General features: G+C 32.0%; 1 protein-coding gene across 1 annotated transcript; it reads right to left on the bottom strand.

The window, feature by feature from the left end:
* Positions 1 to 13,734: 13,734 nt before the first annotated feature.
* Positions 13,735 to 49,020, bottom strand: ldd (lipid droplet defective). The gene is made up of 48 exons (XM_018536951.1): positions 48,839 to 49,020; positions 48,609 to 48,751; positions 48,405 to 48,535; positions 47,743 to 48,128; positions 47,306 to 47,626; positions 46,963 to 47,218; positions 46,631 to 46,828; positions 46,337 to 46,551; positions 46,006 to 46,216; positions 45,515 to 45,888; positions 44,892 to 45,180; positions 44,601 to 44,795; positions 44,174 to 44,391; positions 43,640 to 43,824; positions 42,997 to 43,511; positions 42,440 to 42,832; positions 41,162 to 41,806; positions 40,667 to 40,864; positions 40,458 to 40,540; positions 40,215 to 40,377; positions 39,959 to 40,140; positions 39,149 to 39,772; positions 38,291 to 38,421; positions 37,893 to 38,215; positions 37,591 to 37,780; positions 37,364 to 37,504; positions 36,959 to 37,276; positions 35,735 to 36,236; positions 35,431 to 35,551; positions 35,021 to 35,211; positions 34,770 to 34,908; positions 33,900 to 34,107; positions 32,863 to 33,003; positions 31,705 to 31,894; positions 31,390 to 31,590; positions 29,801 to 30,340; positions 29,004 to 29,179; positions 28,338 to 28,602; positions 28,005 to 28,101; positions 27,349 to 27,491; positions 26,523 to 26,723; positions 25,413 to 25,593; positions 24,964 to 25,076; positions 24,063 to 24,888; positions 23,489 to 23,637; positions 23,210 to 23,392; positions 21,397 to 21,640; positions 13,735 to 14,137 (listed from the first exon to the last, which is right to left on the bottom strand). The coding sequence occupies exons 1-48, from the start codon at positions 49,018 to 49,020 to the stop codon at positions 14,009 to 14,011; spliced, it is 12,150 nt and encodes a 4,049-aa protein (XP_018392453.1). The 3' UTR covers positions 13,735 to 14,008.
* Between the last annotated feature and the right edge of the window lie 23,069 nt (positions 49,021 to 72,089).

The raw sequence follows: 72,089 nt of genomic DNA, 5'->3' as shown, positions 1-72,089 counted from the left end.
TGGAAAATCGCTTAATTAAGAATTTAACAGTTCTTTATATATAAAAGTGCTTATATAAAATATTTACTCTGTGTGAGCAAAGATTTTAGAATATAAAAATGTAATTTTTTAATATTGTATTTCATTGTTAAAAATTAACATAGGAAAAGAGAATTAAGAAAGTTATCTTTTCATCAATTTACGGATAGTGAAATAAAATTTAATAATTTTTAATCATGCAGTTTAATATGAGAATCGTCTAACACTTTCGCAAATAATGTATCACGTGAGATGGAAAATTTAATAGGCTGAGAATTTTCAATTTAATTAACCTAATTATTTAAGTAAACGAACATTTTACTGATTAATATTTCCACACTACGTTCTCTCTCTCTCTCTCTGTCTCACACACACACTTTCTCACACATACAACCAATACTATCTTCGCTCGATAAATTTAATAGTACCGAAGTATTTTCATCAAGTGTCTACTTGTAAACCTACCGACGAATGAGTCGTTTTGCACATTTGTCCGATGACACGTTTACTTGTTTGATTGAATTTTTTCACCGCAAAATTGCCCACTAACCCTGATTTATTCGCATGTAACGTACGCTTCACAGCCTCGGGGTCCAACCGGCAAATTTATGGCATACGATTTTCCAGGGTCATGTACGTATACAATCACGGTTTGACCGATCCTGTGCCGTCCACTTCCCGATATCGTGCCAGATAATGCTTGCTGATAAGTCTCAGCAACCTGTCGACGTTTACATTGTCCTACATGCATAAACTCGCATATTTTCTCTAATATATTGCGCGCTCACTGTCGTGAGCAGTAATTACGCGAGTAAAAACGGAATATAGAAATAGAGAAACGCAAAGACTAAATAACTTTCGTCAATATAATTAGTATCGATTTTATTCCATTAGCAACCTAAAGCTTTTTAGTTAGCTTATACGAGGACAAATTAGCGAAATACAATGAAATATATTAATGTTAAACGACAATTAGCAATTTTATATTTCCTAATCTAACATCGCATTTGTGCTGTATTTATCCTAAATATTATTTTTAATTTTTTAATGACATCTTTGATATAATATAATATTTTACAATATTTTTGACGATTTCGGAAGCGAGATCATTCGACTTATCAAATCAATCGTTCATTAAACATCTCAAAGCGGAGTGTCATGTCTAAGTACGTGCTATCTCAGAATTTAGTTGCGAGAATCAATTTCATTAGATGCGCCTTCATCAATTGCTGCAGAACACGGAAGGAACATTTGCGTTAATTGAATGCATGCGGTCGCATCAGATACGTCACGTGCGTGCAACGTTAAACCTATAGATCCCAGTGACGAGAAATCCGTTACCAACGAAAAATGAAAAACAAAAAAATCTGCCGCATAATTCTACATGATTCTACATAAATTCTGCATTACATAATACTCATAGTTAACCTTTACATTACTTGCAAAATTTATTTAACTCACTTGAGGTGTTTCTGACATTACAACAATATTATATATTAAGCTTTATTGTTTTTTTTTTATTAAATTGTAAATTAAATAAATATTGACAATATTTTACACACACTTTTTCGATAAAGATAAATGCCAAAAAATTTTTTTAATTGTGAAACAATTTTGCTTAACATAATAATAGTATAAATAGTATTTTGTGGTAATTTTTTAGGGTACTTTTTAAAAGTATTTTTAGGGAATTTATCGGACAGGTTTGTCTTGGATCTCTTGCACGCGATAATGAAGGGTTAACGATGAAATTTATCTCTAATGGTTTATTAAAGTTAGTCTATTAAATTGTCAATCGATCGACGCCGAGGCTTTTGCACCCAGCGATCGCACTTACTTTCTTGTACAGAAACAGAATGGAGGAATTCAAGGGTTTCTCTGATATTTGGCGTAATTCCTCGCGATAAGGAAGTTTTCAAACAGGAGCTATCGCGCGTTTTTCTTTCTGTAGAGCTCTTCTGGATTGAAGGATTCTGATCAAACTGTACGACGGTTCACCCGACCGACTATGGTTCGACACGTTACGGACAAAAGGCAGTTTTACACTGACTCCGCTGCTACTAGAACTTCTATATATACCACCATCTACTACCTATATACCGCACTCGTCACATTGCGTGACTAATGTATGTGTTAGTGCATATCCGTAGTGACGGTTGCTTACTTATGTCCGCCCGAGTCTGCTTGGCACAGACATTAATGCCGGGTTTACGTCCACCACACCGACAATGATCTGGTGGACTTAGACCGTATCCGAAGGGTACAGTGAGCGTGCTACAAATACTTTAAAGCGTTTTTTGATTTATCGATTTATAAAATTCTTCTAATTAATCAAACTCTTCAAAACATTTATAAAGACTTTGAACGCAGCTTTTATCCAATAAAAAAATGTCCAGTTCCTTTTTGTCTCAAATATTTCTTCTACGATGGTTTAAAAAAAAAAGTGTGTACTCTAAATAATTTAATTCGAACCAAGGATATCTATGACCTGTCAGGAAGATAGTAACTACAATAAAAAAAAATCTGTACTTTTTATTAGAAAAAATTAAAAAGATAATTCAATTTTTTAACTTATAAACAGAATTTTTATTTAATTACATATGTGTTTTGATAAATATACATATTTCAGAAAATTTAAAAAAAAAAGATAAGATTTATAATTTTTTGTAGAATATTTTAAAAGAAACTTAGTATTCAAACATTTTAGAATTGTAAGAAAAAATGTTGTAAAAAGATTGAATACAAATTTGTGGAATAAGAATATTCAAATCATCATCAACGATTGTGTTAATTTAGATGTGTTAATTAAGTAAAATTCCATTTATTATAGTTACCAAATTGTACGCATCAGCGATTTGGACCGAAACTAAAATCCGTTCTATAATCTTTTGTTTAGATAAACTAAAACGATGCCAAATATTCTATAAAGTTCATAATATCGAAATTATAACCAAACCATAGTAAAATTATTTTTGGTTTACAATTTTTTTTTAATGTTAATCTATACATAATATAATAATCTGTTCGTCACAGTTGAACTAATTGCATTAATTCAGAATTTATCCTTTATTTATAGTAGAAGAAGAAAGATAACCTTTGAATTAATGCACCTAGTAATATATAAGTATATGAGAAACTGATTGAACAGATGAATTCTCTCTCTTTCCCCTTTCACTTTCTCCTTTTCTCTCTTTTTGAGAATACTCGAGTACTCGAGTAATACTCAAGTAATACTCGATACTAACGGTTTAACTGCGTGTACTTGAGACTAAACCCTTTTAAGAGAAACCAAAGACCCTTAACCCTAGAAACTCTTGAAACTAAAGTGAAGGACGATACAACGTTATTTCATTACAATTAGTAAACTAAATTGTTTTGGTTCATAACTCATCTTATTATTATTACTAATTACTTTATTTGTTTAGGAAAGAATAGTAAATCCTAATCTTCTCGAATGCAGCACGAATGCAATCAGATGTTTAAGACGAAAATGTTCAAAAATGTCTTCATTCATTATTTTTTTTTATTATTGTCTGAATTCATTTGCGAATAAATGATATTCTTAATTTTGCGAGAAATAATTATATGTAATAACTACAGTGAATGGAACTTTGACGTGAACCAAAGATGCGGATATGGAATAGTTGCATTTGAATTAAAGATTTTCCAACTGCAGTGAAGTTTCTTCGTTGAATAAAAGTTTATTTATGGTGAAAGGTCAATTACATTATGAGAATGGACACATTCTACCGAGAAACATTTACTACACAATTCTCTTTTTCTCTCATCGTTAAGCTTATTACGTAGAAGACCGAACATAAATGAAAAGAAGTTGCTGTTTGCAACTGACCTCTTACATAACATCATACATTCTCATAGATTAAATTTTTAGTGGAAGCGAAAAGAGTACGTTCTTTCCTATGAAAGATCTTTTGAGATGGAGAACAATGAAAAATTGATCAATCCCATTTGGTCAAAGAAGACTACATCGAACATCCCTCCGGATATAATTCCCTGAGTATCACGTTGTTCGAAAAATCGATATCAAGATCACCGTTCTTTATTGACGAGAGCAGGATTTCTCGCACCTAATAGAATTTCCCGTGTCTTTTCAATTACCGTTAGCGATCTCGAAGAGACGCTCGATCTTTCCTACCATCGCGTCGGTGACTGCCTCCCTCTCGTCTTGGAAGTTCTCCAAAACTGGCGGAATCCTCCAGCAGACGAGCTCGTAATTTGCATACGATTAATCTTGATCAGCGGCGGCGACACCCTCGTCTGAGGAATGCTCATCTTCGTCCTTGATCCAGCGAGAATCAGGTTAAATGGCGAACGCGCCTACCGAGACCATGATGGATCGTTACGTCTTGGCGAACCGAGGCTGCGCCAAGACGAATTCGGCATGGCGGAATCGATCTAATTAAGCGCACGCACGACCGCGTGACGGAACAAGACGTCAGGCGGATGCGAGCTGATTGAATTTCGGTATGCAGATTTGCGTCAACAGAATATTCCGATTGCGTTCGCGATTTGACAACGCCACCGCATTATGTCGCGGACTGAACAAATGCGATCGTCTAAAATTACACGAGCTCTGTTTACATTTCTTCCATATTCACGGAAAAACATAATTATTACAAGTGTAAAGGCAACAACTGTACAAATTTTATATTGTTCTCTTATTTCAAAAGTAATGATATAACCAAAAAAATTAAGTTTTTCAGAAAGAGAGAGAGAGAGGGAGAAAAACTATTTTTTAACATAACAGAAAATTATCAAAATAATATTGAAATAATTATTAAAATTATTAAAATTATTAAATTATTAAAATATAATAATATTTAGACAAAAAGAATATAGTCTTAGGAACATAATGTTATTTTTATTATTTTCATTTCACAATCTTTAAAAAATCTTTTCGAATTGTAACAATTTTGACGTTCTATAAAATTATAACAAGTCCGAAATAATTTATCAAAAATGACATAACTCGAAAAAAATAGCATCAAGTTTATGTTTATTTTGATTAGTTAAAGTAAAACAATTTTAAAATAAAATAATTGTTTCTTGAAATTTTGATCATTAAAACTGTGTTAACTTTAAATATTTTTTTAGAAAAGACTCCTTTTTATTTATAAAAGTAACAGATTTTAAAAGTATTTGTTATATTTGTAGAAAGCATCACATGATCTTTCTGAAAATCTTCAAGACAACAGAAGTTCTATTTGGTGAACGGATTATGAAGTTAAGTACAATAGTTTACTCTCAATGATTGATAGGATAATTTTATCTAACTTATGGTGATAATTCAAAAATCACATTTCTTAAATTGTGTTACTTTTTAAATAAGAGAATGAATATAAAATTAACGTACACAATTGAATAAATTAATTTATAGCAATGACTATAAAATAATTCATTCCTAAGTACGAGTGTATTAACTTGTACAATTAACATGTATACAGTTGCCATTATGTCCTTTTTTTTAAGCGCTGTAAGACCTCTCTGTTACGTAAATTTTAAATCGACAAAAAGATTATGTCGTTGGCGCGTGTTCACTTTTAATGGAAAAAGATAAATTGATCAAACACATAGAAGACTATTTTACATTATATTCACTGACACGGAACGATTGAACTTTTTTTAAAGCGTAGCATATAATTGCATATAGCAGAAGTTTCAAGTTACATCACGCGTTCCTCTCGCCAGATGAGTGAGTTACGTAACTTAGACTCGGGAAGATGGATTGCCGTGTCTGAACTGTTATATTACAACGAATTCAGTTGCGAGAATCGATTTAATTACATACGCCTTCATCAATTGCTGCAGGATGAGAAGAGAGCGTGTTAATTGAACCGATGACAGATTCGCATCACGTGTGTGCAACATTGAACCTAATCCCGCAAAAAGCCACTTACTCTTAAACTTCGTAAAAGAGATTTCCATACGTTACATTTAGATGTACGACTTTGCTTAACAGTTTCTCGGAAAGCCGACTGTAATTACAATATTATATGCGCGCAGAAAGTACTTCTCTATGTCCGTTATTCCTTTTTTCGCCCGCAATTTCACGTGTGTTCAGTATTAAAGTCGTAAATCAATATTCGCGGAAATAACAGCTCGCATGATCCGCAAACGGAAATTTGTAGCATACACAGCATATAACCATTGTTTATTTGACGCACGCACGCGCGCAGCTTTCCATCGTTGCTAACTTCGATACTTGCATCTCCTTTTTTTTCTTCTGCTCGTTATTAATATACCTGATATCAGTTCGGAAAACCAAAAAGCAGTAAACTAGAAATTTCAATATTTGTTAATGACGCGAGAGCAGCTCGACATATTATCGCTATCTTCACCGGATTGTAAGCTCGCTAATTAGATAAGCGAACGAATTTGGTCGCGTATCTCCACATTTTCCATACGATAAAGCTCGCACGAACGCCATTCCTTCCTTTCTCCTTTATCGCAATGAATATTTAATTGCCGAAAATAAATTGTTTTAGAATCCATCTTGTTATAAAAAGTACAGCTACATGTTAGCTTTCGCACTAAAATACTATATCTATAAATTAATCATAGAAATACACTAATTGAGTTTATATGTTTACTTGGTTTACATCTACTATTAAAATTATTTTTTTCCGTCTAAAATTATTAGAACTTTAAATAAAAGCTTTATTTTTTAAAAGGAAGTTGTATTAAGAAACTTTACGTTTATTGTTATTATTATAGATTCATGATCTTATATGGTATAGAAAGAAGGCTTCTAAAATCGATCAGATTAAAAAAAAAACCCAAACACAAATAGTAGCAGATTTAACGTCGTGCCTCAATTATAACAAAGGAATAAAACGACAGTATTTTGTATTCCAATAAAACGACAGTATTTTGTATTCCAATACCCTTTTATCAGCAAAGCTCATTGAGATACAAAAACTATTTTATTCATCCAGCTCAGATACGGAGAAGCTTAATTTCGTCGGCGATTGATCCCGAATTTCCATGTCACGTGAAATTCCGTTAGGATAGGACCGTGATCGTAGCGGCGCCGTACTGAGTTCTCAAGGATTAACCCTCTCAATTTATTTCGACTGATCTAGCTAACTCACTCTCTAGCCACCGAGAGGAATCTTCGCGGAGACACTTGAAGGACATGATACTGATAAAGGATCTCCATTCGCCAAGAGAAACTGGCTTCTAGCCAGTAACTGTAGTCGCACGCTTTCCCGAGTTACGGGGGCTATCTCGACCGCGTTCCCGTGAATGCGCATTGTCCACATTGTGTTACTCGATGACTGCCGAGCTAAGGATACCGCAGGTAGGGATGCTGAAGGAGATCGCAGTTGTGTGACGCACGTCGCTACGCAGCGTCGTCATTTATCTTGCGCGGAATTTCAGTTATTTCCTGGGACGCGGCACGATTACTGCAAGACAAGCGGCGTGTAATTAACACGAAACATCCTGGAATGTACGATAAATGAACGGAAGGGTTCGTTCACGCGTGTACTTACGACTGATCGCCGAGTTCAGCTTCCGAATAATCCTGCTGATCACATCGGCGATCGATTTCCGCTACGGTAATATTGGTGAACTCTTCGTAGTCTTTAGACGTGAGTTGCAAAATTTTACATGTTGCACGCGGTACGTTATGTACGCGATATCTCTTTTATAGAGAAAAGACGGTTTTACTTAGGGTGATCAGCTTTGGTCAATTTCGAAACATCAACCTTAAGATACTTATATCGAAACTTTTTTGTATTGATATACATTGGAATATATTTTATAATATTATAATATTATTCAAAAATGAAATTAATTATGTGTATATAAATATATAAAACTATGCAAGTATTTATTTAATAATAAAATTAATTAATAAAACCGTGCTTTACTATTGCGAGTCAACTGTCGATCGGTTAATTTAATCGGAGATTGATCAAAGAGACTCTAAAGATGACCCTACACGATCCAATAATACTGTCAGTGTTAACAAACATTGACAATATTATTGATCGTGTGTAGTTAATATTGATGAATTGACGTAGAATACTGACGGTAATCTGGATTTTGATTCTCGAACATCGATATCGCTTTATTAGGATCACATGTTAGAGTATGTCGCAGTGCAATAGATATTGTATCTAAAACTAAAGTGAAATATATTGTCAATAATACTGTAATGTTGTAAAAATATTAAAATATTGATACGTGCTAAATATATAAATTTTTAGGTAGATTCAACAAAATCATTCTTTCCGTGCGCGAAAATCACATGTACGAACGTCTGCCACGGATATAATTACGCTAACAAGGCGGAACACGTTGGTAGCAGACGCGGTTGCCTCGTTTAATCCTCGCGGAATCATAGTCAGCGCCTCACAAAAGATATCCAGGTACCTACGTCTGCACATCCCCCGATGTTGCTTACTGCCTTTCGTCGCGCTCGTCGCCCAAAGTAAGCGGCGCATATTCCGCCGACGTCGTCGCTGCGCGCATCTGCGAATGACAGCAGTTGTTTCCAAGTTTATCCGAAGCCACGGAACGTATCCAGCCTCTTAATTCGCTCGTTTACTGCAAAGGAAACGAGAGAAGGCACACGTACATGATAATCGCCACGTATACGGTAAAGTTAGCGACGAAACGGTCTCATATACGAATCATTTTTTCTTTCTTCCCTTTGTAGCGTAAATTTATTCCATTATCATGCCGGTACCAAAATAAAACAACAAATCACGATAACGTCAAAATGGCATTAAAATGAATCGAAAATGATTGAAAAATGACTTTTAATGATCATTTTGGAGTCATTTTGATACTATAACGACTTGTGGTTCCACTTGGACACGATTTGTGGCTTAAGGTAAGCAAAGCAGAAATGTACGGAGAAATCTAATCATATCGATACAAAGTTTCCAAAAGAAAATATCCCTGAAATGCTATTGTGGGTACATTTTTATTCATACATTTTATAAGTATAATTTTTAATATTAAAATTTTGATAACTTAAAGTAACATTTATCAATTGTTTAACATTAAACTTTTGTTTTCACATTAAAATAGTGTTTTAGTTATTCTAACACCTTGTAGCCTATAAACTAGATATAAAAAAATTTTTAATTATGCGAGCGAATTTTTAGAGTAATGTTAACGTAAAAAATATGATTAATATTCCAGGATTAAATTTACAGCTCATTACGTAAGTAAAATGATTAGGAGAACTTTATAGTACTCACTGAAATAGTGAAAGCATTACAAAATATAGATAAAAAGCACGTAATGATAATAAAAAGAAGAAAACAAGATATTACTGTCGTCACGTCGACATTTGTTCCATTAAAATTTTGTTCTCTTTGTTGTAATAAAGCAGAGGATCTCGTTAATGTAAGAATGGTATTGCGGATTGCGAAAATCCCTCACGAAGCGAAGTCCATGCGAAACGCAGAGTAGGAATCGCTACTGCTGTGCCGGAAAGCTCCAAATTTATCGCCAATAGCTTCCTAGGTGCGCGAAAAGCTATCTTTGATCTCTCTCGCACTGATTTATAGATCCCACTTTAATATAGCGAAAAGGGTGAAAATCGACTTCACGAGAAATAGGAAGAGAGAGATAGAATTCTTCTGTACTTTGCTCATACTTCTATGGTGTTAACGACAAAACACGCTGTTCTTTTTTTTTTACAAAATGCCAGAATCGTTAACCGGAAACAATCCCTCCGTCGTGGAATAATCGACCGCGATTCGTTTCCCTTTCTGTCCATGCCATGAGCAGCGTTTCTGCCTTAGGGGACAGAGCTAAATGCCGTCGTATCGGACAAAATTACAGCAACTTAATCTCCGTCTTCATTTCTTTCTTCCGCGCCCTTTTGCGCCCAGTACAAAAACTTTCGGATATTCCGAACACGTAGGTCGTAGACGATTGGATTAAACTTCTCTTTAATACATTTCCGCGGATATATGCCACTCTACGTAAATGTTAAAAATATTCTCTCACAGACTGTTTCTCATATTCCTTGTAACGGCTGTAATTACACTCTTAATTCGAATAAAATATACATTCAGAGCAATATAGTTTATTACGCACAGAGATTCGGTGAACATTTCCAATTAAAATTATTAAATCAAACTGTATGTTTATCTTGCCCTAATGTTAAAGGAGTTTGCTCGACCCTCGAGCGAAGAATTATTACACTTCTTCGGTACGTTCGCGATCAAAGAAATACGTTTACTTTTTCCACGAATAGCTACTTTCAACCGTGATTGATAAACGGTTGATAAATGATACATTATGATTTACGTAATTTGATATGCAATTTCGTATATCATTTCATTCTCTCGATCTGAAAATGACAAAAGTCTAATTAAATTTAAATCAGAAAGAAATGTTAACGATCCCATGGAATTTTATATAATAATATACATGTGAATGCTGGATATTTTATTACATATATTTTAAATGAAATAACATAGAATGAGAGGCAGAAAGTTAAAATCTGCCTTCACCAAATTCCAATAAATACAATATATTTGAAAAAGGATATTACGATTTTGTTTTTTAGCTCAAGCTTGTGAATGTTACGTTGCATCTCGTTCAAAGTGAAGAGTTTTACGATGATAAACATTTATATGGCATATGTAGACAATTACAAATTTTATTTGGATTTTATTTAATTTTAGTTTTTATGTATAAATTTATTTTTATCATCAAAGTGTACTCTTGTCGTTTTATCAAAAATTTCTAAAGTCTCAAAATTACATTTTTCACAGTAAGAGAGTGGGAGGCTTGACATATAAACCAGATCAGGGCTAAATATATATTCTAATTCATCGTAGCCTATTCAAAATAATGATTTTATCAAATCTTACATTTACTTGAGGTCTATCAATTCATATTAAAATGATAAATAATTTAACATTTACCTGTACGATGCGTAGTGGCAGAATTGTTCGATATTTCCCAAATCTTCTATTTGCTCTCATCTTCTTTCGTTGCTTAAACTCAATCACGAACACTAAACTCGAATGGGGTAATTACAAGGCTTACATTTATTTCTATTGATATATGTATAATAAATTGGCTTTAATATCGTTTGAACCTAATCTCTTTTTTTTATCTTTTTCTAGTTTTAAGAATTATAGTATAATTAAAATAGAAAAACTTCCATTTGAATGAGAACTAATATTTAATTCTGATAAGTCGTGATCTATAATCTTCTGTGACATCACAAAAAAAAACTTAGAACATATTACGTATCATTAAAGAAATAACTTTTGCAAATACTTAGTGAAAATTTATATTTTTTATTCTTTGCCGTTTCGATCCTATGTTGAATACGAACAAAATGCAACAATGTGAACGTGTGTCAATTTATTTCACGCGAAATATTTAATGCATTGTCGCATTTTATGCATTAAATTTGTAATTTATATATAATTAATTATAATGATATAAATATTATACGCGAGACTTTTGACACTGGTTTTCATTCGCGACTCTCTTTTCATGAATAAAAATCAATAAAGAACACAGAGCAATTTCGATGCGTTTAGCAATTTGTTATGCGAAGTATTGTTTTTATTCATATGAAACAAATAGCATAAATATTCGATATAACCACAAACCAAAAAAATGTGCGTGCGTGTGTGCGTGTGTGATGTGTGCGCGCGCGTGTACGTATAGATTATTATTGCTCACATTTAAATATGAAACGTTCGATAAATATAGTCAACCGGGGTTTGAATTTAAAATGCATAATTAAATATGCTACACAATAAAATTGTATTTATATATTATAGCAAAAAAATAACGTTAATCAGAAGGCTATGATTACTTTTAAAAATTTTTAGCTTTCAATTTGCTAAATTTTTTATTTCTTTTCTCTTCAATAAAAAATGTTTTGACATCATTTAAATTTTGCTGCTATCGTTACCCCGATGTTTCTGTTAATAAAAAATTTTATTCTAAGTTAATTTTTGTATTTGAAATACATCTTGAGACATATATTCTATACGTACACAGAAAGAAACGGTTTCGTTGAAGTATCTAAAAATTTAGTTAGATATATGAATCTGAAAATAATTTTGTTGGACCATCAAAACAAATATATAGAGAATGCACGCTTAACAAAAAGTTTCATCAATTCTAACAATTTGCTTAATCGTTCTATTGAATCAACATCAACTAAAAGTATATAGATACTAAATATGTAAATTTTTAGATACTTCAACATAATTATTCGTTTTTTGTACCTTCCCCTTTTGGAAATCTGTTCTCTTTGATCGCTTTTTCCAGCTGGTTCACGGCAGACGGCAATAAATTTCATGGTCTCTCAGTCTATTCTTGCGTCTTCTTTCAATTGTTATGCCATTCGATGCATAAGCATTGATCTTCGTGTTTCTATGAGTCGCTATCACATCGTCAAGCGCGACAAATAAAAGCCTCGGGCTTATACATATGGGTATACGATTCTCGCCGGCAATATTTAACCAGTCGGTTTGGGTGTGTCAAACGTACTCGTCGATAATCGCCTTCGGCGAAAATTGATAGGGAGGGCATCATCGCTCGTGGAATTCTGTTTTCGAAATTGCAATGTCGAAGCGACAGCAAAATATGAACGAAATTGAAGCGAAACGCGGATGCACGAGTGGCTCTTCTCTCCCATTCGCGCGTAATAAAATTGATTTATCTTGCGTCAATACGTTTTTAATTAAATGTATAATTATATTTCGTGTGCATTTGCAATTAATAAAAATTTTAATAAATTTGTGTATAATTGTATGTTGATCGTATAAAATATTTTTAATACAAGTAGCGACATTAGATAAATAGAAAAATGAACAAGTGTTAATGTCTAATATTGTAATTTGTTATAATTGCTCAAACAATATTTATTAATATCTTTTATTTATTAAAAAACATATTAATGAAATAATAATTATAGCAGTAAAATACTGTTTACAATTGCTCGAGATACTATAAAATTAATCTGTAATAGTTGATATTGTTTACTGATATCTATGAATATCGCTAAAAGGATAGGTACGAAATGCTTTTGGTTAGTTCGATTCCCTAGTCCTAGTTCAATCACCCTCACCAATCACCCTCACCAACCACTCGATACTTTTCTCGCTTCTTACAGTAAATATAATACATTAATTTAAATAAATCATGCATTGATTTCCTTTAGGGTCGTTCGCTCTGTCAAGAGCGAAGAATATCCGTTTCACATCGTTAAAATTTTACTAGGTATACATTTTTCTTAATTTTCTAACTTTAAAAACGTACATATTTCTATTTTAAAGAAAGATTAATAATTGCTAAATTAAAATTGCCGAGAAAATATAAAAATATTTACAAATTTAATTCGAGACTGAGTCAAATTTTTAAGATATGTTTCCAGAATCTCTCCTGGATATAATTATATAAAAAAGTTTTTTATGTAATTATACATATAAATATACATTATAATTATAAATATATATTTATATATAAAGATGTCTATAATTATGTTTCTTTCATATTATATGCTATTTATGTTTATATACTTATACCTAAGAAAAATAATAAAGTGTTTACTGCATATACAAGCAGAAATTATACAAGAAAAGAAAAATGTATGTGTGTGTGTGTGTGTGTGTATACGTAATTTATATATAATTATATATTTATATAGAACATTTTTTATCAAAAGATTTTATTAAAATTTGGATTCCATGAGAAAAAGAAATATACGGTTAAATATATAGGTTAAATTTCTTCTCTATAAGGGCGTGAGAATCACAAGATCAAAAGCTCCTTTCTTTTTTATTTGAGCATGTATAATCGCGCATTTCGTCGTAGCGTCAAAGGTAAACGCAAACTATCACAGTAATCGCCACGAAAATGCGCGTCACGAGAGCACGACGAACAGGAGAGTGAAAATGTAAAATTTCCATTACTTTCTTGCGTCTAGTGAAAGATCTCTGGAGCTTAAGCCTAATTAAACATACATTCAAAACGTGTCCATGTGGATGGTATCCATGCTGGAGTACATATTGGGCACGCTGTTTCTGCTGCCCTGGCCAAAGGCAACCACGTCGACAATTTCGTCCTCCAGTTCCTCCGAAAAAGTCACCAGTACCTGCACATTCCACAGCAGATTACGTGACTCATAATCCACGAATTAATTATCATACAAAATCAACTCGTCTATTGTAAAAAGATTGGACGAAAGGATTTTATCACGCGTTAGACTTTATAACATAGATTGTGCTCCTTTTCCATTAAAATTACAACGACGAGTGAACTACACGGAAAGAGAGACAATCGTGCTAAAAAAATTTAGCTAGATTTAGATTTATATAAAGTAAATAATATTTCAACATTTTTGAGTATTAAAATAGTAATACAATTAATATAAAAATAATGTATTTTAAGATGCAAATTTTAAGATAAATGATTAAAATGTGTTAATTTATTATATTAAAAATATTAATTTTATTGAAAAAATAGATTTTCACAATTTGTTTAGAATTATGTTAGTGTTATATTATTTGTGTAAATTTTTTACATAATATTTGTATTATTTCCTAACATATTTATCTTATATTAAATTAACATAAAAATTGGAATGAACCGTTTGAAATATGTGAAATAAATTTAACATAAATTTTCCAACTATGTAATTGCTGGAATGTCAAAAACTTTTGCACTCATCATGCTCGAGTTTCCTACGTATTATTTTGATTGTCTATACGTAATTTTCAAACCCCCAACTAAACTTTTAGATATTTCAACAAAACCATTAATCATTTATTCCTTTCCATGTGATAGAACAATTTTATTCATAATTACTACTTTTTCGGCAGGTAATTTTTTTTCATTCGTAACGAACATCTGCGGATAGAAGGTACTTTTATGCAACGTGCAATTTCGCTTTGCCGATCAAACGTCGCACGTAACGTCCGCGCCTGCAATTATCGCGGCTGTGAATCGCGAAACTGAAGTTTTGTTAGAACTGGGTGTAAACTTTCGGTCGTTGCGTCGCTGCAATTCCGTGCATGCTTCGCGTTGAAACACGTTCTCGCAATAGCGAACAGCGAATGGCGAGCGGGCGGCGGGCGATGGGACGGAAAGCTTTACTTACAACGAAGTCCCATAAAAATCTCAAAACTTTTCCGACCGGCCAAGTTTGCCCTCTGGTTTACATACAAGCACACTGCAATACGGCAAAAAATTTCCTACTTTGTTTGCGAGATCGCCGTCTTTACGTCATGGTGAGAAATGCATTTACATAATGTCCTGACGCCGCGGACAAACTTGGGGGACGATCTTCTTCTCGGAAAATATTGGTAAGCCGAGCTAGCTATATAACGAAGTATTAGTTTGATAAAACTACAGATATGACGTTTGTAATTGTATTGTAATTATTACTACAGAAACAAGTCGAGCACCTAAATTAAAAAAAACTACTGCACTGAAAAAAGTATTAAATTTTAATAAATATTTGTTTGAATAGTACTAGCTGAATATTTACCAAATGTAAGCGTATATTTGGTATAAGAATTATAATTTGATTTAATTATCATTTTTTTATTTAGTAAGTATTTATTTATCTTAAATAAATATTAAATTAGTACTAAATATATTCAAACAGATATTTATTAAAATTTAATACACTTTTTTTCAGTGTAAAAATCGTCAGTATGTGAAATACATTAATATATTACGATTGAAATGCAGATTTTTTAAATGTAATTATAACTTTCAAAATATTACATTTAGCTTATAATTTCTCGATCAATAAAATGAAAAAATATATTATAATATATTTCACAATCTCCTGGCTTAATTTGTCAAAACGTTTTAAAATTCTCAATAATTTGATGAATATTCTTTGATACCATAACAATTTTATTATCGATTTAGCTTCCAAATAGAATTCAATTTTTGATTGTAGATCTCATTTATGTTTTGCATGCACTAAGAAAAATTTCTGGTTTCAAGTAAACAAACCAGAGAATTCTATTATTAATCAGAAATTTGGTTATCTCTAACTAGAATTATTAATTATATTAGAGTCAACCGGAAAATTCTTCCATCTTTAACCGAAATTTCAATACAAGCCTTTTCTCCACTGTGCTCCCAATTTTTCAAAGGATAAATACCCGAAAAGGTTTCGGAATCCTTAGAAGAAGACTTTGTGCGGATAGTTTTCTGCGACATTGTGGTAATCTAAAAGTTTTTAGATTCTGCCCGACCCAGTTTACTACCGTACTTAGGACTTAATTTATATTCCGAACCGCGCTAACTTGAGCTGTTGCTATTGTCGTTACTTTAGAAGCTTACAAAACAACGGGGGGTTCATGGCAGACTTTAATGTTCGCACAGGGAAAGTTTCAAGAAGTAGGGATGAATACGTGACGCAAGTTTGTATTTAACGACGATTTAAATACACCCAGGAGAGGACAGATGACGATGTTTTCCAGCGCGGAAAACGGCGAGCTAAACTTCCTCCTGGCTAATAACAATTAGCAATGATAATCCTGAAGATGCTCCCGAATTCGAGAGGTACGGGATGCAATTGCACAGTAAATTGTCGCATACGTCAATATTTTCGGAATGAACCAATTATCGTAGAAATTGTTAAACGTCACGGGCTGATAGATCGATCCTATTATCGGTCGAAAAGCGATTCTATTTCTGATGACAAAAAGACTTCATAAAACCACTTCTCTCCGTTTCAAGTACTGAATTTCTCTCACTTTACCAACGCGCCGTCTTATAAGTGATCAATTAAGCTCCCATTATTCATCGCATTCGATAACGCTCCTCTTGAATTTCTCGCACATTTCAGTTCGAGTGGATATTGATATTTTATTCGCAAGCATTTTTGTCACAATCTTCTAATTCCGTTCGAGGGTCTACGAAATCCATTTTGACTGAATCTTTTGTCAAATTTTTAATAAAACTCATTAAGGTTACATTTTAATAAAAGCGTAAGGAGAAAGTAAATAATTTAAAAAAATATATACTTTGTTGCAGTTCTTATTTCTCGTTTTACGAAAATTAAATCGTACCCGTTTGATCGAGATCGATCGATCACTCAAGCAACGATTTCAATTTCTATCCTTTTCTCAAGCGTCGGACAGTTCATTTCGATCTGGAACCGCTCCTTAGAATTCTCAGATGCCGTAGAACTGTGAAAGATAGTCGGAAATGGATTGCGTACACTTTTCGAAGCCGTAAGATCTACATACCCACGCTGACAATTTCGCTGTCGCGCAACTCACCGTTGCGTGATTTATGATCATTGCTCGCATCTAAATCGCGAAACACTGAATGATGTATTGTTGAAAAGATTGCGAAACAAAGTAAAAGTAATGTAAAAAAGAAGATATTGTTGTCGTTAACTCCGTTTCTCCATAGCTTCATTTTATTCACGCGAAGAGCATTTTTTTGCGTGTTGTCCGATGATGCAATAAATTCTTAATTCGTATTTGTATATGCACAATAAAGTTCACTTTCCTTTTACGACACGCGAGCAAAATAGATTCTGCTGCATTCCAACGAGTAAATCAGGATGGATAGGAAACAACCGTAAATAATTTTGCAGCGTAAATATAGCAGCGCTTTATTTTAATCCCGTTTCATTATTCTCAGCTGGACAGCGCTTTATATAAAACCTGAATTTGAAAAGAAAAAAACAAAAAGGAGGAAATTGCAAGCTTCATGCATCGTTGTAATGACCATTTTTTTTAATACCACGTCGTGAATTCTCTTTTTGCGCTACTCGCAGACTGAATTTTTCGTAATTTTTAAATTTTGTCTGATGCGGCGCATACAATTTGTGAAAATAATTAATAATGTAATATCGTGACCGAGAGAGCGGTATTAATTAAAGTTAACATCTTTGTACGACCTACTGAAAACTTATATATAAGAAGTTTTTTAATTAGCCTCAAAATTAAAATTTTTCTTTATTAGCCGGCTTATGCAAATGCGGCGGTGGCGGCTTTGCGCGCATGGTAAATTTCGCAAAGAGTCGCGAAGAGCAATGGAATAGTTTGGTGGTAAGACGGAGGTTCCACGAAATGCAAATTTTAGTTTCTGGCTGCCAGAGATGTACGATTTTACGGTATATCGTTAGCATCTTTTTTAATTGCAATGTGATATACATTTGGTTTTCAAACCATGAAATCGCAAGCGATTAAAAATCACAAATACAGCTCGAAATAGCACTTGTAATAAAATATTCATTTATTAAATAATGGTTTAATAGGAAAGTCATGAAATCAAAATTATCTTTACCTCATATGATTTAAACGTTATCAACTTGATTTCGTTTATTAGCGTTAAAAGAATTTTTAGCAAAGGCGGAAAAGTGATTACAGATAAGCGTGCACGTTTAATGGAGTAACATACAGAACTAATATTTCTAGTAATAAATATATTTTTATCTCTTTCAATATTTCTATCTTTTTTTATAACATGTTTATTTTGTTTTAAAAGAATTCATTTTTTCTTCATTATTATAAAATTGGTATATTTAAAAAAAATGTATTATATACTTATATAATATATTTAATTAAAATTTTATTATCTATTTGAATTAATTGCTTAAATCACACAAAATTTAAAAGTATCTAATTCAAAATTCGCGATATTAAATAACACACGATTTAATGCGTTTACGATAAAAATTATGTATAATTTTATATACATTCACTGTAATTCTTGAGAAGATCACGATGCATAATTTTGTAAATCACACATCTCTGCATGCATCTTCTCCACGTGCAAATATATTCTCCCTCGGTGTTGCGACAAACGGACACATTAGATATAATTTGTTTGTCCGTAAGTTGGACATGCAAGCCACTCAATTACACGACAGTCGTGTCGCTTTAAAAAAAATTTTATTCCCAGGTAAAAACGCGAGAGCTTTACGCGTGAGAGAAAAAGCGCGGGATGTCATGCACGTGTCTGTAAGTTTGCGAATATCACATAGAAAGAGAGATAGGACAGCCTGCAATTTCGCATAAACGCAGCCGGTATCTCCGGATTTACTGCAACGTCGCACGAGGACGGAGACTCGAACAGAACGGCAAAAAATTCTTTATTCTTGATAAAGACTATGACACACAAAACCTTAAGCAGTGAAATGTAAGCAGTAAAGAGATTGGCCAATCACAGTAAAGACCGTAAAGCTATAACGTAAGCAAATCCAACATGTTGATTTCCTTATTGTTTACGTTTTACTGTTTAAGCTTTTTTGGCTGTAATACTGCATGGCAATATGAAAGAAAGCTATCAGCGCGTCATATGATTTTCGCTTGATTGCAATTAATTTGATTGCACTTCAATTACATCGTCGTGTTCACAGCGAATAATAACGTTAAATACACGACTTGAGAAACGCGCGCGAGGAAGGGACTTCGACACTTTGACGTGCATTTACCGAATCGCGCTGACTTGCATACGCCAACAATATGCATTTACCGAGAAGCGTCTGCAATCCGTTCTCATTGAAGCGACGTGGAAGACAATTGTCGTTACAACAACGCGATGCACAAGGACTTCGAAATGTGGGGGCGGAATTCGGAGGAGCGTATCGCGAGCATAAAATTTACACTCGCAATTTCGACAAGATTCGGGCTTCATTATTCAGATGGTGAATTATTTCGGAGAAGGAAAATGGGGAAAGAGAGATGTGAACGGTTAATTAACAACAGTTTTTGCACGGTGGGGAAGATAGAAAAGGGCATTACGCGCGCTACAGATACCCGGAAGCATTTAGATGAGCTTAGAGGCAACCAGCCGGTGTGAGGGACGAGTTTCCCGCCTCCCTGTAGCTTGTAAACCATCGCGTGGGTGTATGTAAGCGAGCTACGAGACGGGTGGATCCATTAATATCCGTCAGGATCGGTGGGACGAAAACGCGGATCGTCTTTGGACGACAGGAGGAGGCGCTGTACGCCGGCGGTGCATCATCTGCTGAAGACAAGCCCTTAGAATATCGTCGGCGTGTATTCATCGTGGAACGTTCGCCCAAAGGTCACGTCATGAGAATTAAATATCGTAGTGTTAAGATTTGTCTATATAAAAGTCTCGTAGACGAGATCGTAAGAAATTGACCAATCCTTGTTGAATATTCTCTTTATATTGATTAGTTTCCTACGACTTAGGGTCTGTGCTCAGACCCTTAAGGTGTCACGACCGTTTACGACATCTGTGTAGACGAGCCTTTCTCCTGCAAACACAGTAGACGTAAAAAGCCTTAAGAAATTAATTAATCACAGTCGATTATTCTTTTCATATTCGATCGTAATTGGTCAATTTCATAAGGTTTACTACATCACTCGTGTTTACGGACTGGATAAGAGTACGGTAGATAAAGTGTTGGTCGATTATTGTATCTTTTATGAAACGCCTTTAACAATTATGTGACTGCGCACATACGTAAGTATATAGGCATTTACAATGAGAAAAAATGTTATAAATTTTAATAAATATTTGATTGAATGGTATTAACTTAACATTTATTTATAATAAATAAATTATTATTTATTATTAAAAATAAAAAAATGATGATTAAATCAAATTAATGGTTTTGCACCAAATACATATGTTTATATTTAGTAAATATGTAGTACTATTCAAACAAAAATTTATTAAAATTTAATGCATTCTCTCAGTATAGATACAACAATTTTAATTGTTTTCCAGAAACGACATAGTCAATCGATACTTTTTCCATTACATGCTTTTGCTTTAGTTCAGTATAAACATTGTTTTATCCTTCTTGGTATTGAATGAATAACGAAGATATAATGACATTTATCGATTATATCTCTTTAAAAAAAAGCAGCCTACGCTACCTACGGAAAGAATAATTTTGCTGAAATCTCTAAAATGTAACTAGCTACAGATTAAAAATAACTTTATTGGACCATCAAAATGGTATATGGAACGTTCAAACTGGTTGCTAAAATATGTCAACATTTTTAGTATTGTTCATTATAAGTGTATTCATTAAGTTTTTTATGTATTTATTTTGATGGTCTAACAAAATTATTTTGTAGGACCAAAAATTTGTGTCTAATTAAATTTTTTAATTCTTCAGTAAAACAGTGTCCTTTTTGTATATTTATCGTGTACTCTTGCTTGAAACCGTCAGTAATTATATACGTATATATCTGAAATACCTTAAACTCACGATACAATTTCAGAAAGTAAAAATTATAAAATCGCGAGGATCAAACTGACATAATTTCACGTATGACAATACGTGCTTCAATTTCGGGAGCATGTTCGAAATAATACGAGAGACGAAAAATTTGAAAATCAAACTTGATGAAAATCCACGAAATGCAGTATCGTTGAATTGGATTCACTGACCTGATCCAACGAGCTCTGTGTGAGTGTGTAGTCCGTGGCCTTAAGCTCCTCCGCTAGAAGCTTCAGCATGCTGAAGCTCACGCTGAGCGCCATGTCCTGGCTTCGTGGTAGCAAGAGCCGAGCAGCCGTTGCTTGTCTCGAAGAGATCATCGCCTGTGGCAAATATTTCAGGATAACCCTCCTAAGATCCGTAGCGGAGACTGGTTGGCCGAATCTCAGGAAAGCGACGTATCCTTCGCCGAATCTAAAAGTCAAGTCGGCTTTACAGTTTTCAAGGCAAGTTCTCAACATACGTCAAATGACACTCGAATTAACTGTTGATGATCGTAGTAAAGAAGCAGCGATGGAGAAGTTATTCGGAAGAGCGATGTTAAAAGATTTGCAAGAATCGTAAGAGAGAAACCGGTTTTATTAACATTCTTAAATTCATGATTTATTCACTTTCTCGTTGCATTCGATCGCGGGGGACGCGGATCTATATTTCAAGCTTCTAGCTTGGACAAAGGACACAGGGGATCAGCTTTTACTGCGCTTTCTATACTGTTTAACGAAGTGCATTCGCCATTCTTTATCATTCAATGTACTTTCCGCGACACACGAGAGCGGATTGCAGGATAGGCTGCTAACGTGGACAGGACCATATCGTAAATTCTGCCCTCGATGGCTCGAGAGACACTGCGGGAACGAAAGAATCGGTATGGGAGGAGGTAGAAAACATTTTCCGAGATCCTTTACGAGGGCACTTTAGGACTTTAGCAGTTAAATATTTATCGCACGCTACATTATTATTCTAAATAAATCATGTCGTGTTTAATAAAGATTTCTTGTATAAAAATAAAGATTTCTTCGTATATATTTAATTAATTTTAGTTAAAATAACTACATCGAGAAAAATATGTTTGATATTTGTTATTACAATTGTATAATAAAATAATTGTGATTTTATTGTAACAATTATTATTATTATATATGTATATAATAACCGTTAAAATGGAACTACAATTATTAATAGTGACTATATTTACAGTCCTACTATAAATATAATTATTATTACTAATAATATTATAGTAATATTATTATTACTAGCACTACTAATATTATTACTAAAAAATTTTACTACATAATTGATAATTATTAATATACATTTAACAATTTTTATATTTTTTCTAGAAAAACATATAGTTCATTTTGAAAATAATTATAAGTATACTTAAAATATGATAATTATAACTATTTTTTTCTCTCAGTATAAAAGGGTGGCTTTGTTATCGCATTAGTGATTATGTCAAGTCAGTAACTTTTTTCACGCTTTTTTCCACTAAGAAATCAAACTTAGTGAAGAGCTTACATAAAAGATAAGAGTATTACTATCATGAGAGATCTTAGTCTTGATTACATTTTCCCGTGTCTAATTAAAATACATTATGGCAACTCGTTAAAATTTTCTTTGATTAAGCTGCTAAGAAGAAAAACTATTTGTAAGTTTAAGCCAACGATCGAGGATCTAATGAACTTCAACCACCAGCTTTTTCCCACTTTATACCTTCGTTGTATCGCTTATCTCTCTCAAGAGGATTATCAAACAAAATGGGATGGTATAAAGATAAGAGATTTCAATTGAAGAATATATTCGTTAAGCTGTGGGACCGTAAGTTTTCTGGTTGGGCCAAAAAAAAGGATTGTGAACAGGAACGGAAAATCAGAACTGATAGAAGCGCTGGGCTTTCTGTGTACGGTTTATGAGTCTGTTGGGAAATATCCGAGGTTAAAAGAGACGAGCTATTCTACAAAAGGAAGGTCAGTGCAATCTTACTTGTGCTTCAAATGCTGCGGCGTTCCTATACACCTGAGACCGGCTTTGGCGAGAATGCCCACCCTCGTACAAAGATTCTCGCATTCGGCAACGCTGTGTGATGTTAGTATGACACATCCTTGACTTCTCGTCACTTGTTTCACAGCTTTAGTCACGAAACTCTTCGTGGCAGGATCCATTCCGCTAATAGATGCAAGGAATAAAATTAATACATAATTAAGTAACTGTCGTATGAAATTAACAATTGTTTAACATAAGTTATAAAATAATGCAAAATACCTCGTGGGTTCGTCCATGAGAATTACTGCGGCTGGGGCCATGATGCTTATTGCGGCACATAGTTTCCTTTTGTTACCGCCGCTAAGGCCGGAGACTCTTCGATGAGCGTACTTGAGTAGATCTAATCTCTTTAGCGTTGTCTCTACTGCCTGAAATAATAAATGAAATAATAAAATCTCTAATATCCCAACTCCGAATATTTGTTTCTGCAAATTTAATTCTTAAAACTTAGCTCTCTTTTGCAACTCGGAAATAAAATAATGTGTAAAAGTTTACAAGCATTTTCAATAAAACAAGCCGCGGAAACCGACAATTCATCCAGTCGTATATTTTATTGTAACAAAAACACGACGTCCACCAAGATCGATTTCTACTACTCGACACCCTTAAGAAAAATCGTAAAGTATCGTAAAGTATATGTTTTTCAAACTCTTCCAAGAAATATCATAAAGGCAAATAAGAGATATATAAGTTTAAAAAGTCTATTAAATTTTAATCAACAAATTTAATCTTTTCTTTAAGGATCTCTCAACAGATTTAATTTTTTCTTTAGATTTATTCATTTCTTATCTACCTTAGGGACATTGCTCAACCCACAAACTTCACCGTGAATCGTCAAACATTGATGGGGCGTGAGGAATCCGTCCAGGGCGTCGCTCTGAGGGCAATATCCAACCTCGCCATTACACAAAGGCTGTGCGCCAATATCTTTCCCCTTCAGAATAATCTTTCCAGCCGTAGGAATGATTTCTGTTGTCAACATCTTGAATGTCGTACTTTTTCCTGCCCCATTCACCCCCAAAAGGCCAAAGCATTTCCCGGCCTGTACGCCGAAACTTAAATTTTGCACAGCGACATTTGTCCCGTATACACTCCTGTATTCCTTCCGCAGCTTCATGGTCTTCAGGGTGTCGTCGACCATCCCGGTCTCGACTCTCAATCTTTCCCTGGCAACGTCATCGTCTTCTTGCACTGTTTCATAATTAACTTTTTGCCTTCTTAAATTAGGTAAGAATCGACACTCGATCACTAGATTTAACACGAATAGAATCACGCCAATTACAGACAGATAGACATAATGATAGCCTAGGAGATCCCAACCGAGTGGAGATTTGTAAGTATCCATGTGAAATCTTTCCAACAATTCGGCGGTTATGTCATTCGTCGTGATCTGAACCAATCCGTCGGCGAGGGCGTATTGCGGAAAGATCATTAGAATATAATGCAATACGTTCCTCACGTCTTCAGTCGTTTTACTTCGGCCAATTATGTCGAGGACTAAAATTGTCGATAGACAGACCACGCCTATGAAAGTATTTACGCAGAAAAGTACCATGTTGGATAAGCTCGAGTCATCGAACGCTTTTTCGGCTAGATGCGAAAACGGTAATGCCGCCCATCTAAAATTATGGTTGAATATTATAAAAATATTTATGTCATATCAATCTTATATGAGAAAACACGCGAACACTTACGCAAATAGAATTAATAGAAGACAAACTCCAGCTAGATTATCTTTCGCAACATAGGCTGACAAACCAAAGATCTCGAAAATAACGATTGCTAAACAGACAGCACAAAGAAATACCTAAAGAAAGAAATATTAACATTATTAGAAATTGTGTTGAGGAAATTGTATAAAGTATAATGAAAAAATATTCTGTATATTTATGTTAAAAACTAATCCTGATTAAAATTTTTCAAATGCTAATTTAATATAATGTGATCATGTTATAATATTTGAATATTTTGTGTTAAATTAACATTTAATATTTTTAATGTTATATTAACACAAAAATTTATATCGTGTGGAAAATGTGAAATGTGTTAAATTTAACATACATTTTTCAACTGTGTATTAAATGATATGTTTTATCATAAAAGAAATTTCTATATTCTTTTTTTTCCCATTAAAATTACTTACTATAAAATCCCAAATTAAGATTGTCGTCCAATACGTGACAGGATGAACTCCAGCCAAGTAAAGTATTCTCTTCTCTTCCGACAATCGTTCTCTAACTATCTCTTTAGCTCCCTGAGCTGCAACCAAACTGAAAGCTATCAAAAGTACCAACCCTACGCCGACATCCGCCACATGTTGCAATCTGAAGAAATAAAAATATAACGTAAAATTCTTAACGTTTTTAAATGATATTTAATCCGTAAACAGTCACTCGAGAAATATTTTTACATCTCAGCAGTAAAAAATATAAATTGCTACATAATATTGCTTTATTTGAATATTTTGTTTACGTTTTTAATTTTTTTTTTCATAACTGTTCTCTTGCTTTTAAATATGCAATTTTATCGAAAATTTACAATAAAAAAGTGTTATATTAAATAATTAAAATTTTTATGTTTTAGAAATACTGTCATAATAAATTATTTAACGTGTTTATTCCGTTTAATTATTTAGTTTTTCAACTTATTTTTTTGAAAATTGTGATTAAATTTGTGTATCCATAATGTTCTCAAGTAGTAATAAATCGAAAAGTAATCGATAATATATAATATGTTGTTAATAGTGATTTAAATTAGAATGTAAAAACATTCCAGGTGATCGTTTATATAAAAAAAAAATCAAGTGATTACTCTCGGATTAAACGACACAATCCAACTACTGTAAAAGAAGAAACGATTGGATATACCTTCTGCGCAATATTTGATCTGTAATATTAATTACGAAAAGTAAACAAGAGTGGTATCGTTAGCGATTTGACGATACAAGTAGGAACTCCGCGATGTAACGTTAAAACACGCGCCGAGCGGCGAGCTATCGGTGTGAATACCGAATGATGCGGTACGTTAATTAAAAGTAAACGAAACGTCCGGATGTTTCGACTCATCGACCCTTTTAGATTCAAGAGCTTCGAACCGCGCTCAAATATCTTCGTTTATCCTTTTGAAGGAACCCACCTGCATCTCATCACATAAAATTCCGTAGATAATTAATCCCGTGGATGCGCGCAACGAGAAATACCTTCGACGGAGATTTTCTCCATGATTTGTCGCAATATTAGAGGTGAAGGCTTACAGTGTCGTTCGATTTAGCTGATCGCTCGATAGCTTCAAGGGATGATTGAGTGTGGTTAAGTGTCCTCGCACCCCGGTCGCTCGCAGGATTGCCCCATTCAGGGCGTTCAGATACGCTGGCATTGAATGGTGACCCTTGTTATTGTACCAAACGATGAAAAGAGGATCCTCCTTGGAGTGCGACAAGGACCAGCCACCATATCTGCGAGTAGTTTATTTAGAAAATTTTAATCGGATTTTAATGCCTACCCAGTAAACATTAACTAAAAATAACATAACATCAATATTATAAAGGCAATTACTTATTGATTATGTTTCTCACATGTATGATCCTATAAGATTTAATTAATATTTAAATATATTTTATATTTAAATATTATCATATATATTATAATTTTACATCTAGCAATTTAATTGTTATGTAACACATTACATGTGTATTCATGCCAGTTCTACAATAGCTGTAATTTATAAGTTGTAATGCTGCGCTTATCTTAATGCCGAAACATTACGTGTCTCCTGATAAGTGTGGTTGTAAGAATTAACCAATCAATATTCTCACATTCGGCTAGATTGGTAGATTCTTATAATTACAACTCTTTATAACTATGCTATTATAAAATAAACAGTATATTTATGTTATTAACTGCGAAATTGTATAACACTGATCTTTACTTTTAGTTGGCCATAGAACACAGAAACTTGCAACAAAATATTTGCAACAACATGTTTGTAATATTACTGCAATATTGTTGAAATGATTTTGTGTTAAGTGGATTCGTGTTTACTGGGTAACTTCTTCAGTTTAATGCGACAACAAAATTTACCGTTTCTCTATATATTCCTGATGCGTTGAAACTATCCAATCCAGAGTAGGTCGGCCAGGCAGGGTTTGAAGAAGACCTTCGACAGCTTTAGAAACACCTCGACAAGTTTGTTGACCGTCCAAACATTCACAGGTTCCGGTATCCTATGAATTATTTAAGAAATAAATGCGCAATAATTAAAACTTATTTGTAGTTCTTTCAAAACAACCTTGGCCATTTTTATATAGGTTTTGATGTCCTTGCGTATAGTAACGAAACTTAATTAAAATTAAAGATTATTGCTAGAGGATCAAAATATTCCAGACACACAATCTTCTAAATCAACACTATTCAAAAATATCCTCTTTGAAGTACATTGGATGTATTTTGATATATTTTTACACGAAATATAAAATATCTTGTAAAGTAACAATTTTTTTTTATAATTCTACTTTAATACGTTTATGTGCAGAAGAATGAGAGGAATCATATTATAAAAAAAATTATTTAATTTAAAGAGCATTTTAAAATGGCGATGACATTTTAAAAAATTGGAAAAAGCTAATTCTTTTCAGCAACGAATATTCAGTAACCTATTATTCCTCAATCAGTATGCAGTTTATTACTATACGCAATCAAAAATAGGTAAGGGTGAAATAATTATCATTCGTTCATACATTAGGTAAGGTTTGCCATGCGCCGGCATAATCATCTCCGAAGCGATCGTGCAACTGCATAGACACTCGTTCTAGGAACGGGTCATTACCGTCAATACTGCAATGATAAGGTACCAAAAAATTTTAAGAATATTAATAGAACAAGAATATTTAACTTAATTCAGTTTGATAAAACTTAAAGCTTTAATCTACAAAAAAAGTAGTATAAAATAAAAGTAGTGTAATAGATCGTATTCTGTTAGCAACTGATATTTTCATACCAATGAAATTTTTACCCCGCTTTATTTTTATTTTATTCCTTCTATTCAAATCTTTTTATTAAATTTTTCCTACCTGTAAAAATAAGTCGGATGAGTGTCATAAAGTTTAGGGGTCAAATCCAGGGGTGGTTCATTCTCGGACGGTGGTCGTATTAGAGAAAATCCCATAGCGACTGCGACGAACATGGTTGGTAAAACAAGCGCAGCCAATGGCGCTCTCCAATCCCTCGCGAAATGCCATAGCCTTTTTTTTATTATAGCTTTCATCTGTCGAATTGGCGACGGTCTCACTATCGTATCGGTAATTAAATCGATGTTGTCGTCCGATACGGGAACTTCTGCGCGCAAAGTGAAAACTTTTATTTTTCTTTATAAACTTAAATGCCGTCGATTAAAAGTCAATTAAACTAAACTTCTTTCCTTTCAAAATAGTAAATCTAATTTTTTTAATCGGGGCATAACACTTAATTAAATATTCAAGATGGTAATTTTAAGTGGCACACGATACTATAATAATAATTAATGGCTTTATTATCATTTTCTTTTTCTTTACATACTTTCCTATTTTTTCATTAAATATATTGTAACTTTAAAGTTACAAAACTCCTTTTTAAGTATTGCGTTTTTAAAAGATTATATTTTTATCTGTTTTGTTTTTAACTGTCTTTCTTTTTAGAGCTTTTAATTAGAAAAGTAAACATGTATCCTCCACAGGGCATGCATGTGGAAAATTTCTCACCGACGTGTTCCACATTAACAACGCTATCTTGACTTGCTCCGATAATGCTCGATCCTCTGTCTGCTCGCGCGCAAAGATCCAAGAAGACTCTTTCTAGAGTGTCGCACTCCAATGAGAAGTGCGAGAATCCCAAGAGCTTACGATTGTCTTCCAGCGCCTTCGCCACTTGTGCGATGCTGAAACATTCCTGGCTTTACTCAAACGCAAACGCAGGTGTTTAATCGATTTTGTCTCAAGTACGATTACAACGATTCCTTTTAAGATGAATCACGAGGCTTGAAATATCAAATATTTGCAAAGACGGGAAGAATTACAAGCATTATCGCGAATCACCCTACGTTATAAGTAGATTTTACTTAATACATATATACTTTTTTCTTAAATCCTGCTGCGTATTATACGAGTTCCTTTACACAAATAAGAAAAAATAAAACAAATACAACTTCAAACTCAATTATAAAATTAATCAATATTTCAATAATGTGTACGCTAATAACACAGGCCCACAAAAAATAACAATTTTTAATCTTTATAGTACACACGATCATCACAGGATCATTCGTGTTCTGCGTATTTCTTTTCTTTGAAGTACTAAGAGCACTTAGTTAAATAATGATCTCTATTTTCTTTTTTTAAATAAACAATCTCATAAATATTTTTTTAAAGATGTTAAAATATATGTAAGAATTGATTAATAATTTGTTATGTACTTGTAATGAAGATTAATCCAAAAACGAATGAACAATCGTAGTAAAGGACTGGAAAATAATCGTAAAATTAATATTTTGAAAATTTACTCATTGTTAATGCCATTTTTTCCTTGATAAGGTAACACAATGGTGACCTCTGTCTCGGAGACCTCGTTTATCATGGTGTTCGGTATAATTTCCTCGATGATAGTACGAAGAGCTTTCAAGTTCTTTTTCTCAACTGTCTCTGCTATTCCTCCTATCCCTGCATCACCGTTGGCGTAGTGATCAGGCGGGAAAGACATGTTTAGTTTGTATCCTGTGCCATGTGTCATTTTTAAAGATAGTGGTGAACCAGTGCACAAGATCTTCCCTTTGTGCATCACCACAACCGTGTCACTCAGCATGTCGGCCTCGTCTAGATGATGAGTTGAAAGAAGCACAGTCCTGCCGATTCTATGTTGGTCTATTAGTCGCCAAATCCGTCGTCTAGCTGCGGGATCCACACCGGCGCCGGGCTCATCCAGAATCACCAAACGTGGCGAACCGAGAAAAGCCAGGGCCACGCAGAGTCTACGTCGTGTACCGCCTGACAAACGTGACACAGGCTCGTGTTCCTGACGGCCAAGTTCTAGAGAGGCCATCATTCTGTAGAAATACAAAAAAGAATCCGTAAGGTTTGTCTTCAATTGATAAATTATACCTATTACAAAACGATTTTTCTGAGAAGAAAGACATTTTTCCACGTACAAAGGAAATATATTAGACGAAAAAATTGAAAGATTTTCAAGTAAGTAAAGAAGCGTGCCAAAGATAAATTCAATCAAGGCTAAATCCTTTTAATGTCTAATAATAGTATTTCTATATGAATTTTGAATGTATCTATCAGTTATACATACATATAAATATCGCATCGGTTACATTATCAATTTAATAATAATTTGATTATCTGCATACAAATATTTTAAAATGTGTTTTTAATTTATTTAACTAATTAATTTATTATAATTTGTGATGATATATTTCAGTTTTATGATTACATTTTAAGTCTGACAATCGGCGTGCAATTTATATGAAAGATACATACAAAAAAATATTTTACTGCACCAGCTAGAATTATTGCTATTTTTTATATCTGGTAGAAAATTATGCATTATAAGCGTAGAATTTATAGCACTATATTCTGACAATATATGCAAAAAATTTTATATCTCATAATCAAATATGAATCACTGTTAAATATGAACAGTCACAGTTATCTGATTAAACGTTACAGAAAAATTTTATTGATAAATTTTACAAATAGTTTAGATATTAATTCTGTTTCTGTTATCTGTATATTGATTGAATATAAAACATATCTAAAATTGTAGTTCTTGTAATCATTTATTCATGTTAATTAATTTTTCGTCTCTAGATAATTTTTGCTATAAATGCAAAATCATTTTTTTTTATGTATATTTAAAATTTACATAGAAATATTATTATATAAGCACCAATATCCAATTTTAATTGTAATACCTAGACTTGACGCTTTTTTTTACTTATTTAATACATATATTTTTTAATGAATATAATTTTTGCACAACAATGTGGAAGTTCACATTTGCTTATACCAGACTTATTCTTGAAACCATAAATACTAATAATTTAATTCATTTTAATAATTGCTGATTTTTTCTAGTTTAGCATCTTACTCGTTAACGTTCTTCTGCATATTATTGTTATCATCATTAGGTTTCTTAAGCTTCCAATAAAACATCATGTGCTCCCTCGGCGTCAAAGTTCCGATGAGCACATTTTCCTGAGGACACACTCCTATCTCGGGCTTACAACCTTCCTCACCGTTTAACCAAATTTCGCCATTGGTTGGTGCTACCATTCCCGTTAGCATTTTGCTACAATGAAAGAGCAAAATTAACGAACGTTGTTCAATTATGATATTGAATAGATTTCAAGACATATCGAAATATATTTAAAATAATGATTAATTCGAAAAGCAATTGACGTACATAATAGTAGTTTTTCCTGCGCCATTTCTTCCAAGCAGGCTTGTTACTTCACCCTCGCAAAGCTTCAAAGTGAAGTCCTCCACGGCGATGACATCACCTCGTTCGGTATGATAGACTTTTTTGACTTCGTCAAATTTCACACCGATTTGCTTCTCTGTGACCGTCAAGTTGCTCAAATCGCTCTCATCATCTGCTCGTTCAACAACAAGTGCCAGTTTATTATCAAGAATAACGACGCCCATATAATTGAAAACAAGCTTTTACCAATTTCACGTAAAAAAAGCGAATTTATAAAAATTGTTTTCAAATAAAAAGCAACTCCATATACATACCATAAGTACGAACATTTCTCTTAAATAATTTCGATATCATCTATCAAATCCGAGAATAAACATAAAATGTTCCTTTTTAAACTTCGTTCCATGCGACGCGTGCAATATCGTACGTGCAGATATCGTATAAATCATTCAAATGTAGGAAGTAAATTAGAATCGAGAAAGATATAGAAAAGAACGATTACCTGGTTTTAACATACTTGTTCTTAAAATATTGTAAAAATATAACTAGAAAGAAAATCGAAAAATATGCAACATTCACACAAACTTTATGTAGATATGACCGTGTGTTTCAACACCAAATTGAATATAAAAGCATCCCGAAATGCAAGGAAATATAAAAAGCATGATATACCCACATATTTATGACATGAATAAAAAGAACAGATGCGGGATATAATTACAACTACAAATAAAAAATTTTTTAACACTTAATAATATTATAACTTGATTTAATAATATTACTACTAAAGTAATATTAGTAATCCAATATTACTTTAAAATGTAATAATATCAGATTACAAATGATATTGTTAGTGAATTATGCTTTTCTTGGAAATAAGTTTTTTCCTTGATGAAAGTTTTGTTAAATTTTTACAAAAATGCCGAAATTCTATATTATTATATGAAAATTGTTGATGATCATTTCCACGTTCTACTATTGCGTTGAAGCGAAATTTAACTCAGTTTACGTCTATCAAAGTGTTCTTTTTATCCCTGCCTCCTCGTAAAGCCATGCGAGCTCGTCGTCGACGAACAGCGCGAGAGACAAGCTGAAAACAAACTTCCGTGACATGCGTGTGCAGAGGGAAGAGTGCGATACCTTGGTAAGTAACTGAGGAATGAAGAACGTCATTAGTGAAATAGAGATTGTTGACGAAGGCGAGGTAGCTTGGTCTGCCATAGAGAGAGCGTGTGTCGGTCCACCATAAACTACGGGACCTCAAACTGTGAAAGCCCCTACCTGGAAAATTATCGGTAATGCTCGTCCGTTTTGCAGATAACTCACCAGGTCTCCTCATCGACTTCTCTTAAATGACGTAACGTCTCTCGTCATGATCCGCACTCCTGGACCTTTCTTGTAGATGCATCTCGTGATTATAGGAAAGAGTTAGAGTATGTGTGAAATGTACGTGCAAAAAGTTTGCGAAAACGTGATAATACCAGGACGATATGCGTGATCTTATCATTATTTTATTTATATGAAAGCCACGCAAAAGAAACGCGTTAGAGTATTTTTATGAATATTACTATATGAAATTATTTTAAATAAAGGAAAATTAATTTTTTTATTGAATATAATTTAAGTCATTAATTTTTTGATCAAATTAATTATTGATTTAATAATTAATTAATTGTCGAATTAACATATTGTAGATATAAATTAATATATTGAAATAAATTATGAAATGTTTTATGATTTGGAATAACTTCTGTATTTTTTCATAAACGAAACTATTAAAACTGATCCGTGACTTTTTTTGAAAGTAAATAGTTCCAATTATTTGTTATATTTATTTCAAATAATTTCACTGCATAGCTCTAGCGATTTTAGTAAATGTTATCGATGAGAGAATTGTGACAATAATACAATAATAGGGCATTAAAACACAGAAAGACAGATATACAATTCTAAAATCACCTACAAAATTAAGAGAACTTCAGGAAAAATTCTTTTGTTAATAAAATCAATCTTATAATAATTTGCACAATTTATCGATCACGATTTATTTTGCACGGTCTTGCACGAGAAAAAGGGAAAGAGAAACAATATCAGTGTTAGCTAATTTCTACTAGTCACTCTTAACACCTCCACCAGAATGTCAAAGAAATATTTTGTCTCGGAAAGTGGATTTGTACCTGAATCAGTGTATCTAGTGATGAGATAGCCGATCATGGCATACAAACAACCATCGAAAGCCATCATTATCAACAATATTCCCAAAGTCATCGGATCACCAGGACTTGATTCTTCCCACATATGTGCCCAAGAAAGACCAATGCCTTGAACTTCTTTTCGCACCGCGAACAGACATCCGTAACAGAAGCTGGTTGACATGCTCAGGCACTGAAAAATAAACCGTTTTGCAATATTCTTGACAATAAAACAAGTCCTTCATTAACCTTTCGGAACTGACATGATCTATCAAACCCTCTCAATTATATCTGGAATTGATGATAGATCTCTTGATCATACATCTTTTTATCAAAAATGTTAAACAATTAAATTTTCTTTATGTTACTTCTTGCAAATTTGAATTCTTTTTTATTAAAATATATTTTCTATTCTCTCTCTCATTTTTTTAATATAAATTATGTCATTTTGATTTCTTGAAATCCGAAATTTTTATTAATAAAAATTAAATAGGTCTTAATAACTGTTACAAATTTTGACACCAGAAAATTAAATGATTAGACATAAATGTCACGCATTTAATTGTTACAATTCTTTTAGTTGTACCTTTACTTTATAAAATTAAATACACCGAGAAAAAATATACTAAATTTTAATTAATATTTATTTAAATATAGTGCCAACTATTGAATAGTTATAAAAAATCATTTACTTACAGTAAATAAATATTTATTTCACAAAAAAAAATGATATTAAAATTAATGTTCTTTTACCAATTATATATATCTTTATATTTAGTAAATATTTAGTTGACACTAAAGTTTGTTTTTTTTTTTTCACTGTAGAAATATGATTAGATTGCTAGCTCAACTCACGATTAGAAGTTTGTATCCTAATCCGAATACAGCCTCCATGGCGATAACAATGACATACGGCATATAAGTTAACAGGAACATGACAACTGTGGTAATTGCGGAGAGACTAGCGGAACTAAACATCGTCGAGATCATGTAGCTGAAATGTAATTAAGATTTACAGTAGTTAACTTCGGAGCAGGAAATGTAATCTCATGTTCGAATACGTATAGCTGGCACGACGGCAAGAGATTCTTGAAGTAGTTACCTACCAGAAGGTCACTATAGAGAAGATATAATCAAAAAGTAGAACAAGCACCAGGAGAGGATCCGATCGTGGAAGAATTTTTCCAGCCAATAGAATTATAGAGATGCAAATCATCACGATTGATAATTCCGCGTAAGTTGTAATAAACCAAGCTAGAGTATTTCGCCATGGCTTCAATCCCATTACACTCATTACCTGAAAAATTAATTAAAGCAAACGGATAATAATAATGTCAATATATCAAGATTTTATTTATAAAAACCTACTTTGTAATTTATAATTTGTGTCAAATGTTAGATTAAAATTCTATTTAAATTTAAAATTATATATATAAAATCCTAAATTCTTATATAAATTGTAGATAATTTAAAATAGACTTCATATGTTACATTAACATTACATTAACAATTGTACCATAGAATTTTGTGATTCTCTTTCCCAAACGATATGTCTGACAGCTGATCCAACGCACATCATTAACGCAAAAAAGAAGCACACTTGCATACCTTGAGACTCGTAAAGCGTGGTTTGGAATCTGTAACATTTATTTCCTTTATTAATTAAACATTTATAATATCTTTTTCCCTCGTTACTTTGATAAATAACAGATAATTGCTAATAATGATTGCTAATAAGATACATCAATTTTATAATTTTCAACAGATTAATCCAAGTCCTCAACAATTATAAGGTTCTTATCTAAAGATATACGACTTACGGTATATCTTTCCAACACGGATACGGCATCTGTTGCGTGACTGTCTTCCATTCAAGGTCGTATCTTCGTGTTTTCACTTTCACTATCGCACGATCGACAGAGTCCTGAAGTTGAATAAAACCCCGAAGATACCTGAGATGCTCAAGAAAACTGCTTTCTGGCCCGGGAAGCCAAAATTGAGTTTTTAATCGTCTAGTGGACGGCACGTAGTCCACATCCATGCGGATTTTATAGGTAATATTATCCGGTAATTCGTGGTCCAGAGATCTCTTCGCTAGATGCGAAGAAGTATCGTCCAAAAAGATCACCCCGGCCAGAAACTCGTTCGTTTCGGTCAAGCGGCTAGCTGCTACTTCCAGTTCCTCTTCCGTGGAAAATCCTATTGTTCTATTCACCAGCACACATCCCATCATGCCGTTCAGCATGCCGATCATCGAAATCAGTTTCGTCGAATTTTTTAGCCGCCATGCGAGCTCGCTGATATTCAACTCGGAAAGATCACCTACACGACAACAATTTTTTTTAATTGGAAACATTTGTTTGCATTTTAACATAATTTTTATGTTTAACTCTCCGAAGCGCGACACCGATATTTGTAACACAATTACTGTTGCTGGATATACAAGACTAATTTGTATTACTTAAGAGATACTAATTAATTTTAAAGAACCAAAATGACATTGTATAAAAAAAATATTAAGTATATTTTAGTAAGAATAATCTAAAAACAATCTTGCACTAATTATATGGAAAATTAGATGAAATAAGTTAGTTTTCACATAAATATAGCTTATAGTCGAAAGAATTAAGGCCTATTCTTTTTAGTTGATTTTCTCGCACAATTTATCTTTCTTCCTTTTCTATGTTGAAGAGAAAAAGAGGAAAGGTGAACCGTGCAGGAACTTTAACTAAAAAGAATAGGCCTATATGGACACAAAGTTCAATAATGAATAGTTTTTAATTAATTGTAAGATATACCAGAAACGCTTTGTGAATGCAAGTTTTATATTTCTGATACACTAAAATTATATGTAAAAATTAACTCATTTCATTGACTCAGTTTTTTTAATAATTGTGCAGGGTTTTTTACTGAATAAAAACAAAATTTATTGATCGTTCGATATATTTGACAAGGAATTTTATAATTGAATAAGTCTAATAAATCCACTGTCAGTTCCAGAGGATTAAAATGACGAAGCTTCAAGCTTAAATTACGGACAATACCTTCAAAATTGCCACCACTCATCGACTTGATTGCAACTTTCATGACATCGGAAGACAGTATATTCTGTAATTCCTTCAAAGTATCGCCCATCTCTGTAAGATTGGCTACAGCCTTTAGGGTCTTCTCAACGCTATTTACCAGTACACCGAAGTTTTCCATCTGTACGAAGGTTTCGTTCGTCAATGCCATGATTTCAGAGATCATGGCAGTATTAGGTGCATAAAGAATATGCCCGCGTAGCAGAGGCTTAACATACGACCAGACGATTTTTCCGCCGGGAACAGCAAGCATAGTTTTGTATATTTCTTTGCAAGAATCTGAAATTTAAAGTTATTTCTTTTTTACAATAAATTATATTATTTATTGGTCCAACGTTTGCTCTGCAATTTTTATTTATGTCTAACCTGGCAAGGAATCGAGTTCTTTTTGACTGGACGCGTTGTTACTATCCTTTAAGCTGGCGATAATTTTATAAAGCTGTCCTTGATCTTGGAACAATGATTTACCACAAAGTAACTTGCTAGATTCCGTCAAAAATTGCGAATCTAAAAAATATTTTTTAATTTAATGAAAGAAGTGAAAATATTCTATTGTAAAGATAATACTGATTATATTATGTTACACGACTTACTGGCTGACGCTTCGTCAATTTCTTCCTCCTTTTCGTCTGTTATATTTCCGAAAGAAAAGCTTGCTGATAGCCTATCTTTGAATAATGGAAATAGTTCCGCAGCAACACCAAGATTGTCCAATATAATTTTTCCTTCGCTGTCGCTTAGATTTGCGTTAGCCAATATACTTTTCACGTTAGCGCTCATTAGCTGAAATGAAGAAAATCATTTATTTATATATATATATATATATATATATGAAGAGTATTTAACAAAATCTTTGTGGTATATAAAATTGATAAATAAAACACTATAAAATTACGTTTTTGAAAATATATTCAAAGTTCAAATTCTTCATTAACATAATAGTAATATCCTGCGTTTCAGAATCTTCCAATTGGCAGAGTGCGGAGCTAACTTCTTCGGCAGTCACAAGATTGGTGTTGAAGTGCAACATATTGCCAAGCTTCTCGGATGAACAAATAGTATCTTTCAAACTAACGATGCCACGTTGTTGCATGAGAACTGAAATCATATCTATCTTTGCCTCACCCAAGGTGAGAGCGATCTCGTTGGTAATACCAATTCTGTCGATTAAATACGTTCGCACAAAGTCCCAATTGTCGAACATTTCGTTGACAACATCTGTAACATATAAATTATTAGTAAGAAAAAAATATCACCGTGTAATCTAACGAAGCTTGAATTTGAATTTGATACATTTCATGTCCAGCAGTCCTAGGTTTTTGAAGATCTCCATTGATTCCAACGTCGCGACTATTCTGTGTAAATCGTCGATTATTTCGTGATCGCTAATAAACGGCTCCACATCCTCAAGAAGTTCCTTCAGCCTATAACACAAATATTAACATGGTATATATATATCATATTATTAAGAATTACAAGAAATAACAAAGATCTCTCAATATTTAAAATTCAATATAACAAATTAAAAAAAAAGAATTTACAGGGTAAATGAAAGTTATGTTCAATTAATAAAGTGCAAATAAAATCATACATCAAATTAAATCATATATATTCAAAATTTACATAAACTTTCATATAATAATCATAATTTTTACCTTTATAACAGATTTATATATATTTATTATGTTTCTTGATTTCTTTCGGTAAGTTTAAAATATATTTATTTATTTTATTTTTATTATAAAATTTAGATTAAATAGTTATCTATCGTCTTCTTACAGAGTATTTATTCAATTTCCTAATTTATTTTAATTTCCACACAATTCGAGCTCGAGAAATAATTCGATATATAAATCAAGACATTGATCACTGATGATCACTGATGGTTCGAATAAAGCCAAAACGTTTTTGAAAGTTTATTTTTAAATATATGTGATTTAATTTCCATTCTACTAACTGCACCTGACTTTCATTTTCCCTATGTTTTTCTTTTGAATTACAAATTTGTTTAAAACTACAGTGAGATAATTTTGCATCAAACTTTCATGAGAAATATATGAATTTCACAAGTAATTTGGAAATATTATTTGTTATTTACAAATTTTATCGTCTGGCATGTATAAAATAATATAAATCAAAACGTATATGTACCCGTCGAATAATTTGTCAACTGTTTTATCCTTCAATATATTGATAATGCCCTCAGCAAGATCGGGAACCCCAAGAACGCCGGTGACATCCTCGAGATCTATTTTACTAGCGACGTCCAGCAGATTTCCTCCTTCTTCGAGGATCAAGGATAAATGAACCAAGATCTCTTTGAGCCAGACGAGATTCCAAGAAGCCTCTGTGCGCCAGTAAGACAGCTGCCGACTTATGAAATCCACGTCCAGACTTCGAGCCAATCGGCTCGAAATGTCGGATATCGTCGGATACTTTGACGCCTTCGGATCGTATCGGAAAACCTTAGCCGCTCTCTTCGAGCTGAGAAAATTGTACAGAACCGTCACATTTTGACAGTCAACCTTCGTCCTGCATAGGGTCGTGTTCAAATTGCTTAGGATCGCGTTCACGTTGATAGTGGCGTTCGGTAGCGCAGCGTCGATGTCGGCGATATCGGACTTCTTCACTACATCGCGCAACGGTTGCCAAATCGGCACGTGTTTCTCAGCTAATCGGGTCAAATTGTTGATACCCTCGTGAATAGACGCCGAATCCAAGATGTATACGTTTTTTTCTAGCATATCCAATATGCTCAGAATAAATGTAACGTATCTGGAACGCAATAAGTAGAGATCAAAATCACAAAAAAGATTAGCTTGGAATAAAAACTTCAAACTAAAAAACCAAATAAAATAAAAAAAAAACTTATTTTCTCTAGTAATAAATATCATCTAGAAATTACTTTGCGAAATATAATTTATCGCTTGCGTAATACGACGAAAGAAGAAAAATACTTACAATCCTGGCCTAGAGTATGTAGGACCGCCGACAAATTTGTAAAAGCATTCGTTTATTCTATTGCTATATGTTTCATTTTGAAAATCGACCAGAATATCAGCGATGTAATGCCAAGTAGTTTCAAACGTAGTTAAGAATTCGTCTAATGTCTTTTTTTTATTCAGATATTTATAATCTTTAACCTATAATACGTGTTTTATTTAATTAATAAAACGATGCTTACGGTTTTTATGCAATTTATAACATTATTTCTTACCATGTTGCCAGTTTTATTCCAGTTGAAATCATTTATTAAAATTTTATACACTTCCGATATATTTAATCGATTCATTTGACAGAGTAATTTCGAATAGAGATTATGATGCATCAGCTGAGAATTTAAAACTTCCAGTGGAAGCGTGACACACCACGTACAATTTCTAAACACAAAAAATTGCGTATATTTTTTTTCTTCATTATTAACTGATTAATCGTAATTCTTAGTGATACGTTTACTTACGCAGCATCAGGTTGAGTTATCAAAAAATTTCTCAAAACCGATACTGCTTTCTTCACCATCGAATATGCCAGAGCTCTCATGTCCTATAAATATTTTTAATTAAGCCGTGAAAATTTTCTCGAAAAATTTAAACAACAAAGTCTACGTTTATTAAATCATTAATCGGTATAAAGAATGTTCAATAAATAAAGATTATCGACAGTATCTACCTTTTTTTTATATTGCGCGATGAAATTTTTTAAGGTACCCTCCTCAAATGACAACCACCATGCAGGAATTTTCGGCTGCTTAAAGTCTTTCGACAAAACACGAATCAAAGTGGTCTGAAATCCTTGCACTCTCTGCAACAGCTGTTCTTCGTAAACAGATTCTGATAATTCAGACGTATTGAGTGTAACGTAACTATCCTAGAAATTAATTTAAAGAATATTTGACATTTAGTCTGACTTGTATTACTATACATGGAAATAATTTGCTAAAATATCTAAAAATTTAAGTAGATAAATCTAAAAATAATCTTTTGATTTATCAAAATAATTATGTAAGAAACTTAAATATAATGCTACAAAAAAGTTTTGACATTCTAGCAATCAGCTTGAGCGTCTCGTATAAAAAAAATTATTTTTAGATCTGTATTTAGTTAAATTTTTAGATACTTCAGCAAAATTTCTCTTTCTACGTATTTCCATTTGATCGAATATTACATTGTATTTTCCGTTAAATGGCAGCAAATCTATCCATGTCAACTGTTCATCACTCATAAGGATCTTCTGGCAAAAGTTCTTAATACTGGTCAGCAAACCTCTTTTCCTTATATATCTGGGTGGAATCAGATATCGATCGATATCGCAAGGGTGCACTAAGCCAAGTAGAAACTTTTGTATGAAATCATCCAATCTCTCGGATGAGACGAAAGTATCAGCAGCGGTGATAAGAAGATTAGGCATATCCTCCACGAGTGTTAACAACGGTTTAAGTTTCGAGGTCTCATGCGTGATACGTAGCTTCTGCCAGATATCTCCACCAGACGTGAGATCGATTACAGATTCTAGGAGCTGAAACAGTCTCATGGACTTAACGAGATAATCTGTACCGACGTGTGACATCATGTTGAATCTATACGACACAGAATTTTGATAATGATGGATCCAAGATTTCTCAGCCTTTAGAATCAGAGCCCAGGTTTCATTAGACAGATTCGTCCACGTTGTCACGTTGAAGATGTTTGATGTGAGACTTACGCCTGGCGACGCGACAATAAAATTTGAGACAGTATCCAATAATTTTGTTAGCGACACAGTCAACGGAGTTGATCTCGAAAAAACAGTTCTTTGACCGGTGATAACTTCCTGCAGAAAAAACATAAGAATATAAACGGATTATTAGAGACATTTTAAATTAGATTCAGAGCATGGCGCTAAATTAACCTTGCGAGCTAATGGCAAAATTTGTACAATTACTAATGCTACTTTTGTAAAACCTATTTGCTTTATATTAATTAAAGATCACTAAATTTCAAGGTATATAAATGACCTAATTTATATGACAAAGAATGATTATTAAGTTTAACACAATTAAACGAAGAAAATTATATTCAGCCAAAGTCTTGATATCTAATAGTCTTTTTGTGTTAATTTTATAATTTTCAATTCAAGCAAACTGTCGATTAATTAATTATCGATCTTGAAATATAATCCTAAACTAAAATTTAATACTAAGTTTATTTTAATAACAATAATTCAAGTTTGTAGATATAAATACAATATTAAGATTAAAAACTGGATAATTTATATGAATAATTAATTAAATATGAAAAGCCAATTACAATTAAAGTTAGATGTCGAACTAATATATCTACTTGTATTTTAAATAACTTTATTTCATAAAGAAAACATCTCATGAAGAATATAATCGAATCCAATAGACTCATCATCTGAAGGGTTAACTTATTTAAATATGTATATTGTTTTTATTATACGTACATAGTATTCGTCGCTTGTGGCAGTTCTCAACAGCTGGTAGGGATCGAAGTAGCATATTTCCTGTAGGAAACGCGTTTTGTTTGTTGTGGACCAATAATCAGAATTAAAATACTGATTACACATAATCTTCCTGACATCCTTGAAGTGCATAAATTCGTCAGTCACATTGTTAAGTGTGCTAAGGGTGGCAATTAATGCAACCGTTTCTTCCGGATGAGCCTCCACAATCTTTAGCACTTGACGTATATCACCGTTTTCTGCTAATTCCCAAATTTTCAATTCGTAATTGTGTATTTTAGCATTTTTCAACGCATTACTAATATGGATTAAAACTTCCGACACGCCTTCCACCAGTAATCTGTAAATCGACCATCCTTGATCTAGTTTTAATTCCTAAAAAAAAAAAATAGCCAATTATTGTATTGCTTATGTCAGGATTAAATCTTAAACGTTCGATTCTATAATTTCCCTATTACTACTTCGTACTGCTACATCTTGTATTTGCTCGTTATTGGCTTTATTTCTACATATAAAAATGACTTGTTTAGAATATTTACTTTGTGGAAAGTACCCTCTGCATTTGAAATCTCCAGACTCTCTTTCAGCATCTGTAACGTGTGATTCAAATATCTTTTCGAAAACGGAGGTTCGATGGTTATATTGTGCCTCATCGTGAGGCTGATAGCTTCAGCAAGATCGAACAGATCAGCAATTGTTGAAGTTACATAAGAGCGATATTTACTAGCGGGTTTATTCCATATCATTATTTCTGCCATATAAAGATCCATGTAAACGTTAAAGTTTTCAGGATCAAGGTCACATGTAAAATTTTTTAAAGTCCTATACTCCTCGGTACTCAAACCGACTCTAAAATCCAACAACCAATCGAACAACATTGAGCATGTGATTGTAGTATTACTTTCCAATGTTGTGACAATATAATCATCTATCACAGGATCAGATAGCCCGTTTACCAACGTCGCCAAAATAAAAGGTAACCGATCGTGAAAAATAGTAATAGGGGAGGTATTATCGAATCCTAATAAAGACAGTAAACTGATCTTTCCTGTGCCTGAAAAGTAAAACATAACAATGATTAAAAAATCAAATAATCATTAATATTAATTTTTAAAAAATTATTAATTTACAAGTGTTACTATTTTTGTAATAATAGTTATTATTATTTGAAAATCTATTTACCGCTTTTTAATATATCGGTTATGATATGTGTGCTTTTGTGAATGACATTAGATAAATATTTAATAAAAATGAGAACACGATCAGTAACGTTAACTGATGGTTTCCAAATTTCATTTGCAGAAAGATCGCTGCCGAAAGATGCGATTCCCTTATCAATCTCCAAATCAATATGGTTTAAGGTATTTCTTAAACAAAAAGTAATGCTTTTAAAATAATTACTGCAAATTAAAATATAAAGATGTTTATATAATTCTTTTTTTAAACTAGATTAATAGTTTAAAGTACTATAAAATGGAATTAATTTAATTCTTTATAAAAATATCTAAACAACATTTATGTTTAAAGAAGAAACATAAGACATTTTAAAACGTTTTTAAGGCATTTTTAAGATGTTTTATATCCCAATTTTAACATCTACGTATGCTGTCTGAAACATTAAAAGTTGAATACAGAATAAAGTTTAAACTCCATTTTATAGTACGATACTTTTACTAAGCTAATCATTTATTGTGTAATACAAAATGTAATTTGTACCTCCAATCATGTTGCATACTTGGAAATCTTTCTTCGATAATGTCATCCGATTCTGTCACGAGTGTGTTAATATACTTTGCCAATTTCGGTTCTTCTGCCAGAACAACGTTTTTAGCATCGTTTATCAGATCATCGAACTTTGTTACAAATCGTCGAAATTTTGTGTAGCCCAAAGTCCAATTAAACGGCGGTAAATCTACATTTTTATCATGCTCGAACTAAAAATTAATAAACATACCTAATGTAGTTATGAATAAGAATAATTTACAACTTAGAATTTTTGTTCTTTACATAATCTTTTATTATAATTTATTAATATTATTTTTATTAATATTATTATATTACATTAATCAGCAATAGTCTTTTACTTGTGAAAAAGAATTAATCACATTTGATTCATAAATAATTAATTACAGTAGAAACTCACAATTTTTCGGACTCTCATTATCACCGGTTGCTCTTTCCATTCTTTAATAAAAAGACTTGGGTCGCATAAAATCCTTTCGAGCTCTCTAACGACTTCCCGACTTCCGTTTCTCAATTCTAATGCAGCGCCAACGCTTTCGTTCATGATGCAGGGCCACATTACCTCTCGTTCTTTGTAATCATCAAGAGCCGATATCTAGTAGCAAAAGATGTGCACGTATCACGACATATTTCATAAACTACAATTCCTTGAAATTTATCGAGCAAGATACATTTGGAAAATGCCACTTACAAGAGGCACCGGCCGCAAAGTTATCATGTCGACTACATCAAGAATGACCGGTGATAAATTTCTTAGGAACGTGCTGACTAGCATCTCGGTCTGTGGCATCTCCTGCAAAACATCGGAAAGCTTTGCCACGTGATCGCGGTTCTGGATCTGGTCAATGATCTTCTCGATATTGTCGAAGATCACCGAGGTCGCCCACGCGAACCCGTAAATGTTCTTCCAATTTTTCTTCGTTTGGATTCCGAACAACGGACTCTCCATCACGTCAAAGACCTTGCAGATTAAACCTACGCTGCAGACATACAGTTGGAAAATTTGTGTTAAAGGAGCGTGCAACTTTCTTCACGATTGTTTAAGGATCGTTTCATTTTTACAATTTCTTAAATATTTTTCTTCATGGAAATTGGAAATGATTATAATAATAATATACTCAAAGACAAGTTAATATATTGTGTGTGTATGTGTGAAATAAAATTAATAAAATTCTTATTCATATCGTTACAAAGCCGTTGTCAGTAACGTTTAAATCATTTAAAAATTAATTCAGAATTGAATGAAAAATAGGTTAATACGGCCTTGGAAAAAATCTTTACGTGCATATGAAGCGTATTGAAAAATTTTCTTACCTGATTTCCCACACGTCTTTTGCCGTTACGTCTATTGTCCACGAAGTCTTAAAGTTCTGTTTTAATTTATTCAGTCTCTTTAAATTATAATGTTGATCCTCTTGATGCACAAGCGTATCGATATATTGGTAAATCTCTATTATCTTCTCGTTGAAAGCAGTCCAATTAAATTCCTTCCTTTTGTAAGCGGCTTCTTCGTTTCCAATGTTGGTCATATTCAATTCCAGATTCCTTTGGACAATTTTGGATAATTGGCACGTCAATTCCTTCAGAGTCGTACTGTTCGAATCCTTAGGAAAATTTAGCAGTTCCGGTGGATTCGATTCTATGCAGTACGTTCGCGAGAAATTAGAATACTCCAAGATCTGCAACGTCTGTTTAACGAAAATTGCATTGAGATAATAAAAAATTTTAATGGTATATATTATATAATTTATTATAAGTATGCAATCTGAAGACCAAAATATAATTTAATTGTATTTTAACCCAACCTTTTTTTTATCTGTGGTGGTGAGATAAAACGTTTCGATTAACTCAGCTTCGTGTTGGCGCACCTCATCGATCCAGCTAGTAGGATTACTTCGTATATCTTGCAAAATTGTTTCAGCTAAAAAATCCATATTTTCTAGATCTGGTTTGACAGATATGTACGATAAACTGCGAAGTCCCAACATTTTTGCTATGCTTAAATGAATTCCCAAACTAAAGAAAAAAACGTTAATGCACAAAAAATTAACATATGGTATTTCATAATTTTTAATTTGAATAAGTATGCAAATATATATATTGTCTAGGGTTTTTATTCGTTCTTTCTTTACTTACATATCTAATCTTCCTTGATGCTGCATTTCGTTAAAAGTTTTCTTCCATTCATCATTGATTTCAAAAATGCTCCAGTTTAAATACTTCACTTTTCGCGTATCCAGATAAGTCACGAATCCTTTGATAGTTTTTACAACAGATGTTAAGTTTGCATTCTCAATCTTGACTGGTCGTTTGAATGCCATGGTGACCATGGTCGATAAAGTATTCGTTACCTAAAAAATGTGAAATTTCTTTAATTATAAAATTAAAACACGAGTTTTTATTTAATCATTAATTAATTGTTATACATACAATTTTTCCATATTTCTCGAATTCAAAACTGCTATAGACGTCAGTAATAAATTTTCTTCCGTCACTGCCGCAGAATAATTCATTTATTTCGTTAGATTTATCTTGAAACTCGATGTAATTCTCAAATATCTCTTTCATTGTGTCCTCTTGACAAAACAGTTCATCAGGTTTTGTTTTTCCTAAGTGATGTACGAGATGCTGTAAGAAAAGTTTAAAAAAGCATAACTTTATATTAGCCTAATTTAAAGATAATCACACATACATGATTAAATTGTTTAAAGGAAAATATAATATATATTGTAACACATTGTATAATAATAAATATAACAAACCTCCACAAGATCTAATCGCGATAAAGACCGAATAATCGTTTTGTACACAGTAGGTTGCAAATTTGTTAATATCTTTTGGACCAAATTTTCATGTCTTTTAGAGATCTCGTATAATCTCCTCAAAGTATCTTCGTGAAGAATAGCAACGTGATGAGTCATTTGCACAATATTATCCATTATTGATATAATATATGTAACTGAATTTACTATATTTTCGGCAAAAAAGTCTTTGAGTCCATCAAAAATTTCGGCGACTCTAAAAATTGAAAATTAAGTAATATTACGTACAGTTGGATATATATATGTATATTAGTAATTTATTTTTATGTTTACAAAAGATACTTGCAATTTAAAATCATCTGAGTGGCGATTCAACAGTTTATTAGTAAGCTTCATACCATCCTGCAGAATCAGAAAGGATATATCTAATATCTGCGTGATATTTTCATAATTATCTGAACTTGAAGAGAAAGTTGATATTGTCCCGCGCAACCGATTTATCACGGTGAAGAAATCATCCTTGGAGTTAACCACTTCGTGGTTTTTCGAAACCTCCTTCACTATTTTCAGGAGTTTATTTACTTTTAAAAATCCGCTCCGAGCGATTGGCCAATCTCGTTCGTATGCAAATATAGGATCGAGAACCACGAGGGCTTTATTAACGCTGAAATTAAATTGCACAATCATATTCTTTGAGAACTGCTAGTATGGCTTCGAGAGATTTAATTGGGAACTTGAAGAAATGGATTTAGAGAAACTAAACGTTACAAATCGACTCACAAGTTCAAATCGATTTCCTTGAAGGTTACATTTTGAAAAGTCAAAATTATTTTCGGCAGCCATTCACGGATTCTCAAGTACTCGGGTATGTATTTCTTGGTTGTTTTTAAATCGAGAATGGTTTCTACTGCTCGTTTCAAATCCTGGAAAAAATTGTAATCGCGAAATTTTGCCATCGCACGATCAACCATCTCCAGAAAACCAGTAAAATCCAGGTGTTTTGAAAGATTCTCCAAAATATCAGGGATTGCTAGCGGATCGATGTTACAAAGAACATTCGAGATTTCCGTAATGTCCTCCTCTTTGGATAGAATTAAATATTTCTTCAGGCTTTCCGGAGAACAAATGACACCATCGATATCAGTCGAACCGAAAGTTTGGATTAACTACATAGTTAAAAAATTTGTGTTAACATATTTTATGTATTATATATATAATTATGTTAGAAAGTAGCATTATTATGTACAATATTATGTAAAAAATAAAAACACAGATATAGCACTAATACAATTTGTAAGTAAATTGTAAAAACATATATTAAAATTAACACTTGAGAACATTTATTAATACAACTGTTTATGCAAGAATAATAACTAGCTGTGAAAGAAATTACTAATTTCGAATTAATTAATATCTGTTTAAGCAGATGTTTAATTACTTACATATATTAATTTGACGGATGATTCAAATAAACCGTCGATTAAACCATCCCTTGCTTTCGGCATATGAGATTTGAGTAAATTCTTAATTTGGTCGTGATTGTTAAATAAGTCTCCTAAACGGATTCCCCTATCTGTCAACATATTCAGATATTTAATCGTTCAAGTATCGAGTTAAATTTCAGCTCATTTGTGATGTAATCGTACCAAACATCGCCTTGATTTCCGGCTTGGTGAGTATTTGAGCCATCGATTTCAAGAGTTGAATACTCTGCGGCAACGTTTCCACAGCGGAGATAATTGTTTTGTTATTGAGCATTGGTTGCAATTCCACGACTAAAGGACCTAAACTATTGTTGCAAAGAGAAAGAAGAGAAAGCATTAGGGTTTCCGAATTTTAACGAATCAACGATATAGTTATCAAAGTACAAACTGACGTGGCGTTTTTATACGTGGGTATCGCCTCATATTCCGACAGCGGATCACAAGGATTTCCGACACTGCATATGTAACTCTGCATGAAAGGCAGAAGGCCGTCTTGCGGCATCGACCTCGCAGGAAACTGACACGTCGGATGATACTCTGGATCGTCATTATCGCGCAATGTGAAGAGAATCATAAAAATCACTATTGGCCAGAAAAAAATTAGAGCCAAAATTCCCTGAAATTATAAACAATTTAGACGGATATATAATATTTAATAAAATGTAAAGCAAATATCGCTTTTTTGTTTCAAAAGTAACTGAAAAAGAAATTAAATTTCCTAGAAAAGGGGGAAAAGCTATTTTTTAACTGAATGAAAAATTATTCACTAATCAAATAATATCGGTAAAAAGAATATATTTTTAAAAATAAAATATTTTTGCTATTTTTACCATTTTCAATTCTTAAAAACTATCCTTTTTAAGTTGTAACGCTTTTTGATTATTTTTTATGAAAAAAGTAAAGTTAGTTTACTTTTGACTGATAGACTAACGTTTACTTAATTTATTTACGATAATAATTCGAAAATCACTTTTTACTTTTATTAGTTATCAATTTTGAAGTAACGGAGCGATGTTTTGTTAAATCGACTAAACTTACTGGTTGTCGTTTCCGAATGATATAGTTCTTCCAAAGAAGAAGCCCGAGCTGGTCGACCCTCATTTTTAACACAGTGCAGTCGGGATATTTAACTCTGCAAATCGTTTCGAAATTTTAATTAATTAAACAAAATATATATTTACAATTAAGTGCAACACGAATAGTCAATTTAATTTTTAAATATCCTGAAAAATTAAACAATTGACCTTTAATATAATATTTTCATGGATAACTACTACCAGGTATGTACACCGATTATCTATTATAAATAACCAGGAGGAAATAATAATATACTCGGTTTGTGTTGATTCGAATAAACTTTTCAACCTAGTAAAAAGCAAGTAGTACAATAAATAAAATAATATAAATAATATTAATATAACAATATTGATATAACAAACGATAATAATAATTTAAATATAAAGAGAATCTCGATGTTTAAAAATAAAAAATGGATATCTGGCTAACTGGATTTCTGTTACAAGATAAAATATTATCGCAATTTAACAAATACATTCAATTATTTGCATTTTACAAATTAATTTTCATGCAAATCCATTGTTTCATGAGAAAAAAATCATTCAAAATCGCAATAATATTCTGCAAGCGCTTATGAATCTCGCGATGAGATCTCGCGCTTATAAAACTGTACCGAAAACCTGTGTGCAATACAATGGAAAGTTTTGCGAGCTCGCGTGCGACCATGCCGTATACTTTGCCGTCTAAGAGTGCTCGAAATGTGTGGAATTTACTTGAACCGAGTACACTCGGAAAAATGCTGCCAGTGAATGGTAACCTATCAGAAAATTTTATCGCTGCATGAAGAAACAGCTAAAAATTTCTCACCGTCGGCTGGTGAAGTTGCATTCATGTCTTACGTATCCATTACTAAGCAGCGCAATCATGCGAATAGCTCCGACGAATCCACTTTCATTGTAAGTTCAGGCTTGGGATATACATGGGATATAAGTAGAACTCCAAAATTATTTCGCTGCATAAAGAGCACAAACGAAATCGATTAACAGCCGTTAAAATTACATACCCGTACGATATCCGCGTACAAATATTTTATTCCAATATATTCGCGTTACGAAGCAAAATCTATTATTCATGCATATTTTATTCTCTTATCGCAATAATATCACGCGATACTACACTGTTAAATTCACAATGTTAAATTACATCCGATTTGAGTTATTTTTGATCATCTTTATAAGTTTCGCTACTGCTCTTTCTCAATATATTAATTTAACTAAAACAATAGAATTAAACAATATCTAACTAAAAAATATATCAAATTTGGTTTAAATTTAATTTATTATTTATTAAGTATGTACGTGTGTGTGTGTGTGTGTGTGTGTGTGTGTGTGTGTGCATTGTTTACTTTAAAATTAACAGAAGAAATGGATTGAGATTTTAATACATATATGAAAATTAAAAATAATAAAATATTATTTTTAACTCAAAGAATTGAATTACCATTGTTCCTTTAACATCTGATAGTGTAATTATTTATATTACAATACAAATGTGATATTTTACATTTTTGCAAAACAAAAATATTAAAAAAAGTCCATCTGTCACCATTGTAACACTTGCGCCTAACAGAATCAAACGAATACGTAAAGATGCTCCTGTTTTCACACATTTTATTATAAGTAAGAAATTCAATTTTGATCACCAAATAAATAATTAATTGACATAATACAAAAATTGACAATAATAGTCAGTAATTGACAATTTACATTTAAATGACTCATACTGTCTTACCTCTTGACTACTTTTACATTATATTGATGACAATAAATTTCTCACTTTAGACATAATTTCCACACTCACAAAAAACAAGAGAATCAATTTATTTGAAACAATTTGTACCACACCATGACATAAGATTACCATCTCTATGACTCCGTAACATCTTCAAGAATCGCTGAGGAGGGACCTGTGAGTTCCGAAATGTTCGATATCATTATATTATTTTTTTATATTATTAATATTCTTTATATATTTTTATTTTTATCTTGTATTAACATTGTAAACTAACTTGAAATTTATTTTATAAAAACATCTTATTATTGCTCAATTTAGACCGAATTTCTGTATACTTTGCATCGAAAAATTTTAAATTTACCGCATATTTTTTCACTCAAACAACCATCTGCGACTGTCCCAGCGATATCACTATTTGGTTTCACTTCGCGGAAAGCATCCGATATTTTAATAAGATCTGTGAATTGTCTATTGTGCTATCATAGCAGGAGATCCGCTCTACCGATCGTCCCATTTAGCACACAATCCAAACTCGACTAGTTCTATTTGTCAAACTTTGAATACTTGACTGAATTTCACGCTCTCTTCTAATCCCCTCAGATAGGATCTGCGTTCCACGAAGTCCGCTTTAACCCTTTAATGCACGCCGTTGTCACTCGTATCTTGTGTATTTCTTTTCTTTGAAATACTAAAAGAGTATCAAGAAATTAGTTATAACATTAACTTCTGATTTTTTAAATAAATACACTTTAAATACTTTAAAAAAATGTTAAAGTATATGTAAGAAACACTTAATAATTTTTGTACTTTTGTATTAATTTTCATTACATTTACAAATAATGAAAATTAATACGAAACATGAACGATAGTGCGTAGTAAAGGATCAGAAAATCTTTATGTGTTTAAAGGATTAATCCGAATACATTTTAAATAAAGATTGTTACATATTGCGCGATGCACAATTGTAAAAATTAATACGTATTAGAACGAGCGCTACCATCACTTTATGAGTCGAAGTTCAAACCTAATTACGTTAATTCAAAAAAAATAACATATTACGAAAACGTTACAAAAGCAGCATCTCGCAAAAAATGAAAGGGTAAAATTTACGTTCATCTGTCGATATCGAAAATGGAATGTTTGAATTGCGAGATTCTATACAAATACATATGTACACGAGCAGCGTAACTAATTTGCGTGTCCATCGATGCAGCTGCAGCCGGAAATGCGTACTGTTCTGTCGCGTGCTGCACTGACGACAGGATACATTACAGAGATATGGAGCAGTGAACCGAGCGATGTTCTCGTGCAAGAATAAAATGTGTATCAGAAATAAATATCCTATCTGCATCAATCTCCTTCCGGGGAGAAATTACAAATGCAAAGCAACGTGCGCAAAGGCTGGAAGAATTACAAAAGTTATTTATTTCCGGTTATTAGCCGCAACTAGTTTCAATTCATTAATCTGTTATAAAATTATTAAAACGTATATATTTAATAATAATAATAGAGAGAGAGTATAGAATGCTTCAAATAAGTTTACATTGCAAAAAATATCATATTGAATAAAAGAGATTAGCATAAATACTGTTTCTTTTTCACAAAGAATTTTTATTACATAATTATGCATAAACAATTGAACAGTTGCAATAATTTGGCGTAAACTACAGAAATTTTTATAAAATTGCAAACAGCGAATGGAGGCAATCAAATGCAATGTCCCCGTTTTATAAGGAGATTTTTGTAGATTTCTTCTTTTTAATCACATAACCTCCGAATTAATCAGCATTCACAGAGTCGCGTATATGACGACCGGTCATTCATATACGGTTACATGAGTCCTTCATGAGATAACGAAGATCCGTAGTAATTATTGATTTGCTAACCCCGTAGAAGAACATGTCATTAACGTAATTGCAGACGATGCGGCTGCACTTACGAAGAACTATCGTGGCTGTAATACAAAAGTACAATCGTGCGCTGTCTCAAATATTCTACAAGACAATTTGCATCTCATACATTGTACCTATTGTAAATTATAAAATAATCACACAGTTAGAAGATTTGTGTTTTTAATACATTTCCAAACAATCCACTCCAACTTTTGTGTTAATTTATTATAAAATAAACAAGTTAAAGTGACATAAATACTTGTTAAAAAAATCAATGCAAATGTTACACAATTTATAAGCAATTATATTTTTTTATTAAAATTAACACATTTTATTCATTTATTTTAGAATTTAAATTTTAAAATTATTAGTTTCATGTTATTTGTTCACTTACTCAGAAATTGTTAGTTTAATATACTAGGAAATATTCAATATCAATTTAACACAAAATATATAAACAACACAATCACATTATGTTATTATAACTTGGATATAATATTAAAAATTTAACACAAAAATTTTAATAAGGACTTAAATAGATTGTTTCTAACACATACACAACATGTTTTTACTGCATTAAGGAGATAATTTGTTGGAAAGAAAAATATACGAAGGAAATATATGTCACTATAGTATTTATTTTTTTTTTTGACGGAATTATTTAAGATTAAAAAAAATTATTTTATGTTTCTTGCTTATTCATTCACACACACACACACACACACACACACACACACACACACACACACACACACACTCTCTCTCTCTCTCTCTCTCTCTCTCTCTCTCTCTCTCTCTTTCTCTCTCGTAGATTCCGAACACGATTTTCTCAACACTCTGTATATTACATGTGAATTGATATCTTGCTGCTAATGGAACACAAATACAGTCATGTTTGAGGAACACTTAGCAATAAGGCTCGATAGAATCGTCTCTCTTGAGAGTTTAAATAAATATATTATCAATAAGATCAAAGTCGTGCGCTATATAAATTATCTGTACAATGTATTCATAAAATCGCGCTTTTTCTAGATTCTAGACATAGTTAAATCTATTAAATATAATTCTAATAGACAATACATGTACATTCCAAGCCAAAAGTTTTCAAACATTTTTAAAAAGTTGATATTTTTAGAAATACTTATTTAAATATCCATCACAATATATTTTCTTAACAATGATTCTTTAAATCCATTAACTGTTATAGATATTTGAATAAATAATTTCAAAATGTCAATTTTTAAAAAGATTTTTTAAACTTTTAATCTAGAATGTAGTTCTTTCAGAAGTCGATTAAATTTATTTAAATTCATCGAAATATTTATCTAGAATGGTTACTCGTGCGCGCGCATGATAATACACTCAATACTTGGTACACTTATATTTGATGAGAAAAGTATTATTCATCCGCGTTTCCTTTGTAGATATGTAAAATCACAATCACATAACAGACTGAAACAAAGTTATGATCTCTCACAAAATGTGTTATTAATAAGACAAGATTGATATTAATTTGCACAAAAAAATTTGTATGGATTATAATCATCATGTAATATGAGTTCTATCAGTATTTCATTCAGTGACCGTGAATCACAAGTTGGTTATGGAACGAACTTCTGGTTCTGTGGAAAGTCGAGCAAAAAAGAGACATTCCGGTCCGCGTCCAAAGCTTCGTTTATTAACACTCCACGGACAACGTACTTTCACTGGTTCCGTGTACAGTTATGTGATTATGGTCGCGATTACGACGCCCGAATAAACCTGAATCATTATTTCGTAACAATAGCCACGTTTGACACGTATAGACTTATAATTAATGATACTTATTCTTTTTTTATGTAAATTTAAATAAAATTGCACTAATAACAGATCAAAGTACCTCACGGATTAAAGTTCATCATTCACTTTTATAACGCTTCTGTGTAAAAATAATCAAACGCGGAAAAAACATTAATCACGATTTTTCAATACATTATTGTTTCCTTGATTGATAATAACGATCGTATCATTGATTATACATTATCAAAAGTTTGGTAAATAGAATAATAAATAGATATAGTAATGAGACTTTATCCGGTTAATGAAGCTAGAAAAACGAAACGAAAAATCTAAAAGTTAATTCTTATGTTAAATTAAACGAGCGTTAATACGCGCGGTTGCAACAATGAGTTTCATCGAGCGTTAAAACGCGCGTTGCATCGCTTCTCGTGTTTCTAAGTGAAAATCCAAGATCTGATTATTAATATGCGGTGCAGCCTGTCGTCCGAATATGAGAGAGTCGTTGGCACGTAATTATTATACACGACAGTGAGCATTGTTGCGACAACGTTACAACGTAACTGCAAGACAATAACGCAAGTGTCATTTTATAAAATATTCTTTTACGCAAAATTCGGATATCTCATCAAAATATATTAGTATTATATATTGATGTAATAAATGTATTAATAGTTAATAAAATTAGAATTAATAAACAAAATTTAGAATTAATAGAAATACATATATTTAAAGCTCCTTCCTCTTCTTACTGCAGCCATTTTGGATTATAATAATAGAGACGATAAAAAAAATCTTGCAAAGTATGTTAACTCTTAATACACATGATGATTTTTCGACCCTTTATTAGATACACACGATGGATCATTAATGTTTCTGGTTAATTTTTAACACACACACTATTTAAAAGTAATTAAGTTCTTACGTAGAATAAAATAATTTGGATAGATATTTTCAAATTGTATAAAAGATTGAAGTGGCATAGTGCATTCAATCAAATATACAAAACCGTTATGTATACACTATTGCAGTGCAATAGTGTATATATATTTTTTATGTTTGATACAATTTAGAAAATTTTGTTAGCTTATCCAAATTACTTTACCTTATACTTTGACATCTTTCAATATTAAATTTTCAATATTGCCTAAATTCGCATCGAACTGACCATTTCTCGTTTTAAATTATTTATGTAGTTTGACAGTGTTGTGGAACACCTTTTCTTGAATTTCAATATGTTTTTATTCATTTACCACGTCTTTTATCGTATTTTAATTATTAATTTTACGATTGAAATAATTTATGACAATTATGATCATCCGTTACATCATTGTGGGATTCCTAATCATTTACTACCATCTTTTAACTGGAGAGATTGCGTTATAATGGATGAATGGTTATCGTTTCGCAATGATTGCAACCGGGTGAATATCAGTCTTGTAATAATTTTTGCCTAATCAGGAAACGAAACAAGTTATATAACAACTATTGAATGAGATATATATCTGTATATATACATATATACATATATATAGAATAATCTTATTCTATTCAAAAATAAAAGAAGAGTTTTCTGTGTATTTTTCACAAGTGTACTTTATTAAGTGCAAATATTGATTACGGAAAAATTTCTATTTTAATATATTTTACAAAAATTTTTATTGTGTTGTTTTTCTTCTTCTGATGATCTGAGAATCCGTGATGAATGGCTAGAAATCTTAAAAACGACATCGTTTAAGGACTGTGAAAAAAAAATGAACCTTATCTAATTAAGATGGAGAAAAGTCAAATGTGAACCGCCAATAAATATTCATGTGTAAATATTTTCTTTACTATTAAAATTGAAGCAATCAAACGTTACTTCTTTAAGATACTGCAGACAAACTAAAGTCTATCGTTAAAGTAAAATTATTAAAAATCGTTTGTATTGTCTTGCTGAATACTCAAACTTTATGTTGAAATGTCAAATTTTGAGATCAGATTAACCATGTTTAATTAATATGTAACACTTTTATTTGTTATAAGAGGCATGAAAGTATAATTGGTGAGTGCATCTGTACTCACTGAAGAAGATCCAAATATAGAGGGATCAAAACGTCTGATTGCTTTAATTTTAATAATAAAGAAAATATTTACACACGAACATCTGTTGGCGGCTCACATTTAGCTTTCCTCCATCTGAATTAAATTTATTCTTCGGAATCTACATTCTACTTCACTGAACTTTAATGTCAAAATATCAGGCTGATTCAAAAAATATCACTTTTAATTCTATTCTTGTTTAACCATTAGCTTACACGTGTGTTTTACATACGAATACGTGGCTACTTTTAGTTTCCACATAAAACCTTGAAATATAGAATTCAAAGTTCAAGACTGACATAAAGTATCGGAGAATAATTGTGACAAAACGGATTGAACTTTCTCTGCTGTGTCGAGCGATTAATTCACAGTAAAGTGTGAAATCTTCTCAAATTGAATGTTTTCACGTAGTATGTACAAGGCTAACGGGATCACATATACAGGGTGTTTTATAATATGTGGACTTTGGAAATTACTTCAAGATTCCTAAATAATCCAAAAAGTTTATGTATAAATAGTTACAGACATTTTCATGTTTCATTAATTCTCGTTACAAACAAAACTATAATAATATATAATGAAAAAAGATTTTGGTAATATAACTATTAAATGTTGAGTGAAATAATTCCAATCTCAAATATTCGATTAATATTATACAAAATAATGAAAAATAATTATAATGAAATACCTTTTGAGATTGAAATACCTTTTAAGATTGAACAACAAATAGGTGATACACAACAAATAGGTGATAAATACCTTAAACGATTAAGCTGAATTTAATGTTTAAATAATTTGATAAATTATACATTATATACATCCTATAAACTGCGCGCCGAATTTAATTTTCTATTTTGAAACGCAATTCTAACAGAACTTGAGTTGTTAATAATATTACGAATAAAATTGATAAATAATTTCAAAATATTAGTGCTCACGAGCATCTTAATTTAATGCTGATAAGCATCTTTCAAACCTGCAAATAATTTTACTTTCCTAAATATTTAATAAGTATTATCAAAAACTGTTCATTAAATTATTGTGCTAAATATTTAGGGAATTAACATTATTTTTAGTTATATTATCGAAACATTTTAGAATTGTTTCACTCAATATTTGATAACTATTATCAGACTCCTCTTTTTAGCGCAACATTTCTGTCTTTCGTTAATAGGAAACATCTAAACTTAAATCGTGACAGTAAACATCTAGACAGAATCAGCTAGGATAACTTCAATTTGTAATAAAAATTAATGAAATACAAAAATGCTTGTAACTCAAAAACAAGATTATAAAAAAGACAAGTGTTTATATAAACTTATCATGTTAAATTCATTTCTGAAGTACGCTCACTTGTTATGAAACATCCCGTATAAAGAATCGAGCGTATAAACTTGAAATTAGCATGTCATGAAATTATGCAAATCAGATTTATGAATATATTGTAATTAAGAGTGTCTTACCGCGGTGAGGATGAAACGATATTAACACGTTTATACATTAAATGTCGATGGCGATTTTATCGAAACATGTGAAAAGCATATAAAATCAAAGCCAATGTGTGAAATAAAAATACATTGAAAAGATCTTTGTTTAAATCTGCGGATAATACATGCACTAAACGTCGAATATACCGACAAGGCTGTAACAAGATTGAAAGATTAAGTATCGGAATGATGTAATCGCGTTTTTAGACGTATTAAAAAAGTAACGAGTATGTGCAATAAATTCTCGATCTCTCTTTCTTATTTTGTTAATCTCTAGTCATCTTTCTTCTTGTGCAAACAATAGACTGCTATTAACAATAATAGTGTGATTAAAAATAACATAGATACAAGAAGTGATTTAAAGTATCTACCAACCGCAATTCTTCCGCAAAAACGTTACTATATTATCTCACAAGGGGCAAGGAAATAAGTTCACGGTCGCTAATAAAGTAACATAAAATATGAGATAGGTACTCGACGTTCTTGATATAAATCTAACACATTTTAAAAAAATAATATTTCTTAAATCCAAAAAGTGATAGATCACGTCTGGAAGAGAAGAATAAAATGTGAAGAATGTGAGTGAATTTTTTACAAGCTTGCAATTTTAATGACACAAGAATTATAAATCACTATTGAAGACATAGACAAGATCGATCGAACAAAGTCTGTGTCTCGCATGAATGCGGGGATAATTAATCTGGGAAACGGACCGCGGGATGAGGAAGAAATCATTCGTCAAGTGTAGCTGATTGCCCTCCAATACCTAATCTGCAGTAGATACCTGCACTGAAGAAAAAGTCTGGTTGAAAGTGGAGATCAAATTTAAGACGTTTCTAGTTGAATCTATATAATTATAGTTGAGGCAAGCAGAAAATTTCGATTGATTTGATCAGAATCTTCGAGTTTGTTCATTTTCTATCAGAAATTTTTCTCAGTATGCATATTTTGACGGATGCAAACTCGACTCCCACGGCATGCACATGCATCACGTGTGAATGGTAAACGTCTTTACAGCGCGGAAGTTCAGGGTCGCGTGCGACCGCACAAAGTAACCACACGAAGACTCAAGGAAGAAGTGCATCCTCGCTTTTCTCGGAACCGTCGAGCGATCGCTTCACCGGCAGCTGGTCGAGCAAGTTTCCCGATCTCTCGACGAGAGTCCTCAGAAACACAATGTGAGAAAGGAATCCTTCCGTTACAACGATTCTTTGCTCGTGTTTTTCTGTGACAAGAACAAGTGCAAAATAGCACAGTGTCTACGAGAATGAAATCAGTTTCACGAATTCATTAAAAGCGAGAGACAAGAACGAGTAACATGCGTTTTCGGCGTTTTGCAAATTAACATTCGGAAACGAAATGCAGATTGTCAGTGACGGATTGTTTATTGTTAACAAGATTGGAACGATACGACTCTTCCACAAGGACACTAATCACTCGCATGAATCATTGCTCGATGAATATCTAATATTATGTATATGGTATATCATTTTTCTCTATATGTATACCTTGGAAATCCTAAGGCCATAACGTCACTTAAGTACCTCTGTCTATCAACACAAGATGCGAGATGTTCTTCAAAGATAGCAATTATTTTTATCTTATATTAATTTTTCTACAAATAATGATGTGTATAAAACAATATGATAGCATAATCTTAACTTATTATACTATGTCCATGACTATTGTCAACTCTCATAACTTCGTAATCAACGTTATTAACGATTAGCATTTCAAATTAGTGTTTATATTTATAATTCACGATCAGTATATGCTAAAAATTAAAAAAACCGTATATAATCAGTGAGCAAAAACTAAATTAACGAACGCGTAATTGTATATTACGAAAGCACTTTCAAGAACGACAATTTTCAACGAGTATACGTATAATATATCACAAAGCTATAAATTTCCGCAGTTCTTTTTTCTTTGTTTCTCGATAAATACGCTGAATAATTTATATTATGTACTTATACTTACAGCCTTGAAAGGACCTTGCCTTTTCGTTTAGGTCAGCAACGCAAAACTCATACAGATAGTCTATAAGAATCCTAAATAAACACCGGTGTTTACGATTTCTTTTTATACAATTCGAACGGCGCGATCCAGCAGATTGCATAAATTACGAACAATCGCGTGATCGCGGAGCACAGATCACGATCAACGATCTCTACGAAGTTCGTGAACCCTTTCGGAGCACATCGCGCGCGCGTGCGCGCGCACGAACCCTCCGAATAATGGAGAACTGGAGAACAACTCGCTTGCGGACGGAATGCACCGAGTGGTACCGGTAAATTGCCCGTTGTGGTCAGCGGCGCAAAACTCGCACAGATCGACGAACGAAAGCGAACTTGTCCCGCAGCTTATTTTCTTGTTTCGCGTTTTTCCCATCTAACTCTCCTCTCGGCGGCGCGGCGGCAACGGCTGCGGCCGGGAGAGATGATGACCAACGTTCATGCAGACTTGAACGACGGCCGGGGGACGACTGTTACCACTACCGTGATCCACGACCACGTGGACCTTCGAGGTGCCACACACCATCTCATCTGTCGGCGTGTGTGTAACTTGTATACAAAACAAGTGTGTAGGCAAACCCGCGAGCGAGCGTGTGAACGGATCGTGAATAGTTTGATCGATCGATCGATCAAGATTGCACGGAAACAGTCAGAAAAAAATGTCAAGATACAAAGTTAAATAAGAAAAATGAATTTCCTTGTTGATAATACACTTTGTACAATTAATTTTATCTCTATCTTCTTCTTAATGATTACATTAATATGATTGATAATCTAGTTGAAAATTAATGATATTTTTTATCCTAAAAAAATATTTTATTTTAACAACTTGCAAAAATATAGTCAATCTGCATAGTATACAATATGATAATAATTAATTATTTCTTGATGAATATACAGAAATATTTCTGTCGAATGCAGAAAAACTTATCTATGCTTGTTGATATACGTACGGAAATTTACTCAATAATAACGTAGTTACTTCGTGGAGGAGTAAAACGAACAGATAAAGTCATGATTTTTCGAACACACGTACTTCGATACGTGCACAGAATCATATGAGAAATAACGAATCCTCGTGAGAAAAATGGCGAATTCTACATTCCAATCTCGTATGGAGTGCCCACAACGGCACTATTCTCAATATCAATTTATCTCGTTTAATCTATACACAGGATGGATACTAAGTACTCTAAAAGATTTTAAAGTGATTTCTCATTTTACGAAAACTTTACTGACCATACATTCGAAACAGCTTAGTTTCCAAAGATACAGGGTGTCAAAATTGGAGAAAATTTTTTTTTACAAAAATTTCAAAAATTGTTCGAGTTATTTAGACGATATTTTAAACAAAAAAGAAAACAAACTTTTTTTCAACTTTGACACCTTGTATCTTTGAAACTAAATCGTTTTAGACTTATGGTCATATGAAGTTTTCGTCTTAAATTTGTGTAAAAAATCATCACTTAAAATGTTTTATTATATAAACACAGAAAGAACAGTTTTACTAAAGCATCTGAAAATATATTAAATGCAAATCTGAAAATAATTTTATTCGACCATCGAAATAATTGTATAAAACGCTCAAGCTGATTGCTAAAGAGTATCAAAATGTTTCACAGCATTACTTATTATGCTTGACATTTCTATATAATTATTTTGATGATTCAACAAAATCATTTTCAAATCAACAAATTTAAATTTTTAAACTTTTAACAAAATTGTTATAATATTTCCTTGAGAATTTTGGAATAGCCTAACACAATAAATCGAATAAATTAGCATTCGATGCATCAGTAACTCTGATCTTAAAAGTATGTTGCTATTCGGTTTGATAAACCTGCCTGATTGATGCGACGAACAAGCTTCGAAGAAAATATTCGGTTTATCAAGAACAACAGTACGATCTATTTATCAAACAATCGTGAAGGTCAGCGGCGGGACTGACGATCGACTGACCTTTCGATTGACTAAAGATTATGGTAATAACGATTTCCATCGTTGATTGTCCGGTTACTTGATGATAATTTAGAATTTTAAACGCGACTTATTGATTTGATATTTTTATGTAACTGTAGAAAAGACGCTGAGAGGCCTTTTCGCAAAAGAAAAAACAACATTACACCGTGTGTCTGATAGAAATGTTCAGTATTAAGGCGTAGAGCTTTCATGAATAATTAATTAAATCGTCGGAATAAAGTTGAATTAATTACGACAGTAATTATATGCATAATACGTGATATGCATAATACAGAAATCTCATTGTGGCATAATATGTTTGAAGATTTACATACCACGTTATTTTGTAGCTTGTAACAAACGTGCGCGCCGTTAAATAAATCACAATTTTGAGCAAGTATTATATTTTTTACCGGAGTTATCACAAGCAAGATAAATACAATCATTTAAATTTCTCTGGCAATGATATAATATACTTTTCTTTTCTCTCTCTCTCTCTCTCTCTCTCTCTCTCTCTCTCTCTCTCTCTCTCTCTCTTCCTCTTTCTCGTTTTTTTTCTGTTTTCACAATTTCAAAAATAATTATTTTATGTCGCTTCCTCAGAAGTGATATATATTATTACCATAGGATGTTCGTTATCAGAGTACATTTCCATTACATCATTACCTTATTACTTCGAAAACAGAAGAAAAGCGAGTAAAACGAAAGACTTTTAAAATCAAAGCGTAATTCTTAGTATAATTAATAAGTAAAGGTTATCACACGTAAAGAATTTCAATCGTAATCATAAGATCGTAAGTAATATTAATCAATCATGGTTGAAAATTCTACAACGTAAAACCATGCTTTTGATTGTAATTGATCGATTTATTTACGACTTCATGATTACGATTAAAATTTTTTTATGTAGATGGTCTTGGTTGGAGATAAGGAAATAAAAATCCAACATTTAATAATTAGTTACCTTCAAGTTCACATATGTATTTCTGTCTCACTTTTAAATTTCTGCTTAAAAATTAAAGTGCATCTCAAAGCTGTTTTACATATTATCTATAGGCCAAAAATTTGAAAACACTTTTAAAAAATTAACATTTTTGAAATTAATTATTCAAATAATAATATGCTTTTTAATAATGATTATTTAGATTTAATAATAATTACTAGACCTAAAGAATGATTATGTGAAAAACACATTTTTATAGGTATTTCAATAAATAATTCCAAAAATGTCAATTATTTTAAGTGTTTTCAAACTTTTGGTTTGTAGTGTATACACTTTAATGATTAAATTTTCGTTTGTACGTCACGTAGTAAAGAAATTTACGAAACTTGTAGCGAATTCAAGTGAGCACACTAATGTGCACTGGTGCATATTAAAATCATTGTATACTGGTCTAATTTGAATGAAATACAAATATCTCCAATAGTAAAATGCTCAATATATATCTTTCGAAACAGCACAATAAAATGTATTAAAGATTGTGCATTTAATGTCATTTTTATGCATTTAAAGTTTAATACATATTTATATTAAAGTTATACTTTTACATCAATTTATATTTAAAGTGTGCATTAATGTACACTAATATCAATAATAATATAATAATAATCCAATTGAATTTACTATTAAAAATGTTCGCAATAAATTTAACATATCCTTCCTCACTTTAAAAATGACACAACTAAAAAAACATAATTTTCGATTTATTGTCTTGAATGAATTAAATGAACATCACTTTATTAATCATCAAAAGTGAACTAACTAATTCATAAAAGATTGTCAAAATTGTCATAATTGTAAAAGGATTCTTAAGAATTGTGAAACGAGAATAAAAATTAATCATATTAAGAATATATTCTTTTCTGCCGATCTTGTTTGACTAATCAGTAATTTTCTGTGAAATTAAAAAATAATTTGTCCCGTTTTCTAAGAAACTGAATTTTTTTATTGTCACTTTTGAAATAAAAGTGATCTCTTATCTTTTTAACACGCAAGAAGATCCAATAAACAGAACATCATCTTTATGATGAATAGCCGCGAGGTTTTTTCCTTTCCACGAAAATTGTCAAACTATTATAACAGGTTCCGAGAGATATGAAGTTTTTATATATTACTTTTAGAACTGTGAAATTTATTGGAGTGGGTCGCGACGCATAATGCGTGAGTAGAACTCAGACTACCTGTAGCTAAATCATAAAAAGGAATAAAACGAATACAATCTCGCTCTTTAGAGACATCTAAAAATAGGACTTTGGCATATTTAAAAAAGTGGACAAAAAGACGGAAACCAGTTTGGCAAGAGCGAACTCGGACTGCACATCTTTCACATTTCGCTTGATGGAAATTGAGAAATTGAAAGCAAAAAGAATTTTTGACGCACGTTACGAAAATATGCGCAGCTATTTATATATATACGTCCTCATGCACGTATTACATGATAATCAATAATTGTTTACGTGTAAATTAGCATAACATTAATTATGATACCGTTAGGGAGCATCGCAAATATAATTTACTGGGTGATTAAGGCATCATTTGTCGCTTCGCAATAGCAATCGCGAGGAGATGTAACATTTACGTAAGTGTATGCGAAAATACCCTGCAGGCAAATAATAATTTTGTAAATAATTGATGAGACAACGATAATCTGGTTATTAGAAGAAAATGGAACATGTCAAAAAATAGAAATTTCACGAAGGACATACGTTTCTATTCGCGAATCTTTCATTTGCATTATCAAAATATCTACATAATTTTATAAATTTTTTATTAACTTATGTAAAACCATTTCATATAAAATATTGGCTACTAAATTAATTTATTTGTATTATACATAACACCCAATATAATTCTCATTATAATATATTAATTTGTTACTGAAAATAATTATATAACAAACAGAAACTAAAATGTTATGCAAAGGATATTATTTATGTATCAGTTGATAAAAAATAAATTTTGCTTTTATGAATTATGGTAACAAAATGACTGCTATAAATAATAATATTATAAATGTATTATATTATATTATTGACTGCGTATTATTAAATTAATTAGAGTACTTATTGACATCAATATTATTAAATTGCTTGGCAATTTAATTTGTGATATCCCGTTTGATTTAAGATTACGTTTAAAGACTGATTATTAATTAATAATTTCAACGCGCAATTTTTTTTTGTAGAACTAAATAGGTATATAAATTCACACCGAAATATTATTTAAGCAATAAGATCCAGCTGAAACCGATAAAGTCTTTTTGTTATTTGTATATTTACATTGCGATTTTATAACAGTTTGTTTAAACTGTAAATTAATCTACGTGATTTATATAAACAACACATCACACTAAAAAAAGAATTGGGATCTTTGGATCGATTGTTAAAAATTGATTTTTTGCAAAAAAAATCGCTTTGAAATAGCCATCTTTGTTAAAAAAAAGAAAAACGATTCTTTACAAAGAGATCGGTTTAAAATATCTTCTTTTAGTTAGAAAAATTAATTTTTGCAAAAAGGTTGATTTAAAATCGCTATTATTATTTTACTATTATCAAGAAAATCAATCTTTTGGAAATTGAAACATCTCTTTAAAAAAGCCTGGTTACATTATTGGAATTTTGTTTAAAAATGGACAAATTAGACTTTTCTGGTTGAATATATTACAATACAATTCTAGTTGAGATAATTAGAATTCTGATTAAATATATACCTATAATATCAAAATTTTTTTCATTCATTTTAAACCAGAAATTTTTTTCAATGTCAAAATAAACTCGAGATGTATTTCGTATAATATTGTAATATTAAGTTTGTTCCTTCCAGCTTCTTGCATGGTTTATCTTTCCTTTTTTTCACGTTAGAAAAAAGAGGAATGAACGGTGCAAGAAGTTTAATTAAAAAGAACATACCTACCATATATTTTTATGTGCATAATGTTATTACCGAATACCGGTATTTCGTAATGATGTAGCGTTTCTATAAAGCCAGCACTGAAATTTTATATTTACGTTGCATTCCTATGCAAGAAATTAAAACAGAAAACCTGCACGTATTTCACGGAGATGCATCTCGCCAACGATTGTTATATGCAAGACAATAAGTCATTTATTTGGTCGAGATATTACGAGGCACCACCCAGATTTTCCCATAAACGTTCACACGCATGCAGTCACCAAGAGTTGAGGGATAAGACGAATAGTCGAGGTGAATGATACCTCATTAGCCGACTTCTCACGTGCTTCCGCAATGGCGTCAGATGTTGCACCGATCGGTCGCAGCCCGCGTTGTTGCGACGCGACGTGTCGCTTGATAACATCAAGAGCTGATATATTACAACGCCAGTATTATTCCTTTGCAAGTAGTGATTTTATTAAATTTTCCAGCAATCTGTCAAATCGATTTACTCTCTCAACAGCTTGCGATCTCTCTTATCTTCGAGAGAAACTGCAACCACTCGCTCAGACGGGGACCCGAAGAGTTACGAGGAAGAAGAAGAGACAAGGGAGAGAGACATGCAGATGTCCAATAAATATTCTAGGATACGCATTAGATATCCGAATGTCTTGCGATATTCAGATTTATGGATATTTGTTATTGCTATATCGTACTTCAAGTTCTCGAAGTCCCGTAACGGAGAGTTTCCTGCGAAACTAACTGCGGGGATATCGGGAGTTTTATCGTGAAATAGATCAATAGACCAGGGACGATAGCGAGCATCGATCGTTCGCGCTTGGCCGATTACGAGTGCAATTGGGAACGGAAATACGATCGCGACAAAATTCACTTGTGGAGCTGAAATAAATACGCAGCACGCGAAAAACGCGATCGCGACCGTGATCGTATTTAGCGCGGCTTGAACGGTATCCGATCCGTTGTGAAATGTTTTTTCCGGCCGCAATTTAGTGGACACTCCACGCTAGGCAATTAGATACCCCCGAGATGAACAATGTTAGAGGCGTTGCGTAAATCGGCAAACCGCGAGCGCGACTCCGCCGCGACGTTTTATCCTTCCGTTCTGGAGAACGGCTTCCCTCAGTACTTCTCACACATACACACACAATTTATCCACTCTCTTTCTCTTTCAAGATAGATTTCTATTCACTTGTGGATGATGGAATACTATAGAATGAGCAGAGCTGTGAGTAATCCGTAACATGAGCGATCGAGAAAAGTGCTTTTTCGTAATCGTGAGAAAAAAAAACGAAATAAGAGAGACATGCGAAAAAAATTTTGCTGAAACATTCAAAAAACAGGATATAAAAAGAATTTTAAAAGACAAAGAATTTTGTTTGAAAAATCAAAAATTATATGTAGGAAATTCAAGCAATGCTGCAAAAATTGATATTCTATTAATCTATTAGGTAGATCCGTGTAAAAATAATATCGGTAATTCTGAATTCTTTACCTTCAAATGCACATATTTCAGTGTCAGCTCATGGCAAACTTTATTACTCGAAATAAAAACCATTAGAACCTACACATTTTACCCTGACTCGTAAGTCAATACTCATTACGTAATCGATTCTTATATTTAAGACAGTCCTAAGTGCAGTATTAAGGTATTATAAATCAATCATAGAGCAATATTAATGTGATTTTGAAATAAGGACTATGTAAGAGAGAATATCGGTCTCTTAATTCTTAAAACGGAATATGAGTGATTTAATCCCGCGATTCGACTTTTCAAACATTAGCGAAACTGCAAGCAAATAATCAGGCGGCGCATTATCTTTATTTTATGTCGTTGCACTCGATTGCGACAGAACGTGCTCTCTTTCTAAGAGAATTCTGTACATTGCGCGAGTAGCCGCAATATACAGAAAAAGGATTGACTAAATATGTTCATCGGACGGACTAACGCTGCAGAATAAATTATTATTTTGGGTCTAAAAGAATTTTTATATCACATAATTAAATGTTGATCACGTGCTTCCGTTTCGATGTATTTTCTTCATACACATTGTATAAAATTAGTTTTCTTGCATCTGTTATCAAAATTTGATCTTACGTTATTTCGCCATTATCCGCACGCTTATAATTATATAATCGAAAATTGTTATATTATTTCTTAAATACCTCGTGCATTTAATTATCGCACAAATATTTGTGGCGTTTTATTTCTGTACAGGTATTATTTAAAGTGTGTCATGTTTTTTTCGTGCCTGTTAGGAAGCGTGCTTGTTACACATGACGAACGGATCTCCCCGTTCTCTTCTTGAGAGAAAATGTAATAACGAGCGCTAAGCAGGAAAATCAGGATACACGAGGTATTAATTTATGCAAATTATGGCCCACTACTGTACAATACGGAAACAAAAAAAATTTAACTACGGAAAAGTTGAAATGGAAAATATCTTAGGATTGACATAATGAACTTCGATCAATAGAAAATTATACCAGTACACGAATATTATTATACGTCTGAAGCTAACTAAATTTATTACGGTAATTAAATTGTGCATGTCTCTCTACTTGGATATCCGCGCGTGTCGGATTGCTTGCAATCTTTGCGCTAATACAGAATGTAATCTCACAATCATTAAGCGAAATATCAGAAATTAGCGGTAAACGCGTCCGATGGACATATCCTTCATGCACACTCCCGGTAATTAGTATATCAAAACACTTCTCGATGGTGTACACAATTACGTAAACGAGTATCGTACACGTCATTGAAGATATTATCGAATAAAACTTCCGGCTCTGGATAAGTGATACGCAGTGACATGTAGAATCATTGAAAATCTTGAAGTAAACTGCCATACTTAAAGCGGCGTTCACAACGAGTTCTTAAGCCGTAAGAAATTGACCAATCGCAATTAATTATTTTTCTCACATTCTTAAAATCTTCATGCGCAAAACAATAAATTGACAAATCAGTATGATTCCTAAATGCAATGATCAGCGAATGTAGCGCGATGTGTTGATCGGGTTATCGAAATCTTGAAATAAATATACGATAACATTTTTCTGACGTGAAACTTGTTCGCAAAATATATATTTTTCCAGGAAATGCTATTTATTGTCAAGAATGTTTTCTTCAGTATATGCATATCTATGCATATATTGCTTCTTTCAGTCAAATTTTATTTCGCGAATCAAGTACACTTGAATCTCTTTGTGCAATTGTCAAATATTAAAGTTTTAAAAATCCTTTATTTTATTTGATTAGTCTATCACATGTTTGAAATGTAAAATTAAATAGCATCTTAATATTTTTCCTTTATCGCGAATTTATCGTATAATATAAATTATCTTTATTCGCATATATGTGTACCAGATAGCTCGATAGATCACGTGGTCGAAAAGGATGAAAAGGAGCAATGTTCTGAGAGAAGGGAGGAAAATTATAATCAGTGACGCGGAGTTATCAATACTTCCGGGAAACTGAGTGTCCGGTGGATGATTAAGTGTCATGAACGAATTTTATTGCTATCCAGGATCGTGTCACGGTCGTTATAATTATTATTAATAAGCTTCATTTATCCCGGCATCGATTTATCATTCGACTGTAATTCTACTTGTAATTTTATTACAACGTTGAATCATTCTTGAAGTAATTTTTTGATAATTACACAGGCACGTAAAACAAAATTTAACAGTTTGGAGATTAGAAAATGTATTTTTATATATTTTATTGCTTTGAAACTCCGATGTCTAAATTGCATTACACAATTTTTATCGATGTAAAATAGCTTGATTTTATAATATTTTTAGAACTATTTATGCTGGTTTTTAATTTGCAAGCTGGAAATGAAAGAAAAAGTAAGTTTAATGATAGTATGCATATATTTAATACGCAAGCTAATATATTAAAAATATATTAGATAAGATTGAGTTATTTTCCGTTGATAAAAAAAATTGTGATGAAGTAATTTGGATATCGGATTCAGTCATTTTTATTTTAAATTGTTAAAATAAAAATATCATGTTAATTTTAATTTAAAGGCGTTGAGTGGATTTTCTGAGACATGCAAAAATGTTTAACATTAATACAAAAATGTTAATTTTAACATTTTTGCATGTCTCAGAAAATCCACTCAACGTCTTTGAGTTAAAATTAACATTTTATTTTTTACAGTGTATGATATTATAAATCATAAATAAAAGAATGATATAAAATTATTACGTTTATTTAGTTACGTTTATGAGCCATTTGAAACGTCTTTTGATACAGACTTGAAATTTTATTCTCTGATCATTTGCCACATTATTGATTCAATTATGGGCTGCGAATTAAATAGCGTATAATTTTACTGTTTTAAATAACTAAGAACTTATCAAACTCTACACGTTATATTTTAATTAAGGATCAATAACATACCCTGTACTTTTTGAACAAAACGATTGATTATTTTGAAGAAAAAAAATGCGAAATATACATCTGGCGTTTTGAAGAATAAACCACACATTGGTTTGTTAGCCCTTCGATCTATGTATGTTAATTTATTATGATAGAGTATTATTGTTATTTCATAATTTATTATGTTTAATTTAACGATTTAATGAAATATCAAGAGACTTTTCTCACATATGTATATTTTCTTGCTGGACTGTTTTCATTTTTAATACTCTTGCCGCTTTTAACTGAAAATGTAATACACGACGCGACATCTGCCATCCGAGAGAAGAGTCAGGATAGAATTAAAAAGAAATTTCACAGTAGATAGTATTGTAGACTTTTGCAATAAATCATTTTATGGATAACAGTTTAATATTACTGGCAGCGATAAAGATTGATCTATGATAAATTAAGAATCGAATCTCGCATGAATTTATACGGGCTGGTTGTTAATGTACTTTGAAAAATTTACCTGCCTATTGTTTATTCAACAAGCTTGCAAACCTATAATATTTACTAATTAACTTTTTATAAATAGAAAATTAATTGAAACCTATACTAACGTTATTAAAATTAAAATTTTATTATAGAAATTTTAGATATGTTTTGGAACTATACATCGAAGCAAAACAATAAGTCATTATAAAATCAAAATCATGTTAAAATGACTCCAAAATGATCGTTAAAATCATTTCCCAAACATTTCCAATTCATCTCAATATTATTCTCACGTTATTGTGACTTGTTATTCTCTGCTTGAATGTATAGTTTCAAAACACATATCCAGTTTTTAATAATGTTATATTTCAATTCTAATAATGTTAGCATAAGTTTTAATTAATTTTCTATTAATTTAAACCCCAATTAGAGAAAACTATATATTAATAAGATATTAAAAATTATCTTATTTCGATATTATCCGAATATCTATAAACAATGTCCTGCAGAATATTCCTCATTGAATATTTTTCTATATTACATGTACATTTAATGTACATAGAATGTATATAATTTGTGTATATTTTATGTATCTATTACATAAAATTATCGTAAAGTGATCAGAATAATTACATTTTAAGAAATACTTCAAGTTATCATCTTATATATGTTTTTCTTAAAAAAAAAAGTCATAACAAAATATGTTAAAAAAATTTTTCTGACATTTGTAACATATACGATAATATATATTTTATATATATACATACATACGTAATGTATATATAAATGTATATATATATGTATATGTAAATTATCTGCAAAATTACTAGTTTTGTATTCA

Source organism: Cyphomyrmex costatus, unplaced genomic scaffold, assembly GCF_001594065.2.
Source record: "Cyphomyrmex costatus isolate MS0001 unplaced genomic scaffold, Ccosl1.0 scaffold1624, whole genome shotgun sequence".
Lineage (NCBI taxonomy): Eukaryota > Metazoa > Arthropoda > Insecta > Hymenoptera > Formicidae > Cyphomyrmex > Cyphomyrmex costatus.
The sequence above is the reverse complement of the archived record's forward strand: the minus strand, read 5'-3'. Positions and strand labels throughout refer to the sequence as shown.

Bases quoted from the DNA above. Each gene is read 5' to 3' on its own strand.
- ldd (XM_018536951.1), bottom strand. From the start codon at position 49,020: ATGATTCTCTTCACATTGCGCGATAATGACGATCCAGAGTATCATCCG. The intron at 46,217-46,336 runs GTAAGTAAAGAA...TTTTTTCTTTAG, and splicing joins CATCAAGGAAGATTAGATAT to TTTGGGAATTCATTTAAGCA. The intron at 28,603-29,003 runs GTGAGAAATTTT...CTTTGCGCGCAG, and splicing joins TGTTAATGTGGAACACGTCG to AAGTTCCCGTATCGGACGAC.